The following is a 72,089-nucleotide window of genomic DNA, read 5'->3' on the forward strand; positions in this document are numbered from 1 at the left end:
TCGCTGGAATGGCTATAAACTGTGCAAGAAAATGGAGCCAGCGGTATACGATTCTTTATGGACTCATCCACAGAGAGTCCTGGCGCGCGCGTTGAGGGATCGGGAAATCAACGGGGATTTGCGGAAAATTGCTTGCGGGCGCTAAAAATGAGCGGCGATGTGTGGAATGTCGTTCGGTTTGAGAGTGCAAACGAAAACGAGGATGAAAAAAACAGACTGTCCACCGGAGGTGGAGAAAGAGAGTCCAGTGGACACTATCTTAAACCTATTATCGGCGTCATCTACTTCTTTCACAGTTGTTGGACGAAATTTGAGCAAAATTGGTGAGTGAGAAATCTTTGTTTTTATTTGACAAAATGATGGGATTTGTTACTCCTCCCCTCGGTTGAACAGTCTTCGAATGACCGGCAGCGATTTGCAACACAGATACGGAAGGGAATGTGATTTTCCCTAATAGCCCTGACACGCGTTTGTCCACTCGGTTGGATTTGCTTGTTTCAAAAGTAATTTGCGAGATAGTATCTTCCGGTGGAGTCTTTTACCAAAATCGTTTGCCATTCCAGTGAATGTCGTGCGGTTTTATTGCTTCTGTTGAACAAATGAGTTGGAGTAAAATTGTTGAACAAATCCTAATCGGTTTGTAAATGTTGTGAACACGAAGAATGACCTAATGGGAGCCGCACTAAAGTGATAGGCAGGATTGCCAACTATTATTTTCAAAAATCAGGGAGACTGAAAATAAAAATCATGAGAAATCAGGATGCTCATACTGTGTGCACAGTTTTGTTCCACGATCTTTCACCATCTTTCACACAGCCTCAAAATTTTATCCTCCCAGAATATGTTTGCTTTCTTATCGAAATTGTTTTATATATAAAAGATAAATATTTTCTACGCTCAACGCATTTTTCGGGAGGATATCGACTGGACATCGACAATCGTCGCTGAACGAGTTGGACGACGTGGGATCGAATGCCTTTCTCAAAGCAAAAGAAAAAGGTAGGTAGAAGTGAAATGCAGAAAAAGTGAAGTTTTCCTAGGGCCTTTTTCAAGGCTAGAGACGAATGAACTGAAAAGTTTAAAGTCCTTCTATGCTGTCCATAGTGTCAAAGTTCGTATGCTTGAGAGAATTTCGCAGAGACCTTAACCTGTGATAATCGGAAGGTGCAATATCCGGTTAATTCAGCTGGTGGAATAGCACATTCCAGTCAGACTCCAATATAAATTGTCGTGTTGTCAAAGAGACATGAAGTTTGGCGTTGCTCTGATGGAACACGACGGCTACCGCACTGACTAATTCTGAAGGTTCGTTTAGTTTGTTGCGAGCAGTAGTTGTGGGAATTTATCGACTGTTTGATTAATAGAAACTCATAATGGAGCTTCGAGAATAACGAATGAGTTCAGCTTCGAGATCAATTTGGAAAGATATCAATCAATATCAATATCAGGAAACCTATTGAAACAGATGTAAAGTAAGAATTAGGACTTCGTGTTTTAAGTATTCGAAAAACAGCAAGTAATTATTTTCATTGAAAATATAATGATTTGAACTGCCTTTGGGCGTGCTAATCTGATAGAGTATATTTTTTCACGCCAACTTCAAGCTTCAAGAAATATCGACAGGGTATCTTCGAGAAAGCGAATCGCTTCGGAATAAATAGAAATAGGTAATAAACAAAAAAATAAATTAACATTATACAAGTGTGGACTAGAGAGCTTTTTATGTAGGCTATTATGACAATTCTCATTTCCAACCAGGAAAACTTTGCATATTTATTACGGATAATTTTCATTCTAATAAAGTAAAAAGTACAAAATCAGGAAAAATCAGGATAATTTCAGAAAAATCAGGCAAAATTGAGTGTTAGTCAGAATATCAGGGTACGTGTTGAAAATCCTGAAAAATCCAGAAAAATCAGGAAGGTTGGCATCTCTGGTGATAGACATAAAAAAGCCCACCTTGGATGTTTAGGAACTTTTCTCAATTTCTTGACTATTTTATCAAAAACTACTCCCGTAATTTTATAGAATTGTTTGTTAACTATTGCTCATTCGAGTAATTAACAAGTTTTGCCACTTTTTTTAGTTATTTACTTACTCTATTACATGACTTCTTCATTGTGTGCAAATATGCGTTGACAAAAAATAAAAGCCCACCTTCAAAAAATAATATTAAAATCACTCAAACCCTCTAAGTAAACCCTCGTTTCTCCATGTTATGACAGTTAGAGCTGTGCGGTATTGTTAGCAATCGATATAAAGCGATATAAATAAAGTGTTGTTTACATTGTATTATAAATAAAATTAGAGAACGGTTTTCTCAATTTTGTTTGAATAAAAAACAGTTTTGCTGGATTCAATTCATAAGACTAAACCCAAACATTTTATGTCGATGACACGCAAAATAAAAATAGAAAACAAGTATAAAAGTCCGACTTAGAAAAATAACTCATCACACAATAAAAAGTTAAAAGTATCAATATTTAGTGTGGCCTTTTGAAACTGCAATGTCCTATTAAAGACGTTTGGGCATACTATTGACCATTTTCTGGAGGTGCTGAGGGTCGATTTCGTTCCACGCCTTCTGAAGGGCTGTGAAATAATTGTCCTTATCATTGACACCATCTTCACCACTTAGTTGTCTAGAATGGCCTACAGGTTTTTCAGTCGGGCTGAGATGAGGATTTTGTGGTGGCCATTCAAAGGATTTTATTTTGCGTGAACGAAAAATAGGCTTTGATCTTGTTAGCAGTATGCGGATCGGATCGTTGTCCTGTTGGAAAACGAAGCTGCTTCGTAGGCCAGTTTTTCCAAGCGATTCCTTCAGGTTATTCTTAAAGGGGGTCTTTGTAGACATGTAGACATCTCATGATTCTGTGAATTCGCACCAGATTTCCAACACCATCCCTAGAAAACCATCCACCCCACCATTACATTGCCTCCTCCATGCTTGGCTGTAGCCTGCAAATGACGTTCCTGCCTGGTTTCATCTACCTTCCGCCACACTCTTTCGTGCCGCTTCTTGTTGAAAATCTCAAATTCCGATTCGGCAGTACTTTTTTCTAAGAGTCTTCGGGTTTGGGTCAGTTGAAATTTTCTCGGAAACATGTTAAATCCGAGCAAATTTCAATCGTTTCAGTTTACTTTTTTTTCTGATAAACGGACGTTTTTTTGTGAATCTATTCTTGAGTCGATGCTCAGCTAGTCTGCGGCGTACGAAGACTTTGAATGACTTTGACTGATAATTTTGGAGATTTCTTCACATGCTGGATGATTCGTTGATCCTTCCGACTATCGGTCTTCCGACGATGGCCTCTTCGGGATATGTCAGCAAGCGAACCGTAAGCTTCGTGCTTATGCACTATTTCACGGACTACTTCCCGACTTCTTTGTAATCTTCTGCTGTGAAATATGCTGCAAATGATCCTAAACAACAAGATTCCGAACTTGCGTGCTGATTTTCCTTCCACCCATTTTGATTTTGTTGAAAACTCTTTGTGGAGACATCAACAATCGACTTTTATGTGCCAATGTAAACAACACTTTGTTTATATCGCGTCAACCGAATCACTGAAAGATTGTAAATAATATCGCACAGCCCTAGCTGTCATGACATGTGGAAACGAGGGGTTACTCAAAGGTTTTGAATGATTTTATATTATTTTGGGGGTGGGCTTTTGATTGTTACATCGCATATTTGCACACTATAAAGAAGTCATGTAAGGAAGTGAAAAAACTCTAACAAAAATGGCAAAACTTGTTAATTACTTGAAATAGTAATAGTTGATATATAATTCTATGAAATTACGGTAGTAGTTTTTGATGATGAGATAGTCCAGAAACTGAGAAAAGTAATAAAAAAAAATAAAAAAAAAATGCAAAGTGGGCGTTTTTATTCCTATCGCTGTATATCTAGTGAGATATGTTTGATTTGAAGTCGGTCAGCATCAACATACAATTTGAATTTAGCGTATGCGGTTACGTTTCCAATAACGTATATTAGTAAAATTAAGGGCGACTGCAGGTGGTATTAAAAATCATCAAACAAAATCTGCGACCAAAGCATTTGTGGTTTGCTTAATTAAAAGCAGGACCAGGGACGCAAAATTATCTTCCCAGCCAACGGCTGCATGGCGGTGGTGTACCAATAACCCCATTCCGCTATTGTCATCAAATGCTATATGATTGGCGAAATATTGGACAACCATAAAGGCCCGGCTTAATTTAATCCCAAATCAAATGAACAATAATAACATGCGCCTATGTGTGGATACAGAAAAATATCCGCGATTGTTCACCTCCCACCGAGTGTAGCTTTTACAAAAACTGTTGATAATACGCATTGATTGTTTCATTAAACGCCAATCGTCAGCCACTTTTTTCCGGTACGGCTAAACTCATCCTATTAAATCCGTGGCTCATCGCGAGTGAGAGAATATCAGCAGCAATAGTCGCATCTTTCAACCGCGAACTGGCAAAGGGCTTACCGGTGGAAAAATGTATCATTATTGTTATATTATCGTTATTATCCTCATTATGATACAACTGATTTACCATCGGTGGCGATCCTGACGCGCGTTCCAATCGACAGCGATGGTGACCGGGCGTTTCGTCGGAAGGGCCGAAGGTAATTGTCGAACAGCCGCTGTCCCCTGCAGCCCACCGCACCTCCAGCAGCCGGCCAACGCAACGGTTTGCTGACTGCTCTGGGTGATGTGTTTTTTAATTAGCTTGTTGCAACATACATATTATAATTGAATTCTAGCCACTGAGCAATGAATCATTATTCTTTCGATTGAAAGCATTATTATTTTTAATTATTAAATTAATTAATTAAATTATTATTATTCACGCTTTCCGAATTGGATCACGGGAGGTGCTCGTGGCCGGCCCGCGCTAGCGGTACATACTGTAATTGGGCGGAGACGGTCGGGTTTTTGTCGGATTCTATCCTAACAAGCACCTGGAAAGTGGCTCATTTGGCGCCCGTCGCGCATCCTGGACCGAGATTGTTCCGTTCTGCGGTTTTTAGGTCGTTAGTGTGGGCCGCCCGGCACAATGGCACTGATGATGAAGTTTAATAGGCTTTGACAGGCACTTATTATTATTGTGATTATTATAGTTTGGCACCTATACCTCTGCGAGCGCGCGGGTGGTGTAGGGTTGGTCACAAATTTCCATGCGGCAATTATTGGCGTAATTTGCACACATGCATGCTCACTTCCAGCAGCAGCAGCAACAACAGCAGCGGATAATTGCGTCCGTACGGATGAAAATATATTTATTAATTGCAGGGAAAAAGAGGAAACACCATATTCAGGGAAAATTTACGTGATGATGGTTTTATTGTCCGAATTAATTTTTTTTTTTTCTCATTATGAATTTCCGTGATATATTTGCCTCAGTGTGGCGATAGTGGGGCTGTTACGTAACCAGTGTAAAAATCAAATATTAATGGGATTCTACGATGAACACAGAGATGTATTTCAGTTATTAATAGTGTAAAAATTGACGTGCAATTTAAACCAAAACTTAAACATGAGAATTGAAAACAAATATGTTACTAGCTTGTGTTTTATTGTTTTTTTCCAGAAATCATTTCACACAGAACCACAAGTAATAACTATTTCTAATTATAATAATTAGATATTATTAATTAATCTATATCTATAAAAATCGATGTCTGTCTGTTTGATTCCTATGGACTCTGAAATTTCTGAACCGATCGACATGAAAATTGGTATGAAGCGGTTTTTGGGTTCGGGGAAGGTTCTTATGATAGTTCGAGACCCCTTCCCCCTCTCTGAGGAGGGGCTCCCATACAAATGAAACACAAATTTCTGCATTACTCGAGAATTAATCAAACAAATGGAACCAAATTTGGCATGTGGAGGTTTTAGGGTACAATAAATGATTCTATCGCAGTAAGATACTCCTCCCCCCTCTCTTAGGGGGGGTTGCCATACAAATGAAGCACAAATGTCTGCATTACTCGAGAATTAATCAAGCAAATGAAACCAAATTAGGCATATGGAGGTTTTCGGGTGCAATAAATGATTCTACGGTGGTTAGATACTCCTCCTCCTCTGTTAGAGGGGGTAGCCATACAAATGAAACATAAATTTCTGCATTACTCGAGAATTAATCAAGCAAATGGAAACAAAATTTGGCATGTGGAGGTTTTAGGGTGCAAGAAATGTTTTTATGGTAGTTAGACACTGCTCCCCCTCTCTAAGGGAGGAGTACCAAACAAACGAAACACTAATTTCTGTATAACTCGACAACCAATCAAGTAAATGGAGCCAAATTTGATATGTGAAGGTTTCATTTATTTATTTATTTATTTATTTGCCATCTTTGATCACAGACTACACAGACTATTTAGACATTCTTAATTCTATCTTTAAAAACTAGTCTACTTATATTGAAATCAAAAATATCGTGCACATCGTTAAAATACCTACAGCATCTAACTAGCGGATTGTTATATCCGTATGTAGTACGGTATCCTTGAACCCTGAGAAAGGAAGTGCTTCGGAGTTGGCGGTTCGGAACGTGAATATTTATATTTTGCAGTATGCTGCCACAGTCCATGTTGTTGCTTGGTACGTCGTAGATGAACAGTCTTTGCAGAAAACTACGCCGGCTCGACAGAGTTTGAAGTCCGATGAGCGCGCATCGATGTTCGTTAGACGGTAGATTGTCGGGATTTGTCCATGGGAGTCCATTTCTTACGAAACGTTTCTGGATTTTTTCGATACGTGTTACGTGCACACTGTGATACGGGGCCCAGATTTGCACTCCATACTCTAGCACGCTGCGAACCAGAGAACAGTGAAGTGAGTTCATGGCATGTACGTCGTCAAACTGCGCTGTATTTCTTCTCAGGAAGCCAAGCATGGAGTTTGCTTTAGTGATTGTCGTCGATATGTGCTCGTTGAATCTCATTTTCCTGTCTAAAAGTAGCGCAAGATTCTTGATAGAGCCTACTCTCACAAGCGTTGATTCATTCATTGAATATTCGAACGTGACCGGTGTTCGACTTCGGCTGAAGGTGATGATTTTGCATTTGGCTGGGTTTGCCAACATTCCGTTCATCTTACACCACGATGACAGGCATTCAATATCAGATTTGAAGATCGGGGTATGAATGCTAGCTACCAAGACTCAGGAAAGACGCCGTCAAGAAATGATCGATCAAAAACAGAAAGTGGGTTATATCTATGATATAACCGCAATGGTGACGTAGGACTATCGTTGATTTTAGTGATCATTTGTTTGAAGTTGAATTTGACTTCATTCTGAATGAAAGAATAAATGAATACTTGGGGGACTTCGAAAACGAGAGCGTTACGTTGGAGGTACAAGGTTTTATGCATCCAATATTGGATACGAAAATGTCCTACTGATGGAGAAGAATAATCTTCAGAAGCTTTCCTGCTAATTGCACTTGATTGAAAAATCACAGAACTAAAGGTATTTGGTCGCATTATTATATGGATAGAAAACATTAAAATAAATTCGTTCGCTTGCATGTAATTTTCAATTCCAAGGGGAACTGGCTGATTATTTTGCAGCAACGACATCTTTACGGATTCTCCTCGATTCTTCTCGAAATCCACCAGTGGTTAATGCTAACTCAATAATCACCTGTTGATTGCACTTGATTGAAAAAACACACAATTAATTGTATTTGGTCGCAGTATTAAATGGATAGAAAACATTACAATAAACTATTTCGCTTCAATGTAATTTTCAAGTCCAAGGTGGACTGGCAGATTATTTTACAGCAACGATCACTTCTTTACGGATTCTTCTCGATAACCAGCGAACGTAAGTTGCACGCGTGTATGCGTGTGGCAGTTGCTTCGATACCTCAAGCGGAACCAATTTTCGATGTTGGTACTCTCTCGGTCGTCTTCTCTTCTCCTTCTGATGGATCGGCTTTTCTGCCCTCCGTCACAGTTCCACACAAACTGCATGTATTTCAGGTCAGGTCAGGCCAGGTAATGAATCCCTCGATCCCTCGCCGTCCAGCTCGTCCAGCACGTTCAGCTCGTTCAGTAACGATGTTGTCTTGTCGTTGTCCTCACGAAAAATGAATACGTTTCACCACCAGAATATGGCTTAAGTATGCTTTTTGTGCGTGATTGAATCGAGAGAAGGTGTGGTTTACGATGGCAATTCAGAAGGCAAACTAGAGGGGACTGAACTCTCTGAGTTTGAAACTTTCAACGACTGAGCAATAATCGATTGAAAATTATATAATTTTCACGATGCGAAACATTTTCCGTTGCGCGCGCATACAATATTGGATACGAAAATGTTCTACTGAATGAATATTTTTCAGAAGCTTTCCTGTTAATTGCGATTGATTGAAAACCCACAAAACCAAATGTATATGGTTGCAGTGTTATATGGATGGAAAACATTAGATTAAACTCTTTCGCATCAATGTATTTTTCAATTCCCAGGGGAACTGGTAGAGTATTTTTCAGCAACGATTAGTTCTTTCCTGATTTTCCTTGATACTCGAAGCCCACCAGTAGTTAATGCTAACTCGATAACCACCTGTTAATAGCACTTGATTGAAAAATATTTAGTCGCAGTGTTACATGGATAGAAAACATTTAAATGAACTCTTTCGCATGAATGTATTTTTCAGTAACGATTGGATCTTTCCGGAATTTTCTCGATGCTGAATGGCATCCAAACGAAGAGTTCCGCGTGTGTATGTGTGTGTGGCGGCTGCTCCGATCTCTTCCCGGGGAACCGTTTGTGGCATCACTCTCCTCCTGATGGATTCTCTTCTGGCCTAAGATGTACAAACAGGCTCTTGGTGACACCGTTCATCCGCGCTTTCATGATAAACGAAGAGCTCCACCACAATAGCGACAACATGCTCCAATCGCTGTTTAATCATAACTGAGTGGACTTCCGAGCGGCGCTCCGAGCGGCTTATATACCGATTGATGATTTCAATAGCTTGTTTTGAAAGCAATTTTAAGACTATTGAAACAAGTTTTTGGATCAAAAAGTAACAATTATATAACACGTAGACATTTTATCTTTCGGATGAAGTGTTTATCATAGCAGTTCGTTCAGTTGTTTAGGAGCTATTAACGCTCAAAATCTCGATCTCCGGCGTAACACTTTCGTTTTCGAAACTTTGATTTTATACCCCGGTATAGAAATGAAAGACGTAGTCCTACGTCAAAATAAACTTCACAGGGGTGGTCAATGATACAGCACAATTCCTAATGAAGGAAGGTGAAACTCGATCCGGACCAGGACCTTTCGAGGCGTCAACAGAAGAGAGGGCTTTGAGAATATCGTCGTGGCTGAAAGTGACTTGCTGCAGACGAATATCTAAACTCGGCAAGTTATCGATGTATTCGGTGTAGAAGTTGTAGCCTGATCGACTTCGTAAACGGTTCGGAAGAATTCCACAAAGAGGTTAGCAGAGGTAGCAGCGTCAGAGGAGCTTTGACTACAGTATGTAACGTCCACTGGAATACTTGCTGAGACTTTTCGGGAATTTACGAAATTCCAGAAAGATGGATTTATCCTGAAACTACTCTGCACATTGTTAATGTACTGCCGAATGCTAAGTTCATGTAAACCACTATACTCGGCTGCAGCCAACTGTACAGCAGATTTATTTGCAGCTGTTTTGAAGCGGAAATAACGTTTCCGAGCTTTTCGCAGACGGTTACGCAGATTACGGAGTTCTGAATTCCACCATGGTTGTGTGAAATTTAGGGAAGGCTTACATCTTTTAACAGGAACGGTGTCTTGAATTATTCGATATATGTTGTCGTAGAAGACAGAGACGGCTGCATCAATGTCAGAGAGGTCAAGAAGCTCTGTCCAATTCAACAAGTCGATTCGCTCGTTGATAGCGTTTAAATCAAACCGTACAAAGTCATACTCACTGTGAGCTGCTGGAACACCGGGCGGACGGATCTGGCCAGGTGAATGGACGTCAAGTTTTAAAAGTAACGACTTATGATGATCGTCGATTTTTAAAATAGCAGATGGTGGATCAAACAGCTCAATGCCGTCTGAATCGCTAACGAGTACCACGTCAAGTAAATTGCCATTCACATTGACTAGAGCATTGATTTGCTTGAGTCCAATGGACAAAATGGACTCGACAAGAGCAAGTTCTTGTTCAGACAATGCATTGAGTGGCAACAGGCCGTTGATGTCTTCTTCGAAATTCCACACTAAATTTGGTAGGTTATAATCACCCACGACGATAGTTGAATCATGAGGCTTTGCCATATCTATAAGTTGTTGTACAGACTCGGCGTGCTTGGTATAAATATCCAGATGGTTATTGGGACGAATATAGATGCAGCATAGGAAGAGCGATCGATGTAGAAGAACAATTTGTACGAGGCTCTCACTGTCTAACAGATGCACAGATTTGCAATTAAGTCTGGGATTGATAGCAATCAAAACGCCGCCACCACGTTGAAATGAGTTGGTGCGAGAATTCCGATCACAACGATAGATTGTATAGTTAGCTGCCAACTCGGTATTCGCAATGTCGAAATGAAGCCACGTTTCGGTGAAAATTACCACATCGAAATCACAGGAGAGCAACGAGTGAAGCAAAGCGTTCGTTTTAGTACGTAAACCACGAACATTTTGATAATAAATGGTCAAGTAATCACGAGTGCTGATTGAGGTTGGCAGGATTGTTACGTCGACGTTACTCCCGGGTCGGCTATTGGCACAGGTTTCCCAAAATGCCGTGTGGAGGTGCCATTGTCCACGAATTCGCGAAATTCAATTCCTTGCGGCCAGGGATGCCACATATACAGAGTATTCAGTATTTTACAGATTTTTCGCCATATTTCAGATACAGAATCTGTATATACACAATTACAGATTTTCAGCAAAGATACAGAATTTACAGATTTTTTTAAAATTCAATAAATTATTATTATATTTAAAAATATTAAATTTATTACAGTGCATACATAGATACCTTGATTTATAAAAATGTTGAACGCAACGCAAAGAGATGGCTTTCATTGGAGGCAGTTGTTAAGCGAAATCTTGAACGATTTGAAGAGCTGAAACTTTTCGTTCCAAGTATGACCAAGTATGACGATCCTATGACTAAACCGGTTATGCTGTTCCTAAACTTTGTGCTACCGTTCACGTCAATCGCGCTTTTCAATCAGGAAGGCTTCGATTTGCGAACCTTATAATGAGACAATAATGTTATTGTTGATCATGTTGCTCATGGGTAACTTATGTTTGGAGAGTTACGTGCAACAATTCGCTGATGCTGACCTTGATGTGAAAGATTTTGAAAATATTCTGAAGAAGCCTGAAGATGCTTGCGTTGTTATCGGTGCAGAAGAAAAAGGATTGGATGGAGCTGAGAAGTTGATTTTTAAATCGATTCGTCGTGTCTTCTATATTGAACTCGCGATACACTGCGGCCTCGATAAACCCTCAAAATTTTGTCAAACTACCAAACCTTGATGATTTGATGCGCTAGTTTCCTCAGTTCGTTGAAGCAGGTAATAGATAAGGCTTGGATAATGAATTCAGGCTACTCAAGTCGAATATTATGGGGTAAAAATTGAGTGATTCAGATATAACTATATGGTCCCAGCTATTGGATGTAAAAAGGCGTGATGTTGAGCGAATATGTTTGTATCAAAATGTCAATAACAATTACAAGTCCGGAAATCGGTTGGCTCCCACAATTATGGACTCTATTTTAAAAGCGAAGAACTATGTATCGGCTCAAGGAGGAGCGACTTCAAGAATGAAGTCGAAGGAAAATTAGAAGACAAAGTTCAACAAAACCATGCATAAACATCATACAATTCAGAGGAGAAAAACTTTTCTATAATTTATTTTGTTGTATTGACACGACTTTAACAACCTATAAATAAGAAAAAAAAAGTTCAAAGTGAAAATAAACCTTTATTTTCATTTTTTCCCTTAACTTTTCGATGCAGATTTTTAATACAGTTTTTTTTGACAAAAAATACAGGTATACAGATTTTTTTAGAAAATTTTACAAAAATTTACACAGAAATCCATTGCCTCCATCTTCCAGTTTTGGTTAGTTCCCAACATAAACGACACAAACGTTTTAGGGGGGAACGGAACCATAGAAACGGTGAATAGACACTCCTTCCTCCTTTCAAAGGGAGGGGGGTCTGCCATACCAATGAAGCATAAATATATGAATAACTCGAGAACTAATCATGCAAACAGAGCCAAATTTGGCATGTGGAGGTTTTAGGAGGCAAGAAATGTTTCTAAGGTGATTCGAAACTCCTCCCCCTCTATAAGGGGAGGCTGCCATACAAATGAAGGATCTGATATTATAATGACGAGTTTTTGTAGAAATAAAAGGAGTTTTATAGTAAAAGGTAATTTTGAAGGGTAGATTAGAAAATCAATCATTGAACAGTTCTGCGATTGGATCCATAAACGTGCGCTTAGTAAGAAAACATGGATGTGATAACAAAAAGTGGTTTTGGGCGGGAAGAAGTTTGCCGGGCCAGCTAGTTTTAAATAAAAAAAATCAACACAAATTATTTTTTTTAACACATAATGATAAATGTTTAGTTTGAATTCTGTAGTTTTTTTCGTTTATATCTCGAAATCGAAATTCTATCCGATAAATGACTGTTTCATATGAACTCCAAATAACAAATAACAAATAACTCGGCCCGATCGTTTCGTGGCCATAAACATGGATTGCTAGCAGAATTCATAGTTGGTTCTTCGTTATAAACAGTTATAAAAATTGCAACCTGACAAAATTCGACAATGAAACTCCCAGTTCAAGATTCAAAACTTTATCAAACTCACATCAGCATCTAAACTGTTTTGGACAGAATCGACGAGTCACACGACACCAATTAGCTTATTTTTTGCAGCAACTGCCAACAAATCCAATGTTACTTAGCATCCACCCGGATGCAGCCATTGTGCTGGCTGGTGCCTCTAGATTGTGTTCTATCGTGGGATTTAGAAAAATAGACCTGCTTCTCGTGTGTGCGGTCCGCAGCTGCAGCAGGATTGGTTCGATTGACTTCTCTAATGCTTTTGTTATCGTTTGAAATGTGAGAGAGAAGAAGGTGGAACCGAGGCTCTTTCCACTCCGCGCACTTGGGAAAACGAGGGCGAGTACAGGGCGCACGAAACATGATCCGCCGAGCGGAATGAAAAACACCATACACAGCGTATTGGCGGCAGCTCGAATTGAGCCGAATTGAGTCCTGCTATGATTCGAAACCAACCAAACTAGCCCCGAACGTGTACTGTTAGACTGGACGTTGATGAACAGGACCCACTCCACTCCGGTGTTCGACATCCGACGGGGGAGGGTTTTCTGCAGGTTCTCCGTACGAATGATGGTAGTTTTGCAATTGAGTAGACTCGAGTTGCATTAAACTAACAACCTACCAACAGCCGAATTGCAGCACCAGCACCCGCAGCAGCAGCGTCGTTCGTTTGTGAAAATTGCACCACATCATCAAAACACGTATAGGTTCAGCGCTGAGCGCTGTACTATTGGCTTTGAATATTCACTTTTTAGGGATAACGTTTAGAACGATCCATTCGGGATGGTGGGCTTCGGTTTGTGCAACGCTTAGATGCAAGGATACGCTCAAATTAGAACAACTGACTTGCGGGCCGCGGCTAGTCAAATTGCGCCCCCCCGAAAAAAAATCGTCGAAACATTTCGGCAAATAGAGAATGTGTACGCGGCTCACCGTGGATCTCGTTAAAAGTTCTATTTTCTCGAAAGTTGACCAATTGGCTGCCATCGTTACAGTCCTACGTTTGTTTTTTTCTCTCCCCACTGTGGATTGATGTGATGCAGGAAGTGCATGGGATGGTATTCATATTGTTCCCGAGATTCTAAATACTATTTGGTCAATGATAATATAGTGAACAAAAAACAAATTGTTACAATAAATTGTTCTAAAAAATTCATATATACATAAAATTTGTAAGGCGGGATATAGCCATAAGAGGAACTGATCATTTCCTTCCCAGCAACACGGTGCATATCCGCCTTCGCTCCTGCATGTGCATCGTATTCCCCAAACTGCACAATCGAAACGTGATTCTCGCCGAATGTTCGCCTCCTCTCTGTGCCCACAGAACTCATAGAATGAAACGGGGAAGTAGCTTGCGAAGCAAATGCAAATCGAAATGATTAAATTCAATTCACAAGTTTGTTTGCCATTATGTCCAAATCAAAATAATTGGGTGCCACGTAGCAGCTCCTCTGTGTTTGGCAAGGTATGAACCCTTTTTTTCTCGCACCTTGCGGCCGCGGTCTGGCGAAACTGCCAATAACGAAGGACTTGGCCAAATCCAGTGTGTTGTTGCTGGCGTTGTTGGTAGTCCTGGTGGAGAGCGCTGCAAATGCAATTGCAAGGGGTCGCCCCCAGTTTATCACACCGACGATGGTCCGCTCGATTTCGGCCTCATCGCGCTCCGTTTTCGCCGTTGCCGCGCCACTTTATTTATTTGCTGTTATGCAGTTTTATAAATAAATTAGACACATTCAGTCAGGCTCACAACGGTATCGAAACAATCAATTTTTCTCTTCTGGTTCACTGATTTCTACACACATATCCACGTCTCCGGTGATTGGAGTCCGGCTTGAGGACGTTGGGATGCTTTTATCCTGATTGACGAAGGCGTTGGCAGCGAGTCGGAATTATTCATCATATTTTCAGCTTCATGCTCCATCGAACACTGCGCACATTTTTGTGACGGTCTCCTGCTCTGGCTATATCCAGCCATCTCCCGGGAGGAAGTGGGTGTTCCGTGTTTGGATGTGTATCAGCAATACATCGTTGAAACAATTGTTATTGTCGGTAGTGCTGGACGGAGCTACCGGATTCGGTGCTGATGCGATTAAGTGTCTGCAGTGATTGGTGCAGATTTATCTCATCCTTCAATTGGCATGTATCGTAGACATACGGGCAGGGTTGAAATTGGGGCGAAGATGCCACATGGAAAGTATGACACGAAAACAATTCATTATTCCCCAACTGAACTTAAAATCGCTAGATTCTATTGCGTAAATTTTATATAGACACATACTCTGTGAAATCATGATCTATTAAAACTCTAGCCATCCATGATAATTTTCAGGCAGAAAGTTCATGTGAAATTCTAGAATAAGTGACACAACCATTCGTCTATTTTAATGGCTCTTTCCTCAAACGAAGTATAAACCCTCTATAAGGCCGTGGGAACTATATTGCCACACAAAACAATTGTACTTAACCAAAGACTTCTGTCAGCGTTGACGGCATTGAGCTTCGTATTAAGAAATATGGGAGTAGGCATGACAATATGGGTTTGCAGAAGAAACGGACACACTTTTAAAATAAAAATTATAATGAAAATTATATTTCTCAAATCAATTTAGTACTCTATTTAAAAGAAAATCACTTTTGCTTGCATACAACAATTGTGTCTAAAGATAATTTTATATTATAATGGTAAATTTTGGTGAGAATATCTGAAAATTCATAAAAAATAGTTTAAATTGGGGTCAAAACAATGTACTTCTAGTAGGTAAATAACGCAAAAAAAAATTTCATTCAAGTTTTAATAATTGATATAACCACAAGGTTGACGTTGGCTTAATAATCAATTGAATTTCTTCAATTAGCAATAATCCCACCTCGGATGTTCCTCATTGGGTACGATATCGCCGCTGCGCTGAACTATCCTTTGTGTGTATTGATTGAATTATTGAATAAACTAGTGAATGAATGAAACTTTTTACGAATTCAATTGCAAACCAATCCCAATTGAAATCAATTCATGCATTATGGTAGTAGTTATCGCAGCAAACAATTATCAACATTTTGCCTGATCATCAAACGGTATGCGTAAAAGTTCAGTGAGCTGGCGACATGATGAGATATATTGCAATGCAGTCTTGAATAATCGAGCCAAAGCGTTGCATTTGTACCCTCTTTTGTAAACCGCGTTAGCAAAACTAATTCCGAAGTGTAAAAATGCATAGGGGTATAAAAGTATTGCCGACTTGAATGTATCTGAAATGCCGATTTCCTCTGGCTCCATGGTTTAGAAATCTGTGTTAGGGAAACATTCCGATTTCCAGAAACGCAGACCAGTACAAAAATACCAGTAGTTTGTATCTATTTTGCAATGCCGATTTTTCCTGGCTCCATGGATTTGAAGTCTGTGTTAGGGAAACATCCATCCATTCCAGCGATCGTATCTCAATCGTTGCGCAATCATAACTGAGTGAATCCCCGAGCGGCACTTGCTTATATACCGATTGGTGTGATTTCTATAGCCTGTTTTAAAAGCAATTTTAGGGCTATTGAAACAAGTTTTTGGATAAAAAAGTAACAAGTATATCACGCGTAGACATGATATATCTTTCGAATGAAGTGTTTATCATACCATTTCGTTCAGTTGTTTAGGAGCTATTAATGCTCAAAATCTCGTTCTCCGGCGTAACGCTTCCAATTTCAAAACTTTGAATTTACACCCCAGTATAGAAATGAAAGACGTAGTCCTACGTCAAAACTGTCTTATGGCCGACTAATCTGATAGTGAATAGTTGGCCACATACAAACTAATGTCGCATCCAGATGTCGACTCCATTCCGCCGCCAACGCGAATAGGTATCTGGCAGTACACCAATTATTCAGGGCTGCTAAAAATGCACGATATAAATTTTGGAGTCATTTTTATGTAATAAAACACAATTCAGATGCAATTTCAAACAAATGATTACAGAGCCAGCAGTAGCCCTACACTATGTTCATCTTCCATACGACCAGGTGATGATCTTGCTGCTTTGTGTCATTGTAAACAAACAATGCTTCAATTTATATTCTAGTGTGTAGGTATTGGTGACTACCATACACTGCATGATTTTCATATGTGTGTGTGCAAGCGCTGAGCGTAAACGAATGTTTTCGTATTTTCAACTGTCAAGTTTCTATAAGACCAGTTACATTTTTCATTGTTTTTGCTGTTTTGATCAATTAAATCTGGAAAGGAAGACAAATCGATGCATTTCACCGAGAAAATGTTGGTATCAGAGATATTTCTCGTAGGATTGGACGATCCCATCAGTTAGTGCTCAATTATTTGGCGAATCCTCAAGGATACGGTAAAACGGAGAGAGCTTCGCCTAAATCGAAGCTCTCTGACCGGGATAATAGCGGGAAATAGCTGGAACAGGTTCGAATATCTCAAAATCGCATTTGCCAATAAAGCAATATTTCAACTACTGAACTGCTCGGGTGACAATTCGTCAAATTTTGGTAAAAAATCCTCACATAAAGAGAGCTTAAAAGGTTAAAACTCCTCATCTTACACCATCTCACATCGGAAGACGTCTGAGTTTTGCCAAAGCTCACATGAACCGACAGTGGAACATGATATGTTGTGGCAAATAATGTTTCCAAAAGAATACATTTTGCTATATACCATAGGTTATCTTCACTGACGAAAAAAGTTTAATTTGGATGGTCCTGATGGTTTTCAACAGGTACAAGCGTGATTTATGAAAGAAGGAACAGTATTCTTCAACTAGGAATTTTGGTGAAGGCTTGTGCATGGTTTGGGCGGGATTCTGTGCAACCGAAAAGCTCAAGATAGTTTTCACATCATTCAAGGATTACACACATGTTCTGGAATCCTCTCTCCTACCGTTTTTGTGTGGATATCGTCACAAAAAATTCACATTCATGCAAAACAATGCTACTATTCATACCAGCAAGTAAACTAAGCAATGGATTAAGGACCAAAAACTTAATTTTTTAGACTGGCCGGCTCGCTCTCCCGACTTGAATCCTGTTGAATAAACTTAGGAAAGATCCTTGTACGCAGATTTTACACTGTTGAAAAACGGTACACCACGACTGAAGCGCTCAAGGTCACAATTTCGGAAACATGGAAAAATAACGAGAAATCCGTTCAGCAGAATTTGGTAAATAGTATTCCAACACGAATTTTCAAGGTTATTAGTCGAAATAACAAGGTTACCAATTATTAACATGTAAATCAGCCGATCGTTTTGAAATTTTCATTGATAATACTTATGAATTTTAAAGTGGTCTTATAGAAACTGGACAGCTGAAATTATCATTTTTAGGCACAATAAATACACAAACAACTATTTGAAAGGAATTTACGTTAAATATACTTAATTCTAAGCATTCAACAATGTATGAATGTATCTCGTTGAAATTCTAACTGTTTGTTAACCGAAATAGAATCAGGGTGGTCTTATAGAAGTTGGACAGAGTGTACGTTATAACCTTGCGGTTATATCACAGATATAATCCATTTCTATTTTTTTGAATTGTGTATAATAATATACACAATTGTGTATAATTGTGTAATTCTAATTTTAATTTTTTTCTTAGTAAGTCTATATAAAAAATATATTTTTCTCGCGCACTTGAATTATTGTTTTGATTTTTGCATAACCAAAGGTGGAATAAAAGGATTTTACAAGGCAGCGGGAAACAGTGTTTTTGGGGTTAACGGGCAGTGGCTACTAAATTGCCACCAATTTTTCCAACTGTTTCAACAGTTTATTTTTTGACGTAGCACTACATCTTTGATTTCTATATAGATGGGTCGCTCTACGAAAAATGTAATGACAAATTTGGAGATTTCATATGCAGTAAAACAAGTGAGCAAAAGAGGTGTGTTTTGCGAACGAATGCAAAAGTAAATCATAAATTATGCATTCTTTCTTTCAGCTTGTGCAATAATTCGTGATATCAAACAAATTAGACATCCAGTCAATGTATAGGAATAATGCAGATCGTGAAGATGGCTGAAGTTCCATAGAAAATCATTATTTTAGCGATATCAAGGCGATATTGGCATGGCCCGCAGTATCAGTGTGTGTGACGTGAAATATAGTCTGCAAACGAAGATTATTTCACCGAAAAAGCTACTACTCCCGATGATTTAGAATAAGAATAAAAATAAGAATAAGACAATCTGAAGAAATCACAATATTGACGGGCGGACAGAGAGAACACCACAGCGGAATGCAGCTTTCGGAATTCGGTACAGAAAAGAATTACACATGCGAGAATGATTTAATAACTATTTTATTGAACGATGAAGAAAAATATTTACGAACGACCTTCTTTCGTTGAATGCTTGGTTAGGAACGATTTTTCTCCATCTACGAGGGGTGATGTGTCAGGCATGGAAACACCAAGGTTGAGCCAAAGTGTGAAAATGATGAAGAGGTGTTCGTTGTATTCCGACACTCCTCCTCATTGAACAGCTTATTCACATTTCTTCTGGAAACCGATAATGTCGAAAAACTTTTGGTGCTTGAGGGGTCCTAAGGGATTCGTCATTGAATCCGCCGATTTCGCAATAACGATTTTGTGTAATATGCGTTTGAAAACTCTTAATTATTTTTTTTTATTAAATTCGTTTATGAGCCTGTAAACTCAGTTACATAAGTTTAAAGGAGCCGAATTCTTAATTATATTTTTATTACTATACATAAACATTTTCTAAATCTAAGGTAAGTAAGGTAGAAAACCGATTACTCGCGGTCTACTCGAGTTTAGTAGGGTGACATATTTGTTCAGGAAAAGGATGGGATATAAGGAAATTGTTACAATAATGATAATCTCACACACTCAATTCTTAAATATATTCGTATATCTATTGTGTATTTACATTTCAACTTATTCTACTGTTTGTAGCAAGGGGACCAATTGCACGCAAAGGATATAAGGATATAAGGATAATCACACACGAACATCGATAGCTTTAAGGAAAATATAGATTTGGGACATGTAATCAAGGTCTAACCGAGCCAACACATCTCTCACCGGCACATTGGGCTGTCTTCCTCTAGCCCTGAGGGAGTTTTCTAAATTCGATCTGGCGACAAGATACAACTCGCACGACCAAACAACGTGCTCGATGTCGTGGTAACCATGGCCACAAACACAAAGATTGCTGTCGGCAAGATTAATACGAAAGAGTAGCGCGTCTAACGAACAGTGGTTGGACATGAGTCGGGAGAAGGTGCGAATAAAGTCTCGACTCAAGTCCAGACTTTTGAACCATGGTTTGAAGCTAACCTTAGGGATAATTGAGTGGAGCCACCGGCCCAATTCATCTTCGTTCCATTTGCGTTGCCAATTAGCGATGGTATTTTTACGGACTAAAGAATAAAATTCATTGAAGGCGATTTGACGCTGATAAATATCGCCTTCAATCGCACCTACCTTTGCTAATGAGTCAGCCCTCTCATTACCCGGAATTGAGCAATGAGAAGGGACCCAGACAAAAGTAATGACATAACAGCGTCTGGTTAAAGCACTCAAAACTTTTCGTATTCTCTCAAGGAAATACGGCGAGTGCTTTTCCGGCCTCACTGAACGGATAGCTTCGACAGAGCTAAGACTATCCGTTACAATGTAATAGTGTTCAACAGGTCGTGAGGCGACGCTGTCCAGCGCCCAGTGTATTGCTGCCAATTCAGCAATATACACTGAGCAAGGATACTGAAGACTGTGTGAGGTGCTAAAAAATACGTTGAACACTCCAAATCCTGTGGACTCATTCATAGAGGACCCATCAGTAAAGTACATATTATCGCAATTGATACGCCCATACTTTGCATTAAAGATCGTAGGAACGATCCCTGATAGAAGATAATCTGGAATTCCATGGATTTTCTCCTTCATGAACAGATCAAAATGTACAGAGGAATTGATGTAGTCAGGAAAACAAACACGGTTGGGAATATACGAAGAAGGAACAACCTACATGGAGATGAATTCACGATATGAACTCATGAATCCAGAGTGAAAATTTAGCTCGATCAGTTGCTCAAAATTTCCGATCACCAATGGGTTCATAACCTTACACCGGATGAGGAACCGAAGAGATAATAAATTGAAGCGATCTTTTAGTGGGAGTACGCCTGCCAAAACCTCGAGACTCATGGTATGCGTTGAGGGCATACATCCCAACGCAATACGGAGACAAAGATACTGAATTCGCTCGAGTTTAATGAGGTGTGTTTTGGCAGCTGATTGAAAACAGAAACTGCCATACTCCATCACTGAGAGAATAGTTGTTCGATACAACATTATAAGATCTTCGGGGTGGGCTCCCCACCATGTGCCGGTAATTGTACGGAGAAAGTTTATTCTTTGTTGGCATTTTTTACTCAGATACCTAATATGGGCCCCCCAAGTGCATTTGGAGTCGAACCATACCCCAAGATACTTGAATGACATAGCATGAGTGATCGGTTTACCCAAAAGTTGAAGCTTTGGTTTTGCTGGTTTATGCTTCCTAGAAAAAACCACCATCTCTGTTTTCTCTGTGGAGAATTCGATCCCTAGCCCAATGGCCCAGGTTGAAAAATTGTTCAAATTATCTTGTAAGGGTTCTTGCAGGTCGGATTCGTTTGATCCTACGACAGACACCACTCCATCATCTGCAAGTTGTCTTAAGCTGCAATTTTGTGTAAGGCAATTGTCGATGTCGCTTACATAGAAGTTGTACAAAAGGGGGCTTAAACATGAGCCCTGGGGGAGTCCCATGTAGGAGACCCGGCTTACTGTCGAATCTCCATGAGAAAAGTTCAAATGTTTCTCACAAAGCAAGTTATATAACATATTATTCAATAGAGGCGGCAGTCCCCGAGAGTGTAATTTGTCCGACAAAACCTCTATTGAAACAGAATCGAAGGCCCCCTTTATGTCCAAGAATACTGAAGCCATTTGTTTTTTTTCGGCGTAAGCCATTTGAATTTCTGAAGAAAGCAACGCAAGACAATCATTCGTCCCCTTGCCCCTGCGGAACCCATATTGTGTATCTGAGAGTAGGCCATTCGTTTCAACCCATCGATCAAGGCGAAACAAGATCATTTTCTCCAACAATTTCCGTATACAAGACAGCATTGCTATTGGGCGGTACGAATTGAAGTCGGACGCGGGTTTTCCGGGTTTTTGAATAGCTATAACTCGTACTTGTCTCCAATCATCTGGAACAATATTATGCTCCAGAAACCGATTGAATAAATTCAACAAGCGATGTTTCGCCACATCAGGGAGGTTTTTCAACAAGTTGAACTTAATTCTATCCGATCCCGGAGCAGAATTGTTACATGAAAGGAGAGCAAGAGAGAATTCTACCATCGAAAACTTGGAATCAAGATCGCACCTATCTTGTGGTATATCTCGAACAATTTTCTGCACGGGAGCGGAATCGGGACAAACCTTCCGTGCAAAATTAAAAATCCATCGATGTGAATATTCTTCGCTTTCATTCGTTGAAGAGCGATTTCTCATGTTTCGAGCCACTTTCCATAATTTTTTCATTGACGTTTCTCGTGACAAACCTCCCACGAAATTTCGCCAATAAGCATGTTTTTTCCCTTTGATAAAATTTTTGAACTGATTCTCAAGGGCTAAATACGTTTGAAAATTTTCAGGAGTTCCACGTTTCCGAAAAGCTTTAAATGCATTCGATTTTTCTATATAAAGCTTGGAACATTGGCTATCCCACCATAGATTGGGAGGCCTTCGGCAAATGGTGGAACCTGGGATGGGTTTCGTTTGAGCGCGAACTGCGCTGTCATAGATCAAACGAGAAAGGAAGTTATACTCCTCCAATGGAGGTAAACCATCTCTGGAATTGATGGCTAGAGCAATCGCGTCCGCATATTTTTTCCAGTCAATGTGTCTTGTGAGGTCATATGCCATATTTATAGATTCAGAAGAATTCGACCCAGTGGTGATGGAAATTTTGATTGGTAAGTGATCACTACCGTTGGGATCCTGTATTACATTCCACTTGCAATCTAACGATAGTGAGTTCGAGCAAAGCGAGAGGTCAAGAGCACTTGGCTTAGCAGGTGGTTTAGGTACACGTGTTGTTTCCCCAGTATTCAAAATGGTCATATTGAAGCTGTTACAAAGGTCATATATCAACGATGAACGGTTGTCATCGTACTGTTCCCCCCAGGCGGTTCCGTGAGAAGAAAACTTTTAATGAATCTTTAGATTTTTCGTAGAGTGTCGTAGAGACATAATAAATCGCAACCCCAACAACCTTTCTTATTATGAAAATCGCCGCAATTCTAACTTTCTCATGTTAATTGTTCAGAGGTCCTACAGTTCAGGAACTTCAACATCCAACAACGAAATTTACGATTCATCCACAAACTATGGAAGATTATGGAAATTTGGAAAATTGAAAAAAAATCGATGCCAAATGAGTGCTTGTGCTTTGAGGCACCCCTAAATCATGTCCGATTGAGCTGAAATTTTGCACAGGTCATTTTTTGGGCCAATAAACAAAATGCACACGGTTTCCACTAATTAATTCGCAATAAAACGGGGGTCTTCGTAGCCTAATTGTGTGCGTGTCCGCTTCTAACCGAACGATCATGAACTCAGTGCCCTCAATTGACCATCTTTGTGTGTTATTTTAAATACTACGTACACGCAACAATTATCATGTGACGGAGTTCCCAGCTACTCACCGTTACCATACACTGTGCTGCTTGCAGCAAGAAATATCGGCAATTGGTGCTATTAATAACACAGCAATGAAAAGCCTCATATTAACTTTGCGCAGTGGCGATATCGTAACCAATGAGGTTTTACCGAGGTGCCATTATTGCTAGTTGAAAACTAATATCAACTGTCCCGCTGTGTACGGTCCAACTGTGAACATTCGAACAATAGGAATACTCTTACGCCGGAAGGGCGACATTGTGGAATTCACAACAATAAATTCGGCTCTGTTGAAGCTGAAGTGCTAAATGAGCCTAAACAAAATAAGCAGATGGGATAAAAAAATCTATTGAAATGAATATAATTTAATTTTTTTTAAGATAAAAAATTGACCAATTGTGAACTGCCAAGCATTATCTAAACACGCCAAATCCCACGTTTCGATTGGCTCGGTTTGCGCTGTTCAATTTGTACCGATCGGAAAGAGAAACCAGAATATGCCGACCGGGAGGTGTTTTCCCAAAACGGACTTCAAGGATCACGGGGAAATCGACATTCAAATACATGCACAAACTTCGTTAAATTAAAATAAGTTCCAATGATAATATTTGGAAAAAATATATAAAGGAACACGTTTTGAAATACAGTCAACTCTCCCTAACTCGATATCCAAGGGGACCATCGAGTTAGGGAGGTATCGAGATACAGGACAATTTTTCATAATTTCTTTTATGTCATAAATTGTCATATATTAGGGTAAGTGTCCCAATTATGGTATGAATTTGAATTTTTGATTCATTCCCTTAAAGTGGAAAAACATCTTTTTTTTTATCCCATTTGTTTATTTTAGGCTCATTAGCATTTTAGCTGTAACAGAGCCGAATTTTAATCGTGTACATGTCACATGTTTATCATATCTATAATTAGCACATTACACAGTTGCCATTTTTCGACGGAAAAACATCTTTGTCATCTAAAAAAAATTTTTTTTCCAGAATCTCTCAGGAGGTGATAGACGGTTATATTTCACGAAAAAAATCCTTCTACGCATATGTTCGAATTTCAACGATGACAGAGCTATAGAACCTTTTCTTTGTTTCGGACTCTGTTGCCTCAAACTGGCTCTACATTGAAAAGTACGCTACGTAAGCCGATTCTGTTGCTTTCATTTGAAAGATGAGAAAATTTAGTGCAGGATATAACAGTGAAACATCTAAATTAGTGGATTAAAATAACATTTTGGAAGTGAAAAATTTAAAAGTTATTTTCTCTAAATTTGTAATTATTTTATCAAAAAATTGATACTAAACTTGATTGTTTCTATTAATTAAATTAAAGCCCTACAATTTGTTCTTTGGCGCCCAACTTCTATCTCTCTTAATTTCGCTGCAATATCGATATAAACAATTCCTGATGAAAATTCAATCAAAATTTCGATTTTTAACCCACTGTACTTATAAAAGCCACTTAAATTTCACTTTAATATTGAAAGGTTAATTTTTTTTTCTTGAAATTATTCATAATTGAATTATAAAATAAAACTTTTTTTCCAAACTGTATATAATCGAGTCCGACCTGCATGAGAAACTAGCATAACAAAGAAAATATTGATCAAGTACGTTATTCAAACTAAATTGTAACGATCACACAGGAACTGTTCAATCACAAAGAAATGTTCGAATAGTTTCACAGGAACATTGTCAGTTGATTTCAACATACCGGACATATTCTTCAGGTTTGATGTAACGTTCGAAGATGTAATTTCTACACAATCGTCTGAACCTTCCTGAATATTCTCCATCTCAATAGAACTACTATCTTCAGCGTTTCTCTCAGCTTCTTCAACACTTTCCAGTATATCGGTATCTGGCATCAGATCACAGCAAATCACGTTTTGGTCCTTTTTGCACGAATCATTAAAAGACATTGAGCAATCGAATGGTATTGTACTGTCGACATCAGCAAGCTCACGACGCATTAATTATGCCAATATCACCATCTACGGAAAATTCGGCTTCCTGGAGCAATTAGTCTCACAAATAGTCTCAGATTTAACCATACTGATTTCAGAGGGTGAAAGTATTTCAATTGCATCCAATACCGGTATATCTGAAGGGTCCTAGAGTGCATTGAAATACAGTAAGATTGCTGAATAACATGAAAGTTGAAAAGGACAAATATCCTTCATTTTTTGCAATCTTCGTTTAACTAATCGAACTAATTAATCGAAGATGGCGAAAGTACTGATTCAGGTTCTTGATTATGTGGAAGTCCACCTGCTGAGCTACGGAATCGCTCTCGTCCATGTTGGTTGTGCTTTGAAGTTGGGAATTCCCAGTTTCTGGACAAATTCGCAAGCCATATCCCGAAAAATAGAACCTGATAGAGGTAAATTGTTCTCTCTGGCTTGATGAGACCAAAATCCATTGACCGCTACAGCTTTTCGATTCCGATCAACCTTATATTCTTTTGATCTAGATTCAATTTTCCATTCCGATTCCATTTTTACTTTAGTTTAAATAGTGTTGATACCGTACTTTGTGCAATACTGAAATTATTTGCAGCTTCAGACCCCTTCTGTTCAACTTTTCGACCTGCTCGATGATGCTCAAACGTTGAGCAATGGTTAGCGTTTTGATTGTTCGATTGAAAGGCTTTTCGTGGTTTTCCATACTTGAAAAGTAATTGCTTGATGACACGAACACTTCTTTTTCACTTTCAAGAGCAATTGAATCGTTTGATTGAGTAACCCCATAAACGTCACTTTTATCAAAATTGACTTTTTGGCAGGTTTTGAGTCCATGAGGGTACCTACATCGATTTTCAAAATAACAGAAAAAGTTAGTTATACGAATCCCTTTTTAATTGGGGTTTCCAATATACAGGGTTTTCCAACTTTAAATTCCGAAAGTAAATTAAAATTCGAATTTCATATTAAAGTTTGGTTTATGCCATTATATGTGAAATACAACATCATTCAAATGTCCACCTAGGGCTTCCTCGCACACCTTGATCCGGAATAGGTAATTTTCGATGACTTTTCGGCACATATGGGGCGGTATCTCGGTCATAACTTCACGAATGTTGTCTTTCAAATGTTCAAGAGTTTGCGGAGAGTTTGCATAGACACGGTCTTTCGCATAACCCCACAAAAAAAAGTCTAGCGGGTTCAAATCGCATGATCTGGACGGCCAATTGACATCACCAAAACGCGAAATTATGCGTCCCTCAAATTTCGTTCGCAATATGGCCATGTTCGGTCGTGTTGTGTGGCACGTGGCGCCGTCCTGCTGAAACCACATGTCATCTATCTTCAATTTGTGGCAAAAAAAATCGGTTAACATAGCGCTCACCATTCACAGTTACCGTCTCGCCGTCCTCATTTTCAAATAAATACGACCCGATGACTCCACCAGACCATAATGCGCACCAAACAGTGACTTTTGGCGGATGCAATGGCGTCTCAACAATCACGTGTGGATGTTCTGAGCCCCATATACGGAAATTTTGGGTATTCACATAGCCACCGAGCTCGAAATGTGCCTCATCGCTGAAGAAAATTTGATGCGAAAATTCAGAATTTTGCTGCTGTTGTTCGTTCACCCAATCGACGTATGCCCGACGCATTCCATGGTCACCACGCTCTAATTTTTGTACCAGTTGGACTTTATATGGATTTAGGTGCAAGTCCAAATGCAAAATTCGCCACAATGATGTGTTTGACAAGCCCAATTGCTGAGCACACCGTGGAATCGAAACATTCGGGTCATCCTCCACACTGGCAGCAACAGCAGCAATATTTTCGGCCGAACACACATTACGATGATGCACAGGTTTCACAATATCCGCTACGGATCCAGTTTGTTCGAATTTACGCACTACATTAGCGATTGTGTGCTCTGTAGGCCGTCCATGACGACCAAAATCCGTCCGTAATGCTCGAAAAACATTTGCCGGTTTTTCATCATTTTTATAGTATAATTTAACAAAATTAACACGTTGTGCGATGCTAAAACGATCCATATTGTAAAATGGCAGATATTCAACTAACGATATGACGCTTTGGTTGACAGCTATGTCAAACGGTTGTCAGCGCAGGGCTGTATACTTTCGGCAGCCCGATACGGAAAACCCTGTAATTGCATTAATTGTTTACCGATGCCGTAAGAAGCATGCGCAACTCAACTTAATCGAACTGTCTTCTGATGATGATAAACAGCCTCATTCTTACTTGGTATGAGCATTATGAACATTAAAAGTACATAAAATTGAATCACTTCAAAACCGCTAAATTTACCATTGAATTCTTCTTTTTTTTTTATATATACCCCCTAAGTCCATCAACTTCAAAACGTTGTATTTTGAACTTAATCTGTTATATTGATGAGAAAGTGGTTTCACATTGTATGCTTTGGGTGTAATAACCGAACCTGATACCAAAAAATAGGAGGACCTGGCCAATATTTTGAGAAAACCAGTTTTTGGTCGTCTTCTTGCAAGTGCGTCAAATGGACTTATGGGATTTCTCAAACAAACGATTAAATTAATAACTCACAAAAACATGTACGCGAAAATCAATCGAGTTAGGGAGGTGAAAATCCATGGAAAAATTAATCAAAACACATCGAGTAAGGGTGCGCATACACTGTTTGACCGAAGCCAAATATTTGACTCTTTTTGATAGATAAAATTTGGTCAACTTGTACTGATCAAATATATTGTACACAAAACACGACAAGCAAATATTCAATTATTGGATGTCTAAAATATTTTTTCAGTTTGTTCTTCGAACCTGTCGGTACATGGTTAGGTTACCTTGAATATTTTAGCGGATTTTTTCCATGTTCGGTGTTTGAAATTGTTTACCACTGTTGAAAATTGAAGAGTGGCAAACAAAATAGTGTTTGTACAAATATCAAATCAAACCTTATCTGTCAAAAATATCAAATATTTGAACTCCGGGCAAACAGTGTACGGCCACCTTAAGGCAGGCATCGAGTTATGGAGAGAGGAATGCTTGTAAAATCGAAGGAGCCATGAAATCCATTGAGTTAGGGAAAATATCGAACATCGAGTTAGGGAGAGTTGACTGTATAAATTAAATTTAATTTTAAAATTAAATTTAATTTTTGGGTAAAACTTCTTAAAAGCCTTTTAAAATGTTATTTCTACTAAATAGTTCATTGACATTTCAACAACTGTTCTGTACATCATATCCTAACCACACATCAATCGGATTTCTAGTAATGATTTTTCCAAAAAAAAAAAAGTAAATGATTCTGGATACTCCCTCATACAAAAATCAGTTTTTTTTAAATTGGTCATCTGATAATAAAAATTGTTATTTGAGGTAACTGCCACCATATGTACAAAATTTAAAAATAATAAAGAAGATGGTCAGGGCATCAGGTGGCTAATTTAACGTGGAATTGCGCTATATTGAGAAATAATTATCAATTTTCTCAGAATGTTGATACATTTGATGATAAGTTGAAACCAACTCTAACACGAGTCAATCTTTTTTTTTTTGTATTTACCTTAAGCTACCCGAAAATCAACGCCATCCCTGCCCGATTGCAGCAGTAGTTAGACACGTAGGTAATCCTTGTTATTGTCAGCATCGGCCGGGATAATATGCATACAATGCGGCAAGGATAACGATGTTGTTCTTGTTATCGTTTCTTTTTTCTTCTTCTGGAATCCGTGCGTCACCGCCGTCGCCACCACCGCTCCTGATTCCTGACTGAACTGAAGCATTTTGGGGGTTGCCACGGCTACGCGGATCCGTTATGACGCCAATTGAGATGAAGCTTGTGCAGCATGCCCCACCGATTCGGTACCGATCGTGTTTTCCGTCGGCATGCAGATAACAGAGTACATACATGCAAGGACGGACAGCGAGATAACACAGCAGGAGTAAAAAATCGCGCGTCCGAATGACGTGTGTGTGATTACGATTTGCTTCCAATCACTTCTCATTCCTTAACCGGGCCTTGTCTAGGCTGACAGAAAGATGTTTCTTCCTCAGTGGTTCGTGATTTGAAATCGATACCGAACATCGTGAGCCGGCGTCGATTGTAAAACAAATCCGCGAAGCGTTCGCTGATTGAGCGATTGAGCCAATTTAGCGTTAATTAAGTTCTGTCGGAGAAACAAACGGACTGCTTGCATTTGCTTGCCTCGAACCGATTGCCTGCATTGAATGGATGCTAATTGGCAGATAGGACGTGAGCAGATCCGTGCAGAATCATCATCCTTTGATTTTTCATGGTGTAAATTGCGATATAGTTTGGGTAATCGAATTGTGTGTTAAAATTAAGATATGCTTTTGGGACCAGTGCAACACTACTGATTCCTATAAATTCAGTGATAAAATTCTCAAGTATAAGGCAATCTAAATGAGAAAAGTTACGTCTTAGCAAGCTCAGCAGCTGTCCTTGGATACCCCGAAATAATAACCAACCGCAGCAGTTAACTTTGTGTGCACTAGTGTGAGAGATTTTCCTCGACAGAAAATGTCAAATTTCCTGCAGCTTCGACGCCCGACAACCTACAGCAGACTTCAACAGTCGATCCCGAAACCTCCGCAGGCACTTCCCTCGCACGGTGCGCTTCCACAATGGGAAAACCTCGGCATAGACCAGAAATTGTCCGCAATGGGTTGTCCTATTCATCCGTCCGCCTTCAGCAGGGGTCGTCTGAGTCAGCCCATTTGGACCAAGCCGCAAGACTATGGGTTCGATCTGACCGATCCGTTATGCCGCGACGTTTCCTACCGATATTTGATACTGCACGATAAGAATTTGGCAGGATTCTATAAGGATAAGCGCGTTAGAACGGTAAAATTGTTGTGTCGCGTGAAGGAATTGAAAGTGACAGTAACTTTTTTCAGTTACTGAAATACCACCGTCTCATGAATGATCGGGGTGAAATTATATGTTCACTCATGGAGTTCAACAGATTCAGGGCATATCTGTGGAAGTTGCACAAGCATGAAATTCGAAAGGAATTCCAGAAGTTGGTAACAATGTGACATTTCACCAACTCCGGTCTGTTTCGATAATTGTTTCTTCCAGGATCGTATTTGGTGGCAGGAGTACAACAACAAAAAAGCAGCACTACACATCAAAAAATACTATGACTTTGAGAATAAAATTCGTCGGAAGCAATGCATTGCCAGAGAATTGAAAGAAGCTAAAAAACGAAAGTACGTAAACGAATATTAATTTCCCGCGATATTGGCTGATTGTGTCCCATATTCTCGTTTTAGAGCTATCGAACAAATTGCGAAATATCATCACAGGTTGCAAAAATTTTTAGAGTGTCGTGAGAATAAAAAACAATCCAATCTGGTCGACGGCCATCTCCGGGCATTGAAGGTCCGCTACAATCATGCGTTGATGAACGCTTCTAAAAATTCGTGAGATATATCAGGATTTGCTGAAAAAATATACGTATATCATAAGAGTTTTTCAGTTATCGTTTGAGACTGAAGAGGAGACTTCGCGAAAGAGACAACTATCGTGCCCGTCGTCTGGCCATCATCAAGAAAAGGATTCGTGAGGCTAAAAAAATTATGGTACAGTTGTAATCATGTTATTTTAAACTCACAAAATCATAATAGTTGTGCATCGAACAGAGCAAGGAACGTCATAAGATGCTGTTTATTGCGGCGCAAGAGACTGAAGCTCAGCGCCAAGAGATGCTCAAAAACTTCACTGAGCAGACGCACAGAAACATTAAGGAAAGAACAATGAAATACGCCCAGCAACAAGAGCGCTTCGAAAGGCAACTTACCCACAGAAAGGCACAGAATTTATCGAACAAATATGAGAAACGCTCGAAATCTGCGCTTATGAGAGCTATGCTCAAAACGTGGAACAATATTCGCCTTCGACAGCCAGGGATGGGCGAACAGCAGCTATCTCTGTTATCGGTGGAGAATGCTGTCAACGCCGCGTACAACATTCATGCAACCATCAGCCCCACCATGAGCAGTACCCAGGTAATAGACACGGCCCGACAATTGCTCAACGACATGGTGCACATGCCTTCGGAGCAGCTGCCTTTGGACGAGCAGACAGTCAAGTATACGAGCAAAGCGTTGCTAGAGATAGTGGAACAGATCAAGAAAGTTGTGATCGTTGCAGGATGCAGCATGATCGAACAGGTTGCGGTGAAAATGCGCAAACAAATGAAACAGGACGATAGCCAGCGGCGTCCATCGTTGTGCGGTCCGTGGACCAGGAGACGTTCCTCGGGGCAAAGTCGCACGGAAAGCGAACGCCACCGGGTATCGATCGGAGATATTCAAGTCGTTGACGAGATTCAAACCGACCAAGAGCATTTCAAGAAAACCCGTAACCGACCGCCAACGCCGGTAACCTCAGTCACGTCTCTTGTTCACCATCTGGTAGATTCCGATGATGACTCATCGGAAGTGTTCGAGCAGCTGGAAATTCCATCCGCCATTACGGCTCGTATCGAGAGACGCGCCACGGAAGAGGATCATCCGTTGATTCATCTTACCCACAGACAGAGACGCTTCCTGGAAACGAATTTAATGAAACTGAAGGCGATCGTTCATCAGAATATGGAAACACGCACACTGGCGGCATTTGATGTGATGCAGCTGAAGATAATCCGTCGTAAGTTACAGCGTCCGATACAGAAGAAGGAGGATCTGGCTATGGAAACGGCGCGGGTTATCTTAGTGTTTCCCAAGGAAGATCAAAAATACGCAAGCCTTTTGCTGGACATAATTAATATGCTTGCTTGGGAAGCATGCGATGAACTAGAAAACATCATAAATAAGCCATGAAATTATTCAATTATACGATTTTTAACTGAGTAATGTGGGTTTTGGTGATGTTCCATGAAATTTTTAAGCCTGTTATAAAGAATAAATTTAGATTGTGTGTTTTGAACTCGAACTTGCATTGAATCTTTTCAATTTGCCATATATAAGAAAGGCGTGAATACCATCCCAGTAGCAGGATAGAATATTCAACCACCGATGGCAAAACATTGAAGCCAATCGAACAAACATACCAATTAAAAATTGCAGGAGATTAGGTCCAGGACCTGTCCACATTGTTCTCGTAGGACTACAAACTTACACTCGTTTATCACTTCGCATATCATTTTAAAATGCATCGGTATTCTAGAAATCACTCTTTAGTTAAAAGTTTCGGTGACATTAAAAAGGCCAGATGGTTTGCGTGTTTTTGTTAAAGCAGCTGAAGATGGGCGATCCATGATTCGTTTTTGGCCTATCGAGAACAATACACAAGCTGGCCATATGTCGCAATTTGGTTCGTTTTTGTCGATACTGTACCATTTTACTGCAGTCAAAAATTATTCCGCTGGGGCCATGAGTGCAGCACTGCACACCAGGGTTACCCTATCTACAGAATAATCTGTATTTATACAGATTTTTGCCAAAGTCTAGCCAAAGCTAGCTGTACAATAAATGAATATCACTGTTTATTTTTTTCCTACTAAAGCACAGTAAATGCGAATTTTTACGTCGATCCCATCAACATCGTCAAATTCATAATAACTATGCCAACCAATGATACTATAGGCTTCAAAATTTTATGTATAAAGATTTTGAAGCATAATCAAGGTTCTTCCCACGTACGTATGATGATGAGTTACAAGAGAACGGCTTATCAGATTTGAGTCGTCTATATATTGTTGTGTCTGTCTCCACTCAAATTAGAATGATAGAATGCTTTGAATAATATTTAAAAAAGGAAAATTTAAAAAATGGGCTACGTATACGTACTGCAGTGAAAAGTAAAATCGAAAAAAATGAATACGCATTTGTTCTACAATGATAAGTTTGTCCGATTGGAATTAATTTATTCGATTGGAATTAATTTTGACGACATTGATATTTAGTTCCGCCATTTTGTAAATATTAATGGAATTTCAGGTGAAAAATGAAAATGAATCGCCAAAATGTGGTTGTCAAATTCGAACAAAGATTGTCCGATTTGAGCTGAGATCCCTTTTTTTTGAAAATTTCACAGGAAAAAGGAAAAAACCAGAAAAAATTGAACAATTTGAACTGCTCTCGAGCTTGGTAATCTGAAAGAGTTAATTGCAAATTATAGATTGATATTTATTTTCTTTTATAGATTTTTAGATTTTCAAATTCATTCGTGTCTGGCAGTGACAAAAGCCAATTGAAAGATTGATCAATGAATTTTCTGGAATTCAAGCCACGAGCGTTCGCTTTCTGAATGAACGTGAATGTTCAGAAGTATTCATATAAACAAAAAAAATTTGGGCGGGACAAAGTTTGCCGGGTCAGCTAAATGAACTTATAAATTTAACCCTTTGCGGTGGTCTTAAATTTCGACATGTATTATTTTTACTTGAAGGAGCAGTGATGTATAACTTTGTAAGATGAACAAGATTCCTTTATGTTTATAAACTTCTGATAAGTATTTACTAAACAATGTTTTTATGTTTATGATTAAACAATATTTGCTGTAATTTTTTTTCGCGTGATATCTGTCGAATGTATCACCGAAATAATTATGTTGTCGTCTTTCGCCATTTATTTTCCTGTTTGTACATACAAAATAATTCTCTTTACATCTATACAGTGCCGCAATACATGGAGTTTTCCATTAATCCTTTCCCCGAGCCCGGATGACAACTTTTATTTATACTGAGTACCGTTGTCTATTATTCAAAGTAACACCGTTCTGGTTCGTGAATAAGTTCACAAGATATAAAAATTCGTTTTGAAAAAGTGTGAACTGATACATTATTGCATAAATTATACATAAATTATACTAAAAATTATACAAATATACTTCTTTGCTGTGGTGGCTGTGAGCAGACAAATGCCCGCAAAGAGTTAATACAGATTTCGATACAGATTTTCTGAGAAAAAACACAGATAAAAAGATTTTTCGAGACCAAAAACACAGATTTTATTATGGCACAGGCGAAATCTTCCAAAGTTTCAAAAGTGTGCTCTACAACACACGTTTTACGTTAAAACTAATGTGTTTTTCGTTTTCTACTGGCCTCAATACATAGTAGACCTCTTCGATCTAAGAGTTTGGCATCACTGCTTGTATTGGGTTGGGGGAAAAGTTATCCATTATTTTCTCGTTGGCTGGCTTTAGTGATCAATGTCTCGCGTTATATCGATCATAAAATTTTAATTTTAGGCTCGTTGTAAAGGTGCTATTGTACGCTAGAAAAAACTTCTTTCGCTGTTTTTTGTTTGTTCCATTCAGTTGTGAGTTACAGGATGTTAACAATGGAGGTTAACAAAGAGAAAATTCGGTACAATTTACACTTTTTATTTTATAAATGCCAAAATACAAGCCAGGTCGCTGGAATTGTTGTTGATGTTTATGGTGCCGATATTGCAATAGTAAAATAAGTGCAATTTAATTTATTTTCAAAAAATTTAAATTTTTGTTGAATTTAAAAAAAAATAACGTCATCTATTTTTTTATTATTTTTTTTTCAGTGCAATACACGTTATTGCATATTGTTGCAACTAAATTCTGATCTATACTGTCAACAAATGGACCGTTTGAAGCTAACTATTGACCAGAAACGTTAAGAATTGGTCAACAGAAGAGGTGTTGTGTTTCATCAGGACAACGCAAGGCCACACAATTCCGAGAGCTTGATTGGGATGTTCTAATACATCCACCATATAGTTCGAACCTGGCACCAAACGATTATCACCTTTTTCTCGCATTGACAAATTTCCAGAATAATCAACATCAACAGAAGATCAACAAAAGATCGTTAAAATCTATTGCTATGGTTTTTCGCTGATAAGGACCATGACCTCTATGATAGAGACGTCATACCTTTAGAATGGTAACAAATTTTCCAACAAAACGGTGTATATTTGACCCAAATCGAACTATCCGAAGCATATTAAAAATAGTTTTGAATTTCACCCAAAAATAATGGATTACTTTTTTCCCAATCCTCCTTTTCCCCTCTTTTTCGTCCTTCGCGAGCTATCGGTTCACTTCCTACTAACATTAGAATAAGTTAAATTGTATATACATATTAGATGTAAGGATAGTTTTAAGAATTGAGTGTGAAGTGTCAGTTTTAATGAGAATGTGAATGTGAATGTGAGTGTGAGTGTGAGTGTGAACACACATCTCCTTACATCCCATCCTTTTCCTAATGAAAATGTGTCACCCTTCTAAACTCGAGTCGACCGCGATTAATAGGTTTCAAACTTACGAGTTTGAAATGATGTTATAAAAAATGTAATTTAGAAAAAATAAATTATTTTGTAATGTCGCGGTAGTTTTTACCCTTATATGGCAGTTGAGGATTAAATTTTACGCTAGATGGGTTTCTGGCACCATCTTGTATAAGAGTCAACCATTGGACACTACAGATTTTTACGTACTTTTTGGCCAAAACACTATGGCCGTCAATATGTTAATCTATAACAGCTATCGCGGTGTTTTTTTTTCGCAGTCGATACACATACAGTCACAGACAATTATTTGCTGTTTCCACCATTACTCCATTACACCATTATTCTAATAAATCAAATATCAAAACTGTTTAATGGTAATCTTTTTTTATCTACTTTTTCAAATAAAAGCATCAGAATCGTCCTATGTAGCGTTCTGTTTGAAGCAGAGTTAGTTCAAGGCAAACAGATCCCTGAACAATAAAAATAGGACTGCGATTGTTTGTAGTAATTACATTTGAATAGAGTTTTTTCATTGTTCAGAAATCTGTAATTTTTACTCTTGTGATACATTAAATGGAGGCCCTGAGAAAACAGTTTCTTATATTAAATTAGATCCTTTAAACGAGTAGGATGAGGTAGAACCCGGAACCACATTCTAACATGAACACTGGAGTTAGTTTTCACGCGGTTGATACGTGCCGCGTGGATTCCGAAATCCGCGTGAAATAAAACACGTAAGTTCCTAAAACAGCGAAAAAAAGCCGCACAAAAACGCGACTTCAGTGTATACGCTTTTCCTCCCAAAGCGTTGAAATAGGCTCCTGTATCGAAATGTTTTACTTATTACGTCAAAAAGAACAAAAAAAGTTTCGTTCGACTAATTTTAGAAAAAAAAATGGTTTGCAAATATTCTTGATTAAATAATAAAATTCACACTCACAAAGCTTCAATTAATACTGAGAGGTCATCCACACTGGTTCGAAATCCATCTCAGTATAAAAATAAGTTGGGATTTCGATTTCGAATAACACGTCTTAAACGTATTAGGAATGGAGAGTTCAAAGACACCTGGTTGATTTTATCAATGCCGTTTTTCCCCGTTATCATTGAATTTATGAAAATGACTTCATCATTTCCAATACGCTCGCTTGTAGCACGCTTGCCTACGCGTTTACGATAAATTATAAACACTTGTACTCGATAGTACTCAAAATCTTCTTTCGACCCCAATATGTCACATTCAAATATAAACAGCAAGTAATGTTGCAGATATAGAATAAAAAAATATATTCATATATTGCTTTATCAGGGCCATTCACATTATCATATCTATGGAACTTATCTTTGAAAAGGAACAGACAATTTTAGAAGAAAAAAAAACATCAAAAACCATTTCCTGGAAAAGTAGAAAACATTGTATTTATGTTTTCCTAATACAGTATCTAATAGTTCAAGGTTCAAAGTTTTCTTGCATTGTAAAACTTCCTGAGTGATAAGAAATTGGGATCACAGTACGGATTATCCGCGAAAGCGAGAACCATATTAATTCTACAGAGCGTCCCGAAATTTGTCAGTGAGAGGTAGGCTCTAGCTTTTTTGTTCTGATCAATGGCTTTCACAATGGCAAATATCTTTATTTCGTGTTTGCACCTCATTTTCAGTCGTTTATCGCTTTATCCATGATTTTCGTTATTCGAGGTGGCCTAGCCAGACTATTTCGCGGATAATCGGGGTTCAACTGTATATGATTCGATTATATACAATTTTAGACTCGATTATATACAATTTGAAATATAATATTTCTTTGGAGTTTAAAGAAAAATATAATATTTCGACATTATGGTGAAAGTTAATTGGATATTATAAACAGGGAAACTGAGACGAGCCAGCCCAGGAGGCTGAAAGTCTCAAAAATAAAGAATAAAAAAAATAAACAGGGAAAGGTTGCCCGTTTGGCACCATTTTGTCAGGGCAGTCCTAGATCGACCCTTTGTCTTTGCTATGTGTGTTGGCGTTTGTGTTTCCGTTTCTGGTACCGGTTCCATTTCCATTTCCATTCCCATTTCCGCTTTCGTTTCCGTTTGTGCATGTGTTCTTTTACTACCACCATTTCGCTCTTAAACATTCTTTGTTTCGATTTAACACTTGTCTAACTCAACTCCTTCATGTACATTTCCGTTCTCTTAGTGCCGTTTTCAACTAACCGGAAGACACCATGTTCGTTTCCGGAATACGATGTTCGACTTCCACTGTTATAGTCCTTCCACCCAATACCCATATCGTAAGGGGTATCAGTCATTGTTGGTCATTAAGATCCATTATCAGTTTATGTGATGAATGGCCGTTCCAATTTAGGGTGTCGGATCAGAGCCACCTTCCCCTACAGTGTAGTAAAAATCGTGACGTTCGAAGATTTTAATGGAAGGATCATCAGAAATTATACAAAATGATATTGCAGGGAAATTGAGAAAGATAGAAACTGGATGTCAAACAGAGATGGGCAAAACAGACGAACAGTTCAATCACTAACCGTTCATCCAAGTGAATCAGTTCTTATGAACCGTTCTTTCGCTCTTTCGTTCAGCAGTATTGAGAACAACATAGAATGTTTGCTGAAACCCAACATCAATAGACAGCTATTAATTGATATCGTAGTGTTGGATAGTGTACGCGTATGGGATTATTATTTTTGAAATTTAGTAGGGAAAGATAAGCTGCTTCTTCTTTAAACTCGCAAACTATATGTGAAAATATGTTTATCTCCCGACAAAAGTATATATACTAATTTGATGCGCACAAAATATTAGCAATTTTTCATATTTTCTGTTTGGACAACACACAGGTTCCATGTAAGATCATATTTCATAATGTTCATTGGGAGAAAAAAAATCAGCAGCGATTTTCACTAACAATCAATCATACAAACAATCACGATAACACGTACACGCAATAGGCCAAACAATGGATTTAGAGCAACGAAAAAACTTTTTTCTCAAATTGCCCTCACTGCCGGATTTTATGTTCACCTAATTCATGGATCGTTCCGGCTTCCCCCAGATTTTTTTTCTGATAATCAGGAAGTATATAAATGTTACGCGGAATTGAAAGAATACATGAAATTGAAAATATATAGTCTTGCCTTTAAAACTACCAAAATTTAATTTAATTTTTAACCCAAAATTGAGTATATATCAACAAAATAAACCCTACGTTATATGCATTTTGCTCGTAAATGGCAATATCGTTTTATTTTTCTTAAAGGGTGTGTCACATCAAATTGCATCACGGAAAAAACGCTGTAGAAATTCGCCTAGTAGACCGATCCTTTTGAAAATTTTAGACAGTAAAATAAAAACTATTAAACAACTTTTGGCATTTTCTTTTTATTCATACTTCGAGCCCAAGCACGTATGCTCGCACCTTCCTCTTTACCCCGTCCATAAGGTTCTGTACAACGTCAGGTTGTAGTTTTTTTTTTAACAGAAATCCATTTTCTCTTGAAGTCCGCCTCCGATTTGACAATTTTTGGGTTCATCCGGAGGGACTGCTTCATAATCGCCCAATATTTCTCTATTGAGCGAAGCTCCGGCGCGTTGGGCGGGTTCATTTCCTTTGGCACGAAGGTGACCCCGTTGGCTTCGTACCACTCCAACACGTCCTTTGAATAGTGGCACGAAGCGAGATCCGGCCAGAAGATGGTCGGGCCCTCGTGCTGCTTCAATAATGGTAGTAAGCGCTTCTGTAGGCACTCCTTGAGGTAAACCTGCCCGTTTACCGTGCCGGTCATCACGAAGGGGCCGCTCCGCTTTCCGCAAGAGCAGATCGCTTGCCACACCATGTACTTTTTGGCAAACTTGGATAGTTTCTGGTTGCGAATCTCCTCCGGAACGCTGAATTTGTCCTCTGCGGAGAAGAACAACAGGCCCGGCAGCTGACGAAAGTCCGCTTTGACGTAGGTTTCGTCGTCCATTACCAGGCAATGCGGCTTCGTCAGCATTTCGGTGTACAGCTTCCGGGCTCGCGTCTTCCCCACCATGTTTTGCCTTTCGTCGCGGTTAGGAGCCTTCTGAACCTTGTATGTACGCAGGCCTTCCCGCTGCTTGGTCCGCTGGATGAATTAACTTGACAAATTCAGCTTATTGGCGACATCCCGGACCGAACTTCTCGGATCACGTCTAAACTGCTTAACTACGCGCTTGTGATCTTTTTCACTGACGGAGCATCCATTTTTGCCGTTCTTCACCTTCCGGTCGATGGTTAGGTTCTCGAAGTATCGTTTTAGTACTCTGCTGACTGTGGATTGGATGATTCCCAGAATCTTACCGATGTCCCGATGTGACAACTCCGGATTCTCGAAATGAGTGCGCAGGATTAATTCACGACGCTCTTTTTCGTTCGACGACATTTTTCCAAATTTACGAAAAATTGACAGTGAAGCATGGCCAACGTGATCTATACACTCTTATCTGATTATAAGCGAAAGCTGAAGATATAATTCCTAAAAATTAAATTTCTACAGCATTTTTTCCGTGATGCAATTTGATGTGACACACCCTTTATACCGTTCGATGATTAGGTAAAATGCTGATAACCATTTACTGCGATAACGTCGATTGATTCAACAATACACGTTGGACGTGCATGTCAAAATAGAAACTGAGTGCCTGGAGTTCACTAAGTCTAGCAAATTCGCAGTTCATGGATTACGTACACATGAGAGATGTAATAATTTCAGAGGGTAATGTAAAATACAATGATCGTATGACAATTCTCCGTTCACAAATTTCGGTAGTTCTAGGCATCATATCAAACATAAAAGGACGGTCAAATTTATTTATAACGAAGAACATAACCTTTTAGGATGTATGCATTGATCTCACATGGCAACTGTTCAAACTATTTACTTACAAAGCAAATATGTTGAATTCAATTGAATTCGAAAATTGTTTTATTCAATAAATACAATCAAATGCTCACTAACCCAACGATAGTTCCACGTCTACCCTGCGGTTATATTATAGATATAACCCACCCATTTATTTTTTGGATTATGAAAGAAGAAATTAATTTTTGATTACTTTCTCACATGAAAAATCCGAATTCTTTTAAGAGGTGAAGATATTTGATGAAAAAAAAACAGAGTTATTGAACCACTTTTTTTTTTGTTTCGGGTTCTGTTTGCCTTAAAAAGGATCTACATCAAAAAGTACGCTACGTAGGACGATTTTATTGCTTCCATTTCAAAAAGATGAGATTTAGTACAGGATATAGTTGAAAACTTCTGAATTAGTGGATTTAAGTAATATTTTGGAAATGAAAAACTTAACAGTTAGAAGTTGTTAATGTGTCATTATTAATTTTATCCCAAAAATTCATAGAGAACTTGATTGTTTCTAAATTAAAGTTGTCTAACCGCTTTATAATTTGACACTAGAGATGGGCAAACCGTTCACGAACGGTACGAAAGAACTAGTTCGCCGAAAATAGTGAACGAACGGTCGTTCTTTTTCAAAGAACGGTAGTTCTTCCCACGAACCGATTGCGAGTGAACGGTTTGTGAGCGAACTGATTCCGAAAGAACGGTTTGCGAGTGAACTGTTTGAGAGCGAACTGATTGAGAGTGAACTGTTTGTGAACGAACTGTTTGCGAGTGAACCGTATGGGAAAGAACTGATTGAGAGTGAACTGTTTGGGAACGAACTGTTTGAGAACGAAGTGTTTGAGAACGAAATGTTTGCGAACGAACGGGTGCAGCTGAACTGATTTGCGCTGGATGGAATGGATAAATATAACAAGAACGCTTATAAAGGGCGTGTCACATCGAATTGCATCACGGAAAAAACGCTGTAGAAATTCGCCCAGTAGACCGATCCTTTTGAAAATTTTAGACAATAAAATAAAAACTATTAAACAACTTTTGGCATTTTCTTTTTATTCATACTTCGAGCCCAAGCACGTATGCTCGCACTTTCCTCTTTACCGCGTCCATAAGGTTCTGTACAACGTCAGGTTGTAGTTTTTTTTAACAGAAATCCATTTTCTCTTGAAGTCCACCTCGGATTTGACAACTTTTGGGTTCTTCCGGAAGGGCCTGCTTCATAATCGACCAATATTTCTCTATTGGGCGAAGCTCCGGCGCGTTGGGCGGGTTCATTTCCTTTGGCACGAAGGTGACCCCGTTGGCTTCATACCACTCCAACACGTCCTTTGAATAGTGGCACGAAGCGAGATCCGGCCAGAAGGTGGTCGGGCCCTCGTGCTGCTTCAATAGTGGTAGTAAGCGCTTCTGTAGGCACTCCAAAAGGTAAACCTGCCCGTTTACCGTGCCGGTCATCACGAAGGGGGCGCTTCGCTTTCCGCAAGAGCAGATCGCTTGCCACACCATGTACTTTTTGGCAAACTTGGATAGTTTCTGCTTGCGAATCTCCTCCGGAACGCTGAATTTGTCCTCTGCGGAGAAGAACAACAGGCCCGGCAGCTGACGAAAGTCCGTTTATAGTTTTTCAGGGGCCTTTCTCAAGGCTAGAGACAAATGAACTGAAGAAGTTTTAAGTATCTATAATACAGAACCTAACCTGAAAATTCTCAGAATCTTCTGTGCCGGAAACAACAAAGGTCGCTTATTCTGCTCGTTTTGTGTTTCATGTTTCCCCTCGAGCTGTAAACGCTAGCGAATATTTCACATGAAGTGTGTTTCGATGTTTCATTTTTATCGCCGTAATTGTGTGCATCTGTTAGACGCGTGTTTGATGCTTGTTGAATGGCGATGCACGGAAGATGCCTCTTGTTAAATACTTAGTGCAATATATGTTTCTATGGTGATAAGATACTCCTTCCCCCTCTCTTAGAGGGGGCTGCCATACAAATGAAACACAATTTTTTGCATTACTCGGAAATTAATCAATTAAACGAAACCAATGTTGGCATGTGAAAGTTTTAGGGTGCAATAAATGTTTCTATGGTGTTAAGATACTCCTTCCTGCCGTACAAATGAAACACAAATTTTTGCATTACCCGAGAATTAATCAAGCAAATTAAACCAAATTAGGCATATGGAAACTTTAGGGTGCAATGAATGTTTCTATGGTGGTGTGGTTAGATACCCCTCCCCCCTCTCTTAGGCAAATAAAACACAAATTTCTACATTACTCGAGAATTAATCAAGTAAATGGGCGGGACGAAGTTTGCCGGGTTAACTAGTGAAAAATAAATGTTTTGTTCTCGTAAAGGCAAGAAAGAATCGTTGCTTCTTGAAATGATTCTACAAAACCATGCAAGCCATTATACCTTATCAGGATCCCCGGAATTTTTTACCAAAAAGTTATTTATGAAATTTCGACGTATTCGCAAATAATATCCGGAATGATAAACCAACAAATTTAAAAAAAAGATTGCGTAGTCCTACGTACCAAGCGGTCGTGTCTCGGATAGAACCCGTTTTTTTTCAAATATGACTTATTTCAAGATAAAATATAATATTTTAACATTAAGGTGAAATTTAATTGGTTACCATAAGTACATTTGACCAAAAGATGTGATTTCCATTGAATTCTCCCCGGAAATTGTTTCTAACGATATTACAGCGAAAATAACTCGTCCAAAACCACAATCTTTTAAGTTTTTCACTTCCAAAATGTTTAAATTTAAATCCGCTAATTCGGATACTTCACAACTATATCCTGTACTGAGTTTTCTCATCTTAAGCCAAACAGATCCCGAACAAGTTCAATAACTTTGTCAATGTTGAAACTCGACCATATGTGTAGAAGGATTTTTTCATCAAATATATCATCACCTATCACCTTAATTGCATAGAAAAAACAATTGAAACAATTTTTTTTTCGACTCGATTAATGATTAGGGCTTTGTATGTAATCAGTTGAAAGGGAAATCGGAGACTGTATATAATCGAGCCCTGTACTACTATACATTTAATAAATGTGATCGATAACTTAAACATTGTTTATCAATTGTTTTGAAATTTAATATCTCTATATACATAAAAATGTGCTGTTCGTTTGTGTACGCGTCAAAAACTCGAAAATTGCGGAACCGATTGAGCTCAAAGATGGACGCAATATACAATCCACTTCAAGGAGTGTTGTTACGGCATAAAAACTTTGGAAAATTGGAAGAAATTTGATTTTATATATGACCAGAGTGCGTTTCTGAAATTGAGCTTCTAATGAAAAACGACTTCAGCAATGAATATGTGTTCTATGTGATGGAAACATTTGTTTTCCACGTGTTTGACAAAATCATGAACTGAAATTGTGTTTCGAAGTGATTTAAAATTTATCGATTTCCCTCATCCATCTCTATCTCTATATATATAAAAAAATTCTGTTCGTTTGTGTGCGTGTAAAAACTCGAAAAGGACCGATTGAGCTCAAACTATGATACAATATACAAAACAACCAAACACATCTAGGATTGTTGTTACAACATAAAAAAAATCAACATAAATGAATGTGAGAGTGAACATTGTCAACATATCCTTTTATCCCTTCCTTTTCCTGAAGAAAATATGTCACCCTTCTAAACTCGAGTAGACCGCGAGTAATCGGTTTTCTACACCATTAACATTAGAATTTAGGAAAAATATTTATATATACTTGTAACAATACAGTATATATAAACACTCCTTTAAACTTATGTAAACTCCTTTGGATCCTTTAAACTTATGTAACTGAGCCTGTAAAAATAAACGATTTAATAAAAAAAAATATTACTTTCTCCGTATCGAGGAAAAATGGTTTCCAGGGTTTTTTTTAAAATAAGAACTTGTATTGCTTGTTGTTTCGAAGCACGCGGTTATCATTGTGGTATGATTTATAGTTACAACAACGTGTTGACGTATTTACACAACAAATTTTGACATTCAAAGGTCTAATTTGTAAGATAAAAAGACGGGTGGGTAATGTCGGGGACATAACCGGAGTGACGTAGGACTATACAAAGGGGACAGCTTTTGTTAAATATATATTTTAAATATATTGTTTTATTTTCTTCTTCTACGTGAATACCTACCTATCTACCTGAAAAATGCATTAGTTTACTGTTTACTCTTTATGGATATGTTGATGGTTCTGAAAAGAACCTTTGGTGTTGTGTTTTTGTTATCACTCGATTTCCCATCTTGTTTGGTTATACCTTCCTGCTTAGCTATTGCGTTTGCCACTCGCCACAGCTTTCACAGTTGGAAAATTTCATCCCATCCAGCTTGGGACAAGTGGTTCAGTAAATTACATTTAATGCGACGTGTCGGAGAAACACTTTGCCACTCACTGAAACTAATTGTTGCCTTGATGAGCGCCGAACCGAAGTTGCTCTGTTCTTGATGCGGGTATTCTGATTGTCGTGAGCAGCTTTGCAAGCCAACTCGAGCACTCCGACGGCCGAAACTCTATAATCGATGTTAGATATACTGGTGCTCCGGCACCAATCCGTTCGGCCTAGTTACCCTTACGGAGCAATCAGTGAATGCGACCAACAGGGAACTGGAGACCTGCACGGTTCGAGCGAGACTTTGCCTTTCCCTTAACTTGTCCTCCTTTGTTACGTCCACGATGCCGATGCCGTACAACCTCACGGGTTTCCGGTTTGAAAGAAAATAAGATATTTTTTTGGGGTCCGCGTGTTTTATACTCTAGCGGTACACACTCACAGGATAGAAACAAATCGGCAGACTCAGCCAGAGGGGCGAGTCCAACGAGACGAACGAATGAGCGTTAAAAGGGAGCGATGGCAAAAAAATACATTCATTACGATTTGTTCGCTCGTTGGATTCACATGCAGGCTAAAAAGGGTCCTTTTCACATAATTATCTTCAATCCAAAGAGTTTATTGTTTTGTTATCACTCGATATCCCCATCTTGTTCGGCTAAACCTTTCTGTTTAGCGATTGCATTTGCCACTCGCCACAGCTTTCACAGTTGGAAAATTTCTTCCCATCCAGCTTGTGACATATTTTACAGTAAATTACATTCAATGCGACGTGCCGAAGCGCCACTCAGTGTCGCATTGGAGGCGATTTCAACCTGTAATTGAATATTTACGATGACAGTGGTACAGTGTCGACTTTCAATTTGGGGTCATAATTTGGATCTCTATGTTTACAAAAATGTCCAACTAAATAAGTCGCATTACATGTCCGTCCAATTAGCTAAATGTCGAACTAATTGTAAATTACTGTACTTTCAATCTGGAAACAATTTAAGAATTGGTGAAAATTGAATAATCAGGAAAGTCCCCAACTATCAATAAGCTCAGAACAACTGCCAAATTCACATACTCATCAGATCCTGGCAAACAAATTATGAAAAAATCAATTTGTGTTTTATTATTATTTTGGATAATGTTTTAGAAAGCATTGAACTGTATCTCCTAAACTCTTTTTTGGAAGGTTTAATGGCCCTGAAAAGCGCCTTGTTTTATGGAATGGTTCCAATTTAGAAAACTTAGTACTCGTGGTTTTGAAAACAACCATTTCGAACGCCCTCGATGCCGCCTTGTTCTGGATTTGCCACCAAAGCAGTTTGTATAAAGAACAAACTTTTTTCTTCTGCTACCTGATGCCGTTTTGCGATTGCGTTTGCCACTCGCCACTCGCTGCAACTGCCTGTTGTTGTCTTGATGTGTTCTGTTCTGAATGCGGTTTTTCTTATCGTCGCGAGCAGCTCTACCAGCCAACTCGATCACTTCGGCGGCCGAAACTATATAACGCCGGCTAGGTGGACTGGTGCACTGGTACTAACGCGCTCGGCCTAGCGACCCTTGCGGGGAACTCCAGATCAACACGGTTCGAGCGGGATTTTGCCTTTCCCTTCACTTTTCCTCCTTTACCATGTCCAGACATGGCTGCTTGGGTTGGTTTGTTGATGTGTTGTGATGCGAACCGATGTGGTGAACGGTTTGAATGAGAATGATCGTTACGGCAGCGGAGCGGGGATTTTTAAGCTGACTGGCTGGCTCGAGAATTACGCATGTGTGAGACTGCGACCAATGTTTCGTTCATTTTTTTCTTTTTCCTTTCCAATCGTGCTTCATTCTATTTCGCTGCTGTTCTGGTTGCCCGTTTTGGTCGGTACGATTTGAGGAGCACAAAATGGACCAATCAAAAATGGGCACATAGTGCATTTTGACAATGCTTGATATTTCACAATTATTCAATTATTTATCTCAAGAAAAATGAAATGTTATTCGTTATGATAGATGCGTAGATATATTTCCTATCAATTGATGCAAAAACCTTTGCGATCTATTGAGAAATGCTCGAGTTATAAGCGTTCCAAATCTTGCATTTTTTCCTACTTGTTCAGTGCCTGGATTTCCATTTCACCCCCTATATCTTCCGGTTAGACGTAGTCCTACGTCAAAATTCGCATTTTTGCCCCTGAATTTATTCACCTGATCCTTAAGGCCTGAACTTGTAGAAACTCCAAAGCTAATGAGTTGACGAGACTGGAATCCATCAAATCCAATTGAACTCATCATGGAGCGCAAACAACGAGCGTGCGTAACGACCCCCCGAAAAGACTCCTTCATTGGTACTGCCAGAAAGGGTTTTTACATGGATTATGTGAAATGAAGGAACAATCAGCAAATTTGCGCTCAATGTTTACCCATGTTCTGGCACCATCGGCATCCAGCATCCCCAGTTGAGGGGGCGGGATGCAGAACGAGATGCTGGGGAGCCGAGAGAAACGCAATAAACTGATTACAGTCAATCATAATCAATGCCAATCGTTGTACGGAAGATTGTAATCATCATGAAATGAGCAGGGTTGAGATTGGGCATGAAAATCATCAAACTCGTCACTCGTCGCCTCCACATCAGTTATGCTCGCACACCCTCGCCAGCGGAAGATGAAAGGCGGGGTATGAAGTTGTGAAAATGAAAACAAAAGGGCACAAATTATGGGAAATTTTACGATAAACACAGTTGATTGAACAAAAGATTGGCTCTATTTATTCCTGTTGGATAAAAAAAATGAATGATTACTGTGATGTAAGTGGAAGCTTGTGCAGTTGGCACTTTTATTTAGACTCGATGGAGGCTCGTGTGCTCGAAACGAGGATCAGTTGAGAAGGAATTCACCTACTGCTGGAATTGTGCGGAAACTCCAAACTTGCGTATTATTGCAAAACTATTTCCTCAGCCGTGTGAAAATGAGAACCGTAATCGTCTGAAAAGCTCTGGGTTCACCAGAGCTCGCCCAAAAACTTGTTTAATAAATTGAATCCGCTATATTTATGCATGTTTACACACATTTTTTCCCTCTCCTGATATACGTGCGCGCATATTATTTTCGATATATTAAATTGATTTTTTTGCGTCCATGATTTATTGTATTTATCGAATGAGAATAAAAAGGAATAGGATGACGAGGAGAGAGAGAGAGAGAGACAGAGACAATCGCATGAAGAACAAGCGAAAATTTCTGCGATCCAATTTTTCCGCTTGTTTTCCGTCCTTTCAGCTCTGTGGTACGCATTTTCCCTCGCCCCCTTGCGAAATTCATATATTGAGTACACATCCTTTCTTGCTTTGATTTATACGTTGCGACATTGAATGAAGCAAATAATGTCAGCTCCATGTGAGTGGAGCGCGTGCAAAAAAAAACGAATCGTATTATCTTGCACCAGCCAATAGGACGGGGCCTCAGTCCTCCATGGACGCGTTAAGCCCACTGTGTGTACATTCGAGCTTATGATAAGGGTGTAAATTAACTCCAGACTACGTACTCTGCGAAAGGGGCTTTGATGAAATTATGGAGTGTCACTTCTGGCGAGAAGGTTAATTATTTATGGTGTCAGTTTAAACATTGTTCGCTGATGCTGCTGTCTGATGAAGGGTTCCCGGCAAATAACGGATGTTTACGAATCGATAGGCGCAAACAAGCCACGAGCCGCGGGACTCGATGATGGACTCCGAAATGGGATCGGATCCGGTTAAGTACATTCGGGATGCGGATTTGGGTACGATAAGAAGGGGGTGGTTTTTTGGTTTCTAGTTATGTAGATTACATTAGTTATGTGCATAGTTACATTCTGTCAAATATAAACCGTTAATTTTGAATTTTTAATTTTCCCGCGGAACATTTTTCTAATTTTGAATTTTTAAAGTTGATACTACTGACACTACTGGTAGTCTTAATGTCAAATTTTAAGGTGACCTGTCATTCAGTTTGTTGGTCTAGTTTGACATGTTCAAAGCGTTCCCAGTTATGTACCCACGATTTTCGTTTAGATCGTCTCAGTTCTGTCTTATACTGCCGCTCGAGACTTTTCTTCCACCAAGGAACCTTCCTTGTCTAAGATACTCTTCTCCGTGTACAAATACTGTTGTAGACAGAGACTATCGTTTCGTTTAATTCTTTTGACCTAAATTGACCTTATTTTTGTATTAAGAGTTTTTGACTCGTGTTCAAGTGAATACCGTTCCCAATTGTTTGTCAAGGATGTTGTCAAGCCACCATCCCATTTAAAAATAATGTGTCTATAATCAGACAAAGACGCGTCTTCCGAAACGTGCCAGTTATGAATTTGATCTGAAACAACCGGACTGCACAGAGTTATGCCCAAGACTTCTTGTCTGATAGACTTTGTGAACGTTGGTTCATTACCTATGTTAGCAATGTCCTTGTTGTTTGACGAGAGAAATTCCAAAAGAAACCCAATCGTTAATGTCGGTACTTTCCCACATAGTGTGAACGTCACCAAGATAGTAAGTCGACCCAATTACGATGTCGGATCTTGCCTTGGTGGCTGGAACTTTCACTCTGAACGCGACGATGTAACAGGAAAGCATTTAATGTTTGCATTAACTAAGACAGCACCTCTCCGCGTGTCATCGTAGAACAACTTACAGAACCTGTTTGAACACCTAGTGTTCTTTCATTGTGAACACAAGACTCTTGAATTAGAGCCAGATCAACAGCGTCTTTTGTGAACCTCCTATGCGGAATGCAATCTGTTTGTTTGTAAATTTCATTAAATTTATTACTTCGTCCAGAATCCGTAAGACCCATATTTTTTTCATTAGTCACACCTGGCTAATGACCCTGTGTTTCGTTTATAAAAAAAAATATTTTTTCGAAAATTCATAACTTTTGAACTACTGAACCGATTTAGATGATCGATATATCAAATTAAAGCCAATAATTTAATATTTTTTTGGAAAAATATAACGTTTGCCAAAAATTCGAATTTTGTTTTCATAGTACAGGTCGGACTCGATTATATGTGATTCGATTATATACAATTTTGAACTCGATTATATACAGTTTGGAAAAAAATATTTTTTTATATTGCAAATATGACTTATTTCAAGAAGAAATGTAACCTTTCAACGTTAAGGTGAAGTTTAGGTGGCTAGTACATGTACAGTGGGGTAAAAATCGTGATTTTTGAAGATTTTGCTTGAATTTTCACCAGGAATTGTGTATATCAATATTGCAGCCAAATTAAGAAAGATAGAAGTTGGGTGTCACAGAACAAATTGTAGAGCGGTCAGAGAGCTTCAATTTAATTGATAGAAACAACCTAGTTTGATAGAAATTTTTAGGATAAAATTAAAATAAAAACACATTAAAAATTACTAACTTTTAAGTTTTTACTTCCAAAATGTTATTAAAATCCACTAATTTAGTTGTTCCACTACTATGTCTTGTACTAAATTTTCTCATCTTCCAAATGAAAGCATCAGAACCGTCTTCCATAGCGTACTTTTTAATGTAGAGCCCGTTGGAGGCAAAAGAGTCCGAAACAAAAACAAAGTTCTATAACTCTGTCATTGTTGAAATTCGAACATATGTGTAGAAGAATTTTTTTTCATAAAATATGATCGTCTATCACCTCCTGAGAGAATCTGGATAAATTTATTTTTTTCATGGGAAAAAGGTGTTTTCTGACTTTAAGGGGATGAATCAAAAATTAAATCCCTTTTTATATTCAAAAAATGAAAAATACATGCAAAAAAAGAACAAATAAAAACAAATAATAATTTTTTTTTGACTCGATTCGATTATATACAGTGAAAACAAATCAGAAATTGTATATAATCGAGTCCACCCTGTACTTGATTGTATTTGTTTTTTGTTGTTTTCATGGCTTTGGACTAGAGGGCGCTATATTTTTTAATATTTTTTCTTGAAAGCTGAGGATTTTTCACATAACATATCCAAAATTCAGAGATGTGATTTTTTTGTTTACATACAGATGAAACACAAATTTCTGCATAACTCAAGAACTAAGCAAGAAAATGCAACCAAATTTGTCATATGGAGGTTATAGGGGACAAGAAATGTTTTATTGTGGTACGACACTCCTCTCCCCTCTTTAAGAGAAGTCTTTCATACAAATGAAACACAAATTTCTGCTTAACTCGAGAACGAATCATGCAAACGGAATCAAATTTGTTATGTAGAGGTATTAAAGAGCACGATACGTTTCTATGGTGTTTCATCACTCCTTCCCCTCTCTAAGGGTGGGAGGTCACATAACTAGAGAACTAATCAAGCAAATGGAACCAAATTTGCATGTGATAGTTTTAAGGGGCAATTAATGTGGTTCGACACTCCTCCCCCTCTCTAAAGTCGGGGCTGCTACCATACAAATTAAATACAATTTTCTGCATATTCCGATAACTAATCAAGTAAAGGAGTAAGCGCAAAACTCGAAGAAGGAAACTGTCACCATTTTATTATATTTTCTGCATCAAATATATATTTCATGTAACAGAGAAACATGTTATTTGCAATTGATTGAAAAATCTTGAACGAGAATTGTGTCTAAGAATAATTTGATATTACAATGACGAGTTTTGGTGGAAGTACTAGGAAATTTATAGTAAAAAGAAAGTGTAAAGGGTCAATTAGAAGATCAATCAATGAAAAGTTCTGCGATTGGACCAATGACCGTTTACTTAGAAAGAAAACGTGAATGTTTGAAGGTATTGGTAAATTTTTGTTTGTTTTTGTAGGCTTAGTAATTATTGGACTGCCCTCGTATACTGCAGTCACTATATCCTAACTTGTTTCCAACCAGCCAAAGAATGACGGATGAGATTACGATTATTCGAAGAGTATTAAAAAATGATGAAATATTCATACAAGTAAAAAGAAAATATAGGTGCCAGCACCTATAAGTCATCATCAGGACTTCATCCGAATTCGAGACCTGTCGTATTCGGCAGGTGTGGAAGTAATACGACTCTACTCCAACAGCAGAATCTCAACCCGTTGTGTTGACGAAGACGGCGATGGAACAACATGCATTTCGACAAACTGCTGAGCTGATGATGGTCAGCGGTTTCCAATACCGCCGTAACATTTCCTCATATTACTCTGCCTCACAACCGACAGCGCTCGGGTTTCTCACTGTCCAAAAACGGTTCATTGTGGAGCGTAATTCACCTTCATTAGTGAGAAATAGTTCTGCTGCTGAATAGAAAGTTGATGATGATAATGATGATGAAGCGTGGTGGAATAAGCTTGTCTCTGGCGATAGGGTGTCCGAAAAGTCCACACTCTTTCGGCCTCTGATTGTGGAATTCTCTAGGAAGAGGAGGAGGCGGGAGACTCGAGTCATTTCGTTAGTCTCACGCTTACGGAACCACCAACACTGCTTGCGGCTAGTCGTCCTGAATGGCTCGCTCAGTTGACTGTGAGGACAAACGTTCCGCTGCTGCTGCTGCTGCGGGTGGACGCGGTTGATATGGAACACCATGAAAGATGATAATGAGAGGACGTTAGTTAATTCCGGCGCTATTCTCCGATGCGTTCTCGTCGCATTCCTCACCACTGTAGGTGAGTGCATGACGGACCAATGCTCGCCTTCTTCAAAGGCTGCACAGAACCTCTGTTGTTCGTACATGTGACATCCGACGATACTGCTGCTACTGTTCTCGGCTGTTCAATCAAAAGATTTCGGACATGACTGTCGAGGATTAGTCTTAATTGCAAGGGTCTTATTCTCTGGGGAATAATTAGAGACAATGTTCAGCTCGGAATACGAGCAGCTGAGAATTTCAAACGAAAATACTTTTTTTTCATCAAGCACTTCTAAAATGGGATTCGCTTGTATCCTTGTTTAGATGTCACGCTTCGCTGAACGAATGAAACACTATACTTGATCTAATCAGATAAAGTCGCAAGATCAGCTTCCGAAATTAACACTGCCATCTTTGGCAGACCAAACTGGAAGTTTATGTTCACCTTCCAAAACAATAACATTTGCGTATCAATTTCGTCAGCCACAAACCGCACTTACGCAATTCGCTCAGCCCCGACCTGTAAAGGAAAGGGGTTTTGCCTAATTAGATTAATACTAAATTTACATAATGAAAGCTGATAATGAAACGGAAAACTGGCGTGGGTTCGTTCGGTTTGGCAGATACGCTGCAAGCAACAGGGTATAAAATGTGCGCTCTTTCTCCTGGAAAGAACATGAGAACATGAACGGAAGCAGGAGCTCCCGGTTGACAGGCCGCCTGCAAAGGGGATGGAATAAAATATTTTCAATAGAAATTTAATTAACAGACGCTATGCGAAACTCAATCGAGTTGAAACCAGGTTTTGTAATGAATTTCGTTAGAAGCTAGTGTGGTTCTGCGCCCACATACACAGGCGAGGAGCGGAAGCGGCTATGCTCTCCTGTGCTAAACACCCTACGGCGAGACTGTATGCCATTTCGGCTGTGTAGGTGAAAATTTGTTTGTATAGATGCTCTAATGTATTCCACACTCGTACAAATCGACGGGCTGTTCCCCGTCGGGCTCTTAGAAAGCCGGAATTTCCATGGCTGTAAATCTTCCCGAACACACTCTTGTCGGTGGGAAATTTTAATTAATTAGTTCTGCTATTGAGATGTTTTTTTCGTACTCTACATCCTATGACCTGCCGCAGACGCATTCACACTCCTGTTCCGTCTGTACTCGTCACAACCAGACGATTGAGTTTGCTAGACATACACATTCATAACGAAACGTGCAAATCAATTAATTAAAATCATTTGTTCATACGTAACAGCGAAACGATCAATTAATGATCGTTTTCATAACTGTAGCACGGGTGAAAAATCTTTTTTTTTATATGCATTCTGAGAAAGAACCCTCGTGGAAAGAAAGATTCACGTGATTATTTCCATTTCACAATCGAGGACAACAATTAAATTCTATTCTAAAAATTCTAATGAACGAAGATAACCGATTAGTTCACAAAAGTTGTATTTAAAGAAAACATTATAGGAGGTTATGTCCAAGGTACGACCGCATTGTTGACGTAGAACTACGCTGTTATTTTATTCAAGTCGCTTGTTTATAACTTCGGATATTATTTTATAATGCTGTGAAATTTTAGAAATAACTGTTCAATAGAATGATTTGATCCCTGACACTGAAATGGGTTTTTTTTTGTATTGTAGAATCAGTTGACGATAATTGATTGATGATTCACTCTTGCTCTCGCTGAACAACACACTAGCTGATCGTATGTCGCATTTTGTTTCATGTCAATGTATTGAAAATTTTCCTCGAACGCTATTCCGGTGGCCTTTCCGCAATTGACATAGACTCGCAAGTGACATACAGGCTTCATTATGATCAAGATTAGCGCAGATGCAATCCTAGTTGAAGGCATTTTTGCGACTGGCATGCGAACCCAAATAACTTATAACATTCCAGCACGATATTTAAAATGCTTGGAATTCTCCAAATATTTTTTTTTAGCGCACAACCTTAACCCCTGCTTCGCCATAGCATCAGTTCAATGCATTGATGCGATGTCAAAGACACTAATGAATCCTAAGTACCGGACGACGGAAAACAAACAATGTTAAATGCTTGGAAAAAAGACAGAATATTTGCCTCAGCATAGATTCATCACTAATACTCTAGCGCAAATATTTGCCTCCCGCTATCTCCCCTCCTTGTTTATATTTATCATTACGGTTGCATTATTTGCATCACCAAACAATCGTCAATCATAGCATAAACAAATTGTTGCACCGTGACAGGGCCAACGCACACGGAAGCAGATACAAATGGGGTTTCAGCGTAGCAAAGATGTACTATTTTCGTACGGGTTATGGAGCACGCACGTACGCACACAAATATACATATATCGATGGCTTGAAGCAACTAGATTAAACTGACCAGACGTCCCGCGTTACGCGGGACAGTCCCGCATTTCAACGAAATGTCCCGCGTAAGATTCCGTCCCGCGAAACGTCCCGCATTTGGCAAAAGAAACGAAAATGTCCCGCGATATCAATATATTTCAATATCACAATTTGATCATGTTGATTTTCTTAAATGGATAAACCTCAAAAAAACTTTTATTTGGCAGACTGTTCAAGAGCGCTTCTAATGCATTCAAAGATTAATACGTTGAGCTGGTTTCATCGCACCGACATTGGGCTTTTTGTTTAGAGAGTGTCAACTGGAAGCGACAGCAACAAAATTGGAAAATGATTTTTATGAAAGTCCCCTATTGATCCGCAGGGACCATCGTGAATCAGACGAAAAGTTCATCTTTGGTCCCTTAGCTCGGTCAGGGCTTAACTTATTTTACCTTTTCGTGGCTTTGGTGGTCGTCTGTCTCTCTATTTTGGCCTTTCGCCCAAAAGTTTTCTATCAGGCCAAGCTGGGAAATGTTGGAAAGGTTGGTGGTCTTCGCGACAATGTTTATCCCCAACCGATCCATCCTCCAGTGATCTTTTGGCATAATGGGCTGATCCCAGGTTCGGCATAAAGACCACATCACCTTCCCAACTCCGGCAAGCACTTCGTACAATATATCTCCCCGTGCACCATATGACTCGAAAGATCCGGAAAGAGCGGCTTGGGCATTCCCTTCACGTCTGCCAGAGAAGGACCTTCTTCGAGAACTTGATGTGAATGATATATTCAAGCAATTCAAGCATCAAGTACGTCTCGTCTTTCATTATGAGTACGAAAAGAAGTTTTTAACAGAACCTCAAGCTACTCCTTCTGGGTGATTGCCTGCTGGTCAGATGTGGGGTGGAGCTTGCAGTATGGAAAAATCATCAAGTTGCTTGACAGTGCTGCTGCTGCTGCGAATCAACATCCTTGAAGACTTAATAAACGTAAGATTTAAAGAAAACTTGTTCCTATAAATTATCTTTCATCGCCATCCGAAATAAGTCATTTTTTTTGAATGCATACGTTAACATTAAAATCGATTAAAAATGAATTGGAATTTTCGAGCATTCCATTCGATAATTCGAAGAAAATTGTAGAATTTGAATCGTGCTTGCCCGGCGTAAATGTTCTGATTGAGCGAGTGATTTCCGGGCGTAAACAAAATCTAAACCACCGAAAAATCACAACTGAGTGCCGATACTCAGAAAAAAAAATAATACTGATCAGTTTAGAATCGCTAAACTATGGTTTATGTTCACATAACGTATATACATAACGTTTTGTTTTTTTGTGTCCCGCGTTAGACCTCTGACCATCTGGTCACTTTAAACTAGATATACACACACTTATCTCCGTTTTGCGCTCTTCTCAGCAGAAGCCCTTTCTGTTAATATTGCCGGACTAGATTAGCTCAGCTGTCATCCTTGGTGGAGAGACTTGTGTTAACGTCATGCGAAACCAAATCACAGGCAAAATTTTAGAACATTTAAATTCTTGGTGAGCCGACGTTAGCCTAGCTTGATGATTCCCCACACAATTGTGAAGCTCAAAACGTTAATGCAATGGCGTTAGTTTGATGCAATGATCGCGATGCCAGAGACATCAGCGAGTGAGTAATTTGGTCGCGTCCTCAGCTCAACCCGAAACGAAGACATGTGAAGGCGCAAAACAAGGAAGAACAAGCGATGTTCATTGCTTTGTATCTAAAACGATACTGAAAGTTTACCTTCCTTCCTTTCTTTATTGAATTAAAGAGACTTTAAACTTCTTCAATTCATTCGCCTCTATCCTTCAAAAAGGCCCTTGGAAAACTCTACTCTTTCCTCATATTACTCCTCCACCCCCATTGCCTTGAGAAAGGCACTCGATCCCTCGCCGTCCAGCTTGCCCAGCAACGATGTTGTCCAGTCGGTGCCCTCACGAAGAATGAATGAAAGCTTACCTCGGCGAGATCCACTGTTTATACTCTAGGCAAATATTCCCCTTCGTTCTGCCTCTTTTACTTTTACTTTTGTTCGCGGAGGTTTTAACTCTTACGATTTCCTCTTCGTTGCTCGTTGATAAGTTGTTCGTTATTGACGGCACGGGTAGAAAAGCTCACAAATCGACAGAACAAATGTATGGGAAAATGGAAACGTTCATAGTTTTCATGAATTTTAACCATTTACACACCAGGGGATTGTGATGTATAGCATATCAAAAAAAAAATTCTCAGAGAATTTCCGATTCATTTGGCCAAAATCGATTCGCGGCAAAAATAGTTATTAACGTTAACTTTATTTCATAAAAACGTGACCTATTTTCTGATTTGGCACCCTTAATGAAAGACGTAGTTAATACATATAAGCGATGATTTGAATTATCTCAAACAATTAGAGCCATAATCAAGGCCTTGACAAATCGTCTCTCAATGATGGACATACTGCATTTCATGTTGTTCCTTATTCAAGCTGACTTAGTATAGGGGAAGGGCGGTAAAGACGGACACCTCAAGTAAACGTTGATATTTCCGAAAATTTCACAAAAATTTTATGGCTATCTCACCAAAAATTAATAGTCTAGGTCTCTATTTATAATAAAATTTGTCTAAATACGTTCCACGAAACATGGCCGCAAAACGAATAACAGTATAAGGAATCAATTGTTCTAATACTAATTTATACAAATCCGATAAAATACGATAAGATACGTTCCACGGAACTTGACCGCAAAACAAATCGATCTGAGAAACGATCTGACGTAGTGGTAACATCCATAATTGATTCCTTATACAGCTTTTGCGTTTTGCAGCCAAGTTTCGTGGAACGTATCTAGGCCGTAATGCCGTAAAGCTATGGGTGTATAACAACATCAAATCAATATGAAACGACGAATCAAAATAGGCACCAGCTAAAATATTATATTTGCGATGACGAATGTGTCAGTGTCAGCTTATTCTGTTGTTTGAATCAATGAACTCTGAAAACACGTAGTGCTGAGCCTCACTAATTCATGTTTCTGTAAATTTCTGTTCCTGTTTCCACCAGAATATACATTGTAAATACGATTATCCGCAAAAGCGACATTGAAATCACAATCCTCATAGAAATCAAATCATGTACATTTTATTTATTGGCCCCAAAAAATCACCTTCGCAAAATTTTCAGGACATGATTTAGGGGTGCCTCATAACGCTCAAAGTTTTGATTTTTTTTTACCCTCGAACACATATGAAAATTGGAAGCATTCCCATTTCCCCATACATTTGTTCAGTCCATTTGTGTGCTTCCCCGAACAGAGCTGTCAATAACGGGCAACTTATGCAGCCGCTAGAATAGAAACAACGGAGGGGGATAGCGAAAACAGAATATTTGCGAATTGAACTCCACCCTTGCATAGTAAGTAAGCTGTCGCTAGCGTATAAATATTGTATCTCCTCTGAGAAAAATTCTCAGAATATTTCGGTGCCCGAAACAACAAAGGTCGCTTATTCTGCTCGTTTTGTGTTATATGTTTCCCCTCGAGCTGTGCGAATATTGCACTTGAAGTGCATCTGGCATTGTAATTAACACAATCATCCGAGCCATGGCAAAGCAGGCGAAAAAATAGAAGAGTGCAAATGATTATAGGTCGCTTCTACCCATCAGTGTTTGGCTTTGAGTGTGTTGCTTGTTTTCGTTGCGTGTAACTTAGAACTTGTTTATTTCCTGTACATGTGAATAGCACACCTTCGATACTTTTAGTTGCCATTCGTATTTGCTCTCGTGCGCATCGACTCTGTTCTGATGCAACAAGCTCCTAGAACTGTTGACGGTTTTGACTGATTTTTCATAAACGGTCATTCTCGCGATGTTTCATTTTTATCGCTGCAACTGTGTGCATGTGTTAGATGCGTGTTTGATGCTTGTTGAATGGCGATGCACTGAAGATGCCTTTCGTTAAATACTCAGTGCAATGCGTGCATTGAAACAAAAGCAAAAGGAAAGAAAGAATCGTTGTTTCTCGAAATGATACTACAAAACCACACAAGCCATTAAACCTTTTCAGGGTTCCCGGAACTTTTTACTAAAGATTTATTTATGAAATTTCGACGTATTCGCAAATAATATTCGAAATGATAAACCAACAAATAAAAAAAAAGTCACAAGAGGGTTGTGTCCGAGACACGACCGCATAGTTGACGTAGGATTCCGTTAGGCTGTCGGTTGATTTTGGATATGTTTGAAGAATTACATAGTTAAACTCTTTAATAATGATTTGGTGGCCCTGAAAAGGATCGTTTTGTTTGGTTCTTGGGTATTGTTTGTTCACTCCACCAGATGATGACAGAAGGACAGTAAACAGTCGTTGGATGGTGCGTATCAGATAAAAGATACCGAAGTGGAATACGAGATGCCTCCTGTGATATGTAAGGATGAAATGAAGGATAAAAAACTCACCAATGTAATATACGATAATTACCAATATCGAACACAATTATCAATTTTTCTCTGTCTGAATCTGGATTGTCTCTGTTAGGGAATACGTTTCAATAGGAACAAAAGTTCCCCATACTTTCATGTATTTGCAATGCCGATTTCCCCCAGGCTCATCATCCTTTGTGTGGACACCGACTGGACAACATCGTTGCTGGACGACGAGGGATCGAGTGCCTTTCTCAAGGAAATGGGGGTTGAAGTGTAGTGCAGGAGTAGAGTAAAGTTTTTCCAAGGGCCTATCTCAAGGCTAGAGACGAATGAACTGAAAAAGTTTAAAGTCTCAATAATCAAAAACTAAACCAACCAAGCCGACCCCAGGCAGCTTGGTTTTAATGTCTCTGTTAGGGAACGCATTACGTTAGGAACAAAAGCTCCCCCTACTCCTTTTTCTCCCCCAGGCAGCTTGATTTTGATGCCTCTGTTAGAGAATACATTCCGGCGGGAGCAAAAGCTCCCCCTACTTTCATGTATTTGCAATGCTGATTTCGCCCAGACAGCTTGGTTTTGATGTCTCTGTTAGGGACCCGCCGCATGTGTCTTCAATTTCGAACAATCAGAAGTGGGTATATCCGTTAGGATAGAGGTTGAGATTTCAATTGTTCGATAGTTAATTTCATGACATATTTTATTTTCTTCAATATATAATATTGTTATGAAGTGCCGAAATCGATTGACGCTAAAGTTTCATCAATCCATCATTAAATGTCTGAGCAATAAGCGTTTGAAATTGAACAATTTTCACAATGTACTCGATTTTCGATTTTCAATTTGTACCCCAATATGTTCCCGAAAGACGTAATCCTACGTCAAAAATTGCGTAGTCCTACGTCCTAAGCGGTTGTGTATCGGATACAACCCCTCGATATTTTTTTGACGTAGGACTACGTCTAACCGGAAGATATAGGGGGTGAAATGGAAATCTAGGCATTGAACAAGTAGGAAAAAATGCAAGATTTGGAACGCTTATAACTCGAGCATTTCTCAATAGATCGCAATGGTTTTTTGCATCAATTGATAGAAAATATATCTACGCATCTATCATAACGAATAACATTTCATTTTTCATGATATAAATAATTAAATAATTGTGAAATATCAAGCATTGTCAAAATGCACTATGTGCCCATTTTTGATTGGTCCATTTTGTGCTCCTCAAATCGTACCGACCAAAACGGGCAACCAGAGCAGCAGCGAAATAGAATGAAGCACGATTGGAAAGGAAAAAGAGAAAAACGAACGAAATATTGGTCGCAGTCTCACACATACGTAATTCTCGAGCCAGCCAGTCAGCTTAAAAATCCCCGCTCCGCTGCCGTAACGATCATTCTTTGTGTGGACACCGACTGGACAACATCGTTGCTGAACGAGCTGGACGGCGAGGGATCGAGTGCCTTTCTCAAGGCAAGAGGGCGGAGGTGGTAGTGCTGGAGTAGAGTAGAGTAGAGTTTTCAAAGTGCCTTTCTCAAGGCTAGAGACGAATGAACTGCAAACGTTTAAAGTCTCTATAATACAAGACCTTCCTTCCTTCCTTCCGTAACGATCATTCTCATTCAAACCGTACACCACATCGGTTCGCATCACAACACATCAACAAATCAACCCAAGCAGCCATGTCTGGACATGGTAAAGGAGGAAAAGTGAAGGGATAGGCAAAATCCCGCTCGAACCGTGTTGATCTGGAGTTCCCCGCAAGGGTAGCTAGGCCGAGCGCGTTAGTACCAGTGCACCAGTCCACCTAACCGGCGTTATATAGTTTCGGCCGCCGAAGTGATCGAGTTAGCTGGCAAAGCTGCTCACGACAATAAGAAAACCTGCCTACAGAACAGAGCACATTCGGTTCAGGGGCAACAACTAGTTTCAGCGAGTGGCAAACGCAATCGCAAAACGGCAGTAGGTAGAAGAAGGAAAAAGTTTGTTTATACTGACTGTTTTGGTGGCAAAACCAGCCACCTTAAAACACGGCGCTTTTCAGGGCCATTAAACCTTCCAAAGAAGAGTTATTAAAACTTTTTCACAATACCAATGCATTCTAAAGTGACATAATATGACATATAATATAAACTGATTTATTTTGTTTATGCTTGTTCTTGAACTTATTGGTTTGGGGTCTTTTAAATTGATCATTCAGTTTTCACAAACCCATGCATGGTTTCCGAATTAAAAGCGGCTTACAATTACAACACATTGTATGCAGGATGGCATTAACAAATTTTCTCGGTACCAAGAACTGCTTTCTTTGGTTGATAACTGATGTTGAAAATTGACTGACGTTACATCTGCATTGTATAGAAACATAACTAAGGAGCAACATGATGAGCTATGTATATCCTGCTGCTTTTGAAGGACTTTAATCCTGTGTTAATTTACTGTTCGTTTTTCAGAACGCTTATAGCTCGTTTAATTCTCGACAGATCGTAGAGTTCGTCTCCAAAACCTCAGTTCTTTTTCATTTCTATTTACTTTGTTTGCGGAGATACAAATCTTACAATTCATTCGTCTCCGAAACCACAGTTTAAGGTACGGTAATGTGCTCAATAGTGAAATATATGATAGTGAATGAGCTGATGACCACCTATGCATTCCCTATCACAGCCATCATTTTGATTGTACGATATGTGTATACGCCAAAAGATGCCCGGCATTGAACATTTAATAAGTACAAAGCCTTCAGAAAAAAAATCAAGAATCAACTATGAGATAGTGAGAAAAAATTGAGAAAGTTTGTAAAAAAAAAGCAAAAACACAACACAAAAGGTTCTTTTTAGAACCCCCAACATGTTCATAAAGAGTAAACAGTAAACTAATCCATTTTTCAGGTAGATAGGTAGGTATTCACGTAGGAGAAGAAAATAAAACAATATATTTAAAATATATATTTAGCAAAAGCTGTCCCCTTTGTATAGTCCTACGTCACTCCGGTTATGTCCCCGACATTACCCACCCGTCTTTTTTTCATATCTTTTTGGAACGAATGATATGCACGGTGGATAGCTATGTTTGTTTTCGCAGTATTATTAGAAATTTATTCTGATGTAACTCTAGTTACCCCATTTTGGTCGGTTCGATTTTAAGAGCACAACTTTAGATAATGTTTTACATTTACAACTATTCAATTGTTTGTCCTAAAAAAATATTTCTGTTTATTGTAACTGATGTGTAGAAATATTTCCAACCAAGTGATGCAAACACCTTTGCGATCGATTAGGAAATGGTCGGTTATCAGCGATCGGAATCTTGCATGATTTCATACTTGTTTAGTATCTTATCTTCCCGTTAGACGAAGTCCTACGTCAAAAAAAAAATTGGATTATGAAGAAAAGTCTTCGATCAAATACCAATTGGTCTGCTGGGCTACTTCTGACACTTTAGTTTTAAAATGTTTTCTAACAAAATTACGCTTTTAATGCATAGTCCATAGTCCGAAAATTGTATTTTTGACACCATTCTGCCTAAGTCGCTTTGGAAAACCTGCCGCAATGCTCTTTAAAACCAATACAATGTTTCAAAAACATCTTACCACAGTGAGTGGCAGTGTGCTCCGTCGGAGTGCTACCACTGAACGGAGCACTGCGCCGAAAAGTATGCGCTGGTGTGATCGATGTGCAGTATCACCCTGATGTCGTGTATAGACGACGCTCGTAGCGAAAGGGTAAACTTTTGACGTAGGACTACGTCTAACCGGAAGATATAGGGGGTGAAATAGAAATCTAGGCACTGAACAAGTAGGAAAAAATGCAAGATTTGAAACGCTTATAACTTGAGCATTTCTCAATGGATCGCAAAGGTTTTTGCATCAATTGATAGGAAATATATCTACGCATCTATCATAACGAATAACATTTCATTTTTCTTGAGATAAATAATTCAATAATTGTGAAATATCAAGCATTGTCAAAATGCACTATGTGCCCATTTTTGATTGGTCCATTTTGTGCTACTCAAATCGTACCGACCAAAACGGGCAACCAGAGCAGCAGCGAAATAGAATGAAGCACGATTGGAAAGGAAAAAGGAAAAAAAGAAAGAAACATTGGTCGCAGTCTCACACATGGGTAATTCTCGAGCCAGCCAGTCAGCTTAAAAATCCCCGCACCGCTGCCGTAACGATCATTCTCATTCGAACCGTACACCACATCGGTTCGCATCACAACACATCAACAAACCAACCCAAGCAGCCATGTCTGGTCATGGTAAAGGAGGAAAAGTGAAGGGAAAGGCAAAATCCCGCTCGAACCGTGTTGATCTGGAGTTCCCCGCAAGGGTAGCTAGGCCGAGCGCGTTAGTATCAGTGCATCAGTCCACCTAGCCGGCGTTATATAGTTTCGGCCGCCGAAGTGGAAAAACTGCTCGCGACGATAAGAAAACTCGCATTCAGAACAGACCACATTCGGTTCGGTGGACATCAAGACAACAACAGGCAGTTGCAGCGAGTGGCAAACGCAATCGCAAAACGACAGCAGGTAGCGGAAGAAAAAAGTTTGTTCTTTATACAATCTGCTTTGGTGGCAAAACCAGAACAAGGCGGCATCGAGGGCGTTCGAAATGGTTTTTCTTAAAACCACGAGTACTAAGTTTTCTAAATTGGAACCATTCCATAAAACAAGGCGCTTTTCAGGGCCAATAAACCTTCCAAAAAAGAGTTTAGGAAATACAGTTCAATGCTTTCTAAAACATTATCCAAAATAATAATAAAACACAAATTGATTTTTTCATAATTTGTTTGCCAGGATCTGATGAGTATGTAAATTTGGCAGTTGTTCTGAGCTTATTGATTTTCACCAATTCTTAAATTGTTTCTAGATTGAAAGTACAGTAATTTACACTTATCTCGACATTTAGCTAATTGGACGGACCTGTAATGCGACATATTTAGTTGGACATTTTTGTAAACATAGAGTTCGGGGTCCATATTATGACCCCACGTTGAAAGTCGACATTGTATCACTGTCATCGCAAATGATCAATTACAGGTTAAAATTACCTCCAATCCGATACTGAGTGGTGGTAATGCGACGTGCCATTGAATGTAATTTACTGTAAAATATGTCACAAGCTGGATGGGAAGAAATTTTCCAACTGTGAAAGCTGTGGCGAGTGGCAAATGCAATCGCTAAACAGAAAGGTTTAGCCGAACAAGATGGGGATATCGAGTAATAACAAAACAATAAACTCTTTAGATTGAAGATAATTTTGTGATCCGGAAAAGGACCCTTTTTAGCCTGCATGTGAATCCAACGAGCGAACAAATCGTAATGAATGTATTTTTTTGCCATCGCTCCCTTTTAACGCTCATTCGTTCGTCTCGTTGGACTCGCCCCTCTGGCTGAGTCTGCCGATTTGTCTCTATCCTGTGAGTGTGTACCGCTAGAGTATAAAACACGCGGACCCCAACAAAATATCTTATTTTCTTTCAAACCATATACTCGTGTGGTTGTACGGCATCGGCATCGTGGACGTAACAAAGGAGGACAAGTTAAGGGAAAGGCAAAGTCTCACTCGAACCGTGCAGGTCTCCAGTTCCCTGTTGGTCGCATTCACTGATTGCTCCGCAAGGGTAACTAGGCCGAACGGATTGGTGCCGGAGCACCAGTATACCTAACAGCGATTATAGAGTTTCGGCTGTCGGAGTGCTCAAGTTAGCTTGCAAAGCTGCTCACGACAATCAGAAAACCCGCTTCAAGAACAGAGCAGCTTCGGTTCGGCGCTCATCAAGGCAACAATTAGTTTCAGTGAGTGGCAAAGTGTTTCTCCGGCACGTCGCATTAAATGTAATTTACTAAACAACATGTCACAAGCTGGATGGGAAGAAATTTTCCAACTGTGAAAGCTGTGGCGAGTGGCAAACGCAATAGCTAAACAGGAAGGTTTAACCGAACAAGATGGGAATATCGAGTGATAACAAAAACACAACACCAAAGGTTCTTTTAAGAACCATCAACATATTCATAAAGAGTAAAAAGTAAACTAATCCATTTTTCAGGTAGATAGGTAGGTATTCACGTAGGAGAAGAAAATAAAACAATATATTTAAAATATATATTTAACAAAAGCTGTCCCCTTTGTATAGTCCTACGTCACTCCGGTTATGTCCCCGACATTACCCACCCGTCTTTTTTTTATTCCTTTTGTTTATTTCAGGCTCATTAGCATTTTAGCTGTAACAGTGCCGAACTGTAATCGTGTACATGTTACATGTTTATCATATCTATAATTAGCACATTACACAGTTGCCATTTTTCGGCGTTAGAGTATTCCCTTTTATACCATTGCATATGGTACACATTTACACTGTAGCCATTTAGGCGTAAGAATTTTCCTTCTGTTCTTCCATTATCCAGTTAGACCAGACAGCGGAAACAATTGATGATCATTGTTGAGTTATTTATAGAACAGCAGCCCGATGTGTCTTGCAAAGCAGAGCAGTTGTATGGATGAATCGATCTTATTTCGACCGTGGGTCGATCTCCATTGTGATGATTGTTGCGTGGACGTAGTTATTCTGTAACAACACAAAGGGCAATGAGGGCCCTGAGTTTTGAAATCACGATCGATCGCTTACTAAGCGAACGTGCAACCAATGTGGCTACGGAGACCCCCAAAGGGTTAACTTATCAACAGTGTTTGGATTTCGATCAAAATCGAATGATACACGATGTGTCATGCAAGTAACCTCTCACGAACATATAACCAAATATGAGAGGATCATTCAGACACTTGTATGAATGACAGTAATCACTTGTGTTACACTAAATGATTAAACCAAGAGAGGAACGAAGACTGTTGTTTGCATATTCGAGCTGTACCATTTTCACATCGCAAACCATTTTCGAAGCCTGCATACAAGTTTGAACCGCATAGATCGTCCCGCTCTACTATAGCTAAACCACAGACAAGTGCAGAGCAATAAATGATACAAGAAAAGTTACGTCATCATTCGGTCACCATTTGCGGAGAGCAATGAATGGGAAAAGAGAGCGGTGTTGCTAGTAAAACTATGCGGTCTATATGAATATACAAAAATATGATCTATCTACCCTTCCCTTAGCCTCTACCGAGCTAAATAATCATATAGTTTGCATTCTCTGAGACTTAAAAATCAGGATCTGCTATATTAGCTGAATATGAATCATTCGCTTTGCGTAGTCCGTACGATCCTACTGTTTCATGATGCATGGAGAGGTTCGATATGTATATGTTAGCGGCAAAGAAGAAAATAAACTTTCTGCACCGAAAGCGTATATGATGGTTCAGCTTGCGTGCTGGTGTATCTTGAAGTGCGAACTGATGCAGAGTTGTCTCGTTCTCTTTTGTGTCGTGATTTGCAGCACATAGCAACAAAAGAATGCCGCTTGGGGAAATGATTTGTGTATGATCATATTTGAACGAAACTCATCAACGAATTCGCATCGATGGGTGTTACAGCAGAGTACAAGCGGTGTGGCCTAATTCAGTCTTTTCCCTAACAGTTAACATTGTTTGTTTTCCGTCATCATAAGGGCTTCGTTGGTGCCTTTGAGAATGCATCAATACATTAAACTGACGTTATGGCGAAGCAGGCGTTAAGGTTGTGCGCCAAAAAAATATTTGGGGAAAACCAAGCATCTTGAATGTCTTACTGAAATGTTAAAAGTTATTTTGGGTTCGCGTGCCAGTCGCAAATCTGCCTTCAACTAGGATTGCATTTGCGCTAATCTTGATCATAATGAAGCAATGCTACTGTTTTTCAGGTTGTTGATATTGACAAAAGAGTTTAGTTCGCTTGTTTAGTCACCAAGAAAGTAAATGTCGTTCTGGAATTTTGTACGTGATTAGGTTTCGCTTACCAGTAGCAAAACTCCCTCCACTAAGGATGACAGCTGTGCTTCTCTCGAGAATGAGAAAGTAATGCAACTTTTTTCGAGGCCAGTAATATTAACAGAAGCGTTTTTTTTGAGAATAGCGCAAAATTATGAGAAGTGTTTATATTCCTAGTAGTTTCAAGCCACCAATGTAATAGCTTTGTATGCATGCTTTGGTGAACGCTTGTTTGGCGCTTGGTTCACGTTGTACGAACGATGCCTAGCGGTGCGATTCCACTGAGGCAATACTAAATAACATATAGCAAGATATTTGATACTTGCAAGTGTTGTCATTGTTGTTGTTTTCAGATATATTGTATAGTTATGAGATGTGGAATAATGGTGCATGTATATAATTGACTGTAGCCGAGTCTATGTTTATTGCGAAAAAAGTCACCGGAATAGCGTTCGAGGAAAATTTTCAATGCATTGACATGAAATAAATTGCGACATACGATCAGCTAGTGTATTGTTTTGCGAGGGCAAGAATGAATCATCAATCAATTAACGTCAACTGATTCTAAGATGAAAAAACCATTTCAGAGATTATTCTACTAAGCAGTTGTTTTTAAAATTTCACAGCATTATAGAATAATATTCGAAGGTATGAACAAGCGACTTATATAAAATAACAGCGTAGTTCTACGTCAACAATGCGGTCGTATCTTGGACACAACCTCCTATAATTTTTTTTTTTTCAGTGAATGGATCATTTGGCAAACACTGCTTGTCAATGAAGAAATTTTCGCTAATACGATAGACGATCTGAGTTCTATAACCGCAATCATCCGAACACCTTGTCGTGAAACTTTTGACGACGCTGGCACCACATGCCATTCGCATCCTAGCACCAAGCTTTAAGAAGCATTGTATCATAGAAAATCCATGAGTTCGTTATCCAGCTGCCATATGGTACAAAGAAACCGATCTCATTGGACAAGAGTTGAAGAAATACATAGTTCAACATCATAATGATGTCATCAGCGGTCAAGTCGAGATTTGGAATCTTCTGAGACCCCTCTGAACAAGTACGAAAGACCTGAAGTATTATATAAAAATAATCAAAGATTGTGCAAAATAACTATTTTTTTCTGTTGAATTCAATCGAGTTTCAAAAGTGTCCAAAATAGACCCCAACTTGTACAAACAATCGATTTGAAATCGAAACATAATTTTCAATTTTTTGTCAGTTTTCCGAATATAAAATTATTTCCATTATGTGAACGACCTGATGAAAAATAAACACGTAACCACGACCGCATGAACCCTGGTTTGACTGTATGTGCAAGTAGCAAAACGGCTTAAGCCGCGGCCAACGAGTTCTGTGCTTAACGCTAATATGCCAAAATCAGAGCAAAATTATGAACGCTTAGCTTTTATTCATTCGCAAATCGGGAGGATTATCATCGTTTTGCTATCCCGGTACTCCCTCTTCGCGTGCCTCCCATGTCGATCAAACGTCGAAATGACCCCTCGGGATGATTATGTGTGTTATTTTAGCTTACGGACGTGGTGCGGTTGCAATTTCGTCGGGTTGGGGATTTTTTATTCCATCATCGAAATTTTTCCCCGTGACTGGGCGTTAGCAGCCGTCTCCCGGTGGGTCCTGGGAAGATCCTCCCTGTTTCCGTACGCTATCACATAGCGACCACTAATTCAGCCGACAGAACCCGACATTCGGCTGCTGTTGCCGCTGCCGTCGCTTCCGCAAACCACCCACATGACCAACAAATCAACTGTATGAGTGCTAAAATTGCTCGCTGGACACCACAGACATTGCTGTTTGGCATGTTATTGTTTTCGACCTACCCGCTGATCGTCGTTTTTTGATGTGCTTTTTCATGCTTCCGACAGCGTTCGCATTCGGAGGCGGGGAGGAAGAGAGTTTTTGTATTCGCGATTTTCCCGCCATCATCGCCCCCCGGGGGCAACAATTCACCACCAAAAGCGGACCACGAAAGATTGTGATAGTGTTTATTGAAGTGTAATTAATGCGAGCTGTTTTGTTTTGGAAAATTAGTGGAAGTTTTGTTTTCAAATTAATCATACCTTTCATGAATTTCGCTTTCGGGGGAATTGTTTCAAAGGTTGATTTTGCATGGCAGCCGGTATTTATTGTATTCGTCTGATGCCGCTCTCCACGTGCCGGGGAGAATTTGTTGGAAAATATGTTCCGATTCGTTAAATGGGGATTAAACCGAGCGATAGCGGTGCTGCTAGCTGAAAGAGTGATTGAGATTTTCCACAAAGGGAAAAGTTTGAACAACATTTTCTGTGGATGATGTTAATTTATGTACACTGTTCGTGATTGGAAATCAGTTGGCTTCAACGAAATAACTTTTCGATGCGCAAATGATGCGTAAAATATAGCAAAAATAAAGCGCGAGAAACAACTCAGGGCAAATAATAAGCTGATATGTTGTGATTTGTTAATATTCATCATAGTGGTGCGATTATTCCCAAAAATCTCCAAATCGTATGTTAAATAACTGGCCCGGAATAATCAGATAGCACAATTCGCAACACTTCAAGTGTACCGATCTAGTTCATAATTCGCACCAATCGCCTCCCATCGCCCCGTCAAATCAACTTCATTATGGCTAGCACACAGTTCGGAAGCTCCTATAAATTGAGTAAATCAACAACCTCGTCAAATCAGTGTCGAATCAAAAGTGCTTACGGGCCATGAATGTCAAAAACGCAGGAAGGATGCCAAGAATAATAATCAAACGTTAAATAAATTTGAATTGTACACACAGAAATAATATATTAGTTTAGTTTGCATGCTCGGTCTTTTTCCACACAGCCTCCAATCGCCCTGGCACATCCTTACAGCGAGTTGTTGCCTCGTCTTCGCGACAATTTTTCACCAGTGATTTTCGCTTCCCGTTGCAAGGCTCCGTCGGCAATAGCTGTGGTTTGCAGTTTGACTTCCTCCCTGCTTCCACCCTGCTCGTAGGGTGGCCGGTCTGTCGGGGCGTTGAAACGAATGGTACTTGCCCGGGTGAAAAATAAATGTTTCCCGATTCCAGACACGTCTTCCCTAATCCGTCGTTAACGAGGCACGATTATAAGATGATGTGTCTTGTACCGTGCTGCATGTTCCTTCCCGACGCTTCTTTAGCTGAGGTTTTCCAACCAGTCTATTGCCGGAGCTCCGGTGAAGTGTATTCCTGACATCAGAATAGACTATCTACCAGCAGCAGCAGCAGTCGTACTCGGGGATGGAAGTTAGTTGCCATCGAAGTACGTGCCGCCCAACAGGACACGATTGCGGTCGCCAAGAAAAGAGGGTAAATAAGCGATTCGAGTGTACTACAATCGGTTAAATGCCAGCGGATCAAAACGATCACTTCACTATCCACGCCGAATGTTTGATACACATTTTAATTTGATAATCAATTATCAACTACCTAATATAAACTAAATTTATCCATGATCATCGATTCTGATGAATCACATTATTATTCAACCACGTCATTATTGGTTTCAGATAATATATGAACAATAGTTTGAAATACACATCCAATTACAATATATTTCCCTTGATTACGCTATGTGTCTGTTTCGATCTGGTTCTTCACATGTTCGTTACCTCGTTGCCCATATTCGAATGATAGTTTCTGAGTAGAGTTCCGAAGAGTTGATGAGTAGACTGGCTACCCAATGATGTGGTGAGATACGATCGAATATAATCAAAACGCTTGATGTATATTGATCGGTGTTTTATTTTCGACTGACCCTGTTTTGAGTAGTAGTAGTAAAATGATTTTTATTAACATTGTTTTATGCATAGATACTAATTGAATCGTTTGTTTGAGAAACCCCATAAACGCCACTTTTATCAAAATATACTTTTTGGCAGATTTTGAGTCCTTGAGGATACCTACACCGACTTTTCAGAAAATGTTAGTTCTACAGAGGGTTCAAACATTCGTTTGTTTGAGAAACCCCATAAGTCCATGTTTCTAATTATCATCATGGGCGGCGTTGAGATAGGTATACAATCTCATTCTTTGTTTACATCTGATGTTATAAGAAGCTTGCGCAACTTAACTCAATAGAAATGTCTTCCGACTCGGATTGTGTTCCAGACACGACCCTGAAACGGAAGCGTGGATTTCGGCTGACAGCAGAATACAAAGCGGAAATTTTAAAAAGGGCAAGAGTACAAGGAACGGCATACAAAAATTGGAAGGGAGTGGATGTTCCAGGTGTAATAGTGGAAGCGGATTGCAACTACAGGAAGGTTTGATTGGATGAAAATCAGTGAGGGTAGTCGTAATTAAACAATCTTATAATCTAGATGCACCAAAAACTGTTGCAGCCTCATTCCGGAAACTGACAAGCAGCGCATTTTTCGGGAATTTCGAAGCTTGAAAAAGAAAAATGAACAGGACCAATAAAGCGTCATCGAAAGAGGATTAGCCAGGATGAGTCAGGTAGACCTTCCAGAGGAAACACTTATGGATACAATGTTTCTACATTACTCAAAAAAGTCAGTGTGTGCCGAGCTGCTTTTGAAATCCTTCACGGTATTACACCTGAAAGAGTTCGAAGATTGCGCTTGCTGTTGGCAAAAGGCATGGTTCCAAATGATTTGAGAGGCAAATCATCTCACTGAAACTCCAAGCCGGGAATTGTAATTGACCTAGTTAAACAACACATTTCCTCGTTTCCGGTAAAAATATCTCACTACGCATCGGTCGAGAAACATTATTTAAGCGAGAAGCTTGATTTCACAACAATGTTCAATATGTTCCAAGAGAAACATCCAAATACAAAACTGGGCTACTCGTTTTACAGAAAAAATTTCAAGCAACATTCTAATTTATCGTTCGGTCGCCCTCAAGTGGATACATGTTGTACGTGTGAAGCACTTAACGT

The 72,089-nt window shown here is 39.2% G+C and overlaps 1 protein-coding gene and 2 non-coding genes across 3 annotated transcripts; 2 read left to right on the forward strand and 1 right to left on the reverse strand.

The window, feature by feature from the left end:
* Positions 1 to 15,611: 15,611 nt before the first annotated feature.
* On the reverse strand, positions 15,612 to 15,745 carry LOC129780982 (U4 spliceosomal RNA). Its single transcript, XR_008744053.1, has one exon. It is a non-coding gene; the product is annotated as a U4 spliceosomal RNA (small nuclear RNA).
* Positions 15,746 to 23,640: 7,895 nt separating this feature from the next.
* Positions 23,641 to 23,785, forward strand: LOC129780644 (U4 spliceosomal RNA). The gene has a single exon (XR_008743988.1). It is a non-coding gene; the product is annotated as a U4 spliceosomal RNA (small nuclear RNA).
* Positions 23,786 to 29,581: 5,796 nt separating this feature from the next.
* Positions 29,582 to 32,419, forward strand: LOC129775019 (uncharacterized). The gene is made up of 6 exons (XM_055779173.1): positions 29,582 to 30,370; positions 30,424 to 30,552; positions 30,608 to 30,738; positions 30,802 to 30,951; positions 31,008 to 31,110; positions 31,171 to 32,419. The coding sequence occupies exons 1-6, from the start codon at positions 30,047 to 30,049 to the stop codon at positions 32,350 to 32,352; spliced, it is 2,019 nt and encodes a 672-aa protein (XP_055635148.1). The 5' UTR covers positions 29,582 to 30,046; the 3' UTR covers positions 32,353 to 32,419.
* The last annotated feature ends 39,670 nt before the right edge of the window (positions 32,420 to 72,089 follow it).

This window comes from Toxorhynchites rutilus, chromosome 3, assembly GCF_029784135.1.
Source record: "Toxorhynchites rutilus septentrionalis strain SRP chromosome 3, ASM2978413v1, whole genome shotgun sequence".
Lineage (NCBI taxonomy): Eukaryota > Metazoa > Arthropoda > Insecta > Diptera > Culicidae > Toxorhynchites > Toxorhynchites rutilus.

Coding starts and splice junctions, on each gene's coding strand:
- LOC129775019 (XM_055779173.1), top strand. CDS start 30,047: ATGTCAAATTTCCTGCAGCTTCGACGCCCGACAACCTACAGCAGACTT. Junction 30,553..30,607: donor GAAAGGAATTCCAGAAGTTG/GTAACAATGTGA, acceptor TGTTTCTTCCAG/GATCGTATTTGGTGGCAGGA. Junction 30,739..30,801: donor AAAGAAGCTAAAAAACGAAA/GTACGTAAACGA, acceptor TTCTCGTTTTAG/AGCTATCGAACAAATTGCGA.